Source organism: Manis javanica, chromosome 7, assembly GCF_040802235.1.
Source record: "Manis javanica isolate MJ-LG chromosome 7, MJ_LKY, whole genome shotgun sequence".
NCBI lineage: Eukaryota > Metazoa > Chordata > Mammalia > Pholidota > Manidae > Manis > Manis javanica.
Window position 1 is genome coordinate 119024456 of NC_133162.1, and position 72089 is coordinate 119096544.

General features: G+C 37.3%; 2 long non-coding RNA genes across 2 annotated transcripts; both read left to right on the forward strand.

Annotated features, from left to right (window-relative positions):
- The first annotated feature begins 27446 nt into the window (after positions 1–27446).
- LOC140850617 (uncharacterized) lies at positions 27447–31298 on the forward strand. Its single transcript, XR_012133564.1, has 3 exons — positions 27447–27582; positions 29484–29644; positions 30138–31298. It is a non-coding gene; the product is annotated as an uncharacterized lncRNA (long non-coding RNA).
- Positions 31299–38782: 7484 nt separating this feature from the next.
- Positions 38783–39804, forward strand: LOC140850618 (uncharacterized). Its single transcript, XR_012133565.1, has 3 exons — positions 38783–38889; positions 39269–39393; positions 39640–39804. It is a non-coding gene; the product is annotated as an uncharacterized lncRNA (long non-coding RNA).
- The last annotated feature ends 32285 nt before the right edge of the window (positions 39805–72089 follow it).

Here is a 72089-nt window from a genome sequence, read left to right on the forward strand (position 1 = left end):
TGAATATATTGGTGCAGAAAAAAAGGGGAAGGTTTCCAGTTAAAAATCAAGATGACAATGAAGAAAGAAAAAAATTATTAGAAACCTTTTCAATTTTTATTGAAAATTCTTTAATTTGGAATGTAATCTAATAAAATGCATAGTTGAATTATCTTGCATACTTAATAGGATAGTTTAATTAAAGCATATGAAACTTATTATGGCGTAGTAATTGATATTTTCACATATTCTGCCTTTTCTTACTTTTACATCATCTGCCTGAGCTCTATGTGCTTTTTAGTTTGCAATTTGGGGCTGGTATCTTCTTGTTTCTCCTAGATGAGATAGATGATTTTAGAATACCTCTTCTGGTTCATAAGAATAATTTTAAGGGTTTTTTCTCTTCCTTACTTTTGCTCTAGTCCTGTGTTAGGAAGGTAATGCCAGCTGCTGCATAAATCCCCATGCCTCAGTGGTTTAAGAAAACAAAAACGGACTTAAAAGTCACACAAACAAAATGGGTACTCCTGATTAGTGGGCAACCTCCTTACAAAGAGTGATTCAGGGCCCCAGTGTCATTTCAATTTTGGTTTTATGGTCTTCAAAATAGAGTCCCACTTTGCTGCAGAATAAGAAAGAGCATGGAGGGTTGTATGTGGGAGACTTCCTAGGCCAGTCCTGAAAGAGGTGACCCTCGCTTTCCCTTATCTTACTGTTTAGAACTCAGTTGCATGACCACACTGAAATGCAAGGGAATTTCAGAAGTGTCAGCCAGCTGTCCTCCCAGGAAGAAGAAATGGATTGAGGAATAACCAGCACTTCCTCCACAGTTCCTCTCCCTCACCTGAGAACAACTATAAAAAGGTAAGAAAACTAAAAATAAAAACATTCAATTTTCAGTGAAACATGAAAATGGCCAAACTCTAAATTATAAATTTTATCCTGTATTTGTTTGATCAGTTCAGAAACCAAAACTGGTAAGGATGTTAAGAATGTATGTATATTTTGATACATATTTTTAAGGTCTTGGTTTGGGCTACATACCTTCCTGAAAGGAGTTACAGTAACCAAAAGCATAGAATAGAATGAGAACATTTTGGGTCAAGAATGAACATTAAAGAACAAGATGTTTCAGTAGAAACCCAATTGATTCTGCATGAGAGCACGGGAGGGGGAGCTGCAGGAGAAGCCTTGATAGTCCGTTTTTATTGCCAATCCTATCAACCTTAAGGAAGCCACAGGACATGCAACAAATATTTGTAAAAAGTAAGGAGCATAAATAAAAGTACAAACATACATTGTAAGAAAAACAGAGGAGTTTCCTAAAGAAAAAGAAGGGTTCAAATAAATAGTTCTTATTATTCTCAAACAAATTATAGGCAGTATGATTTCTTGTATTTGTTTGTTTTTAGGAATTAAAGATTATATTTTGGAGAACATCAAAACAATCTCTATGGAACATTTACCTTAAAATATGTGTGTTTCTTAACACCAACCTGAACAGGATCATACATTTTCATTCAAGTGTTCACATTATAAGGCAAGTAAAATTGACACTTCTGTTAATGGTCTCACTTCATCACTTTATCAAAACTAGCTCCTTTTTTCTTTCAATTTTGTTGAGATATAATTGACCTACAGCACTGTACAAGCTTAAGGTGTACAGCATAATGACTCGACTTACATATATTGTGAGATGATTATCACGATAAGTTTAGTGAAGAGCCAGCATCTCCCATAGATTAAAAAAATATTTTTTTCCTTGTGATGAGAACTCTTGGGATTTATTTACTCTCTTAGCAGCTTTCAAATATAACATACAGCAGTGCTGTCACATTACACATGACCACCCCAGTACCTATTTGTCTTATAATTGGAACATTTTACCACCTTCATCCAATTCCCCCTGCCCCCACTACTCTGGTAACCACAAATCTGATCTCTTTTTCTATGAGATTGATTTTGATTTTGGTTTTGGTTTAGATTCCACATGTAAATGAGATCATATCATATTTGTCTTTCTCTGTCAGACATATTTCACTTAGCATAATGCCCTCAAGGTCTATCCATGTTGTTGAAAATCGCAGAATTTCCTTCTTCTTTAACTGAATAGTATTCCACTGTATACTTATACTACCTTTTCTGATTGTTTTTGTAAGAGAGAGCTTAAAGAGCAGGTTTAAAAGAGTCTGGGAAGAAATTATACAACAATAAAAATATATTTGATATATATTAGTTATATTAGCAAATATATTAGTTATTTACTGATATAAAGGGATTTTTTTATCATGTAAGCAATGTAAAGGACAGTAGCTACAGTATGATCTGTTCTGGGATTTTTATGTATATATATATGTGTGTGTGTGTTGTGTGTCTGTGTGTATTTTTTGTCTGAGTGTATTTGCATAGATAGACATTAAAGCTATTTGGATGACTAGCAAAATGTTGAGTGGTTCTCTCTGGGTGTTAAGGTTATAGGCAAATAGTATTTTTTCTCATGTGTTTTTCCCAATTATTTAAAATTAACATGAATTATTTGTGCAATTAAAATATTTTCTGAAAGAACAAATGTATCAACTTATATTCCTGGAGAGGCTGAGAAAAATATCTATGGTATTTAAGAAGTGCTCAATTTTCTACCTTTTTTGTCTGTAAAAAGTTACAAAGATAAAGTAGGTAAGTTTACCTGGTTCCCTGGTGTGCTAAAATAATTAATGCTTTTATACAGGTTGGAGCAATAAATTACATAACAAATAAACCTATCAGAACTCTCTACAGAGGATTTCCATTTTCTTTATGCTTTTTGTAATAGGAAGTGCTTTTGCCTATATAAACAGGCAAGGAAATTTTCCCACCTGTTCAGTGCCAACAATTTTATGGAATCTCATCAGGCCAACCCATTTGTTCTCCTTTTCATTTCTATTGCACTGTGGTTTGCATTATTATTTACTAACTAGATTACAGTCTGCTGCTCTCTTCAACTGTTTCCCAGCTTTTTTTCACGTGAGGGTTTACTTTTTTTTTTTTTTTATCAAATGCTAGTAATTCATTTATTCGATTTCTGTGTGGGGGATGACTAGCTTACCTGGCAGTCTCAAAGCCGTAATAAAATGTAATCTGTTTTACAAATGATTCTAACAGCTGAGAAATAAGCCAAGGACAGGAAATCACCCTCTTCAACTAGGAATTTATTGTCCATTTAAGTCTTAGAAAAAATCTTAATCCAAGGGGGCTGATTGCATTTTTTTTTATTTTAGATTTAGAGGCCTTAGAAGAGACACACAAAGAGAAGTGTTTAGAGTATTGTATGAACATTTCCAGTTTAGAGAACTGGATTTTTCAAGACAATACTGCTGTAAGAAAACCTATAAAAATATAGACATGGAAATTGATATATTTTATTCAGAATTTATTAATATTCCTTCAAAGGCTTTATTTGTGTATTTATTATTTAATGATTTATTTAAGATGATATGTGGAGTCAGATAGGACCAACCGTTCCTCACATGTGACAAGAAGCAATAATATAGAAATGCATCAAAGAGATATGGGAAAGAACATTTTACTTCCATAAGATTGTTTTTCATCAATGAAAAGTATTACTGGAATATGACATATATTTAAATATGAACATATATGCACATTTTCTCCCTTCTGATATTCCCTAAACTGGTAATGGACAAACTCTAGGCTAAACTTTTTTTCCACCAAAGAAAATGGGGCTGTGTGTTTCTCTTCAAATCCTCTCAACCCTACTTGGGCTCCAGTTCTTGCTGCCTCAATCATTTCTGCACCTGCTTTGGCCGGCTTTGCACGTGTGTAACCTGGGAAAACTTCCTTTGGTTCTACACAATGTGCCTGCCTATCATTTTCGCCCCCCGGCTTCTCCAACACAGTGATGTGAAATGCCTGTGGGAATTCACATGGCACTCAGGCATGTGCAATGGGATATTAATGCCCAGGGGTCACCTTTGACCAGTGGAGATGGAATCCAATGTATAAATGGTTCCGCTTTCTTCTCTCAAAGGGAGGTTCAGACTCATTTAGTAATGCTCCTCAGAAGAACAGTGTTTAGCCCCTTAGAGTGGTGTCCAGTCCAGTTGGCTTGCTGCCCCTTCCTTTTCATTCCCCTTTTCTCTTACTCTTGCCCCCTGAAATCACTTTTTAACTAATGTATACCTACATACACAAATTTGGCTCAGACTTTGTATTTGGAGAAACCCATGATAAAGCAGGTAATAAAGGCAGCCCTCCCTGGAAAGCTATCAGGGTGGGATTTTGGAACTGGCGATAGGACTTACGGCTGCTTGTAAGTGAGGCAGGCATAACCTGAAGAGTTTCTCACATATTTGAAAACAATACTAAAAAATAACCTAATATCACTAAAAACTTATATAGCTAAGGTATGTTTCTAATCTATCAACAGTAAAAATGTATCAATACTCCTAGAGAAAACATTGAATTAACTTTCTATGTTCCTATAAAAGAGAGTACAAAATTGTTACATGAAGAAGCAAACAGTTTGCCTCCATTAAAAGTAAGATTTATAGTATTATAGTGGTGTAGTTGGGAATAAATATTATGTTTTATTTTCTAATATTCTATGGTGCTATTTCAGAGATTGGCATGTGACCTGAGTTGGTCTAATTTAAGTCTCAGATCTTATGATGATGTTGATAAATTATTTTTGCTGGATTCCAACCTGGAAGAATATTGCCCCAAGGACTATAAGCTATTGTCTTGCAACCATGTGGGGTCAGATAATAGAGCCAATACCAAACAGGTAATGCCTAAAAATTAAGAGAGAGAAATTATTTGAACCCTGGAACAAGCCATATATGAAACCACTGTTCTATTACCTGAGGCAATAAATTCTTCCTTTTCTTAAATGAGTTAGAGTTGGGTTTTCCATCACTCACAACAGAAAGCAAAGATACATAGAAATCACTTTCCTCTTGAATGCAATGGAAGACAGAACCTTTGACTTTCCAATATGAAAGCTTTACCTAGTTACTTCCAATGTTATTTCAAATATGGCCCATGAAATCCTGAGTCAATCTTACTTATCTTCATTTCTTAGCTTTTTTGTCATTGCCTTAGAGAAAACTTTTCTGATTTTATGTAGGTAATTTTCCCTGATTTGCATTCTCACAGCACCCTGTGTTTCCTTTTTCAGGTGATACATACATACATACATACATATATACACAGACAGAAAGACATAGATTCAATTTGTTTTCGAATGTCTTTCCCTTAAGACTTTAAGCTCCATGAGGAAGGTTTAGTGTCTACTTTTATTTTCAAAGTTAAATCCTCAGCACTGAGCCCAATGTCTAGTATAGGAAGCATATTACTTAACTGAGAAAATAGTGCCTGATGGGATAAATGAGTGCTTGAACTCATATAAACATGAAAAGCCAAAAATCTTAGAATGTTCTCTAAAGTACACTACTACCTACACTTACGTATGTATAGGTGTTTATATATGTATTTGTGTATATATGTGTCAATATATACATATGTACTTATATGTGTATATATATATGTGTGTGTGTGCATGCACACACAGAGAAACACATGCACCTACAGGTTCAAGAATGTAGAGGGCAAATTTATATAGGGTTGAATCTCATTTAATAGCTATAAGGCTTAAGATCCCTTCCAAGCTCATTTAATCCCAGAGTAGAATTGTTAGTAGAACAGATGACAGAAAAAGGGGAATGTATGCTGTGAATGCAATCAGCAAATATCTATTTTATTTAATGTATTTCATTTCTACACAAATCACATAAAAAATATTTATACTATGTTGGTATAATTTGTTTGATGAGGATAGCTAAACTTTTGAGACAAGAATGTCATTAAAGATCCTAGAATAAAAGGATTGAGAATGAAATGTCAGTGATTTCCTTGGTGATCACAGGATAGAGTTACCATAGAAAAAGAGATTAACTACTTATAAAGGTGAACTGACATCCACATAGGGAAGTGGGAACCCACCGATTTCTACTGTAGCTGAATAAAATTCCTGTTTTTCATGAGAACTGTCCATCTCCCAAAAAGATTCTATTATGATATAGCCATAGGAGTTAGGAAAAATTACCCTAAACTTGGAAATAATACAAGAGAGAGTACAAAATATTTTTTCAATGTCATACCAGGACATTTTGTTAAATGGCCTATGCTTGGATTATTTGATTCTCTTGGAGAATATAACTCTGAAGCTACATGCTACTTGGGTATTTTTCTTTTCATAGAAAAGATCACCCAAATGTTATGGGTGTTTGTCCAGTTAGATCTGAACAACCTTTGCATCTTACCTAGACAACTAGTCTTCATGTTTTAAATGTCTGTGTAACTAGTTTCTCCAGTGTTCTTTGAATGAGCTTTACCATACTACTGTTCACATAATCTGTGAGTTGACAATCAGTGATACAGCTTTTGTATAAAAGATTTGTCTTTAATTTTTTGAAAATTGTCCTTTGACAGAATCTGTTACTCTCATTCCTGTTTATTTAGCAGTTTTGGAAAATATTTAAGCCATTAATAAATGTTTTGGAATTCTCTTTTCTTCCACTGATTGCATGAGAAAGAGTTTGTTTTCATTTTTGTTTTTCAGATCACTAGGGCTACTTTTATTTTCTTTAGGATAAGTGGACTTTATAAACTGGCTCTTCCATGTAACAGAGCTGCTCTCTTCTCATTGAGACTGGTTAAATTTCAGCTGTAACGCCTACACATCCCATCCTTACATAATCGAGTTTGACACATCATAAGATCCTAATGGCCCTCAGGCATAAGCTGTAGATACTGGCAACTTCAAGAGTTTGGACATTCTCAGCCTTTCTTTCCACCACTTCGGTAATCTTTTTGAAGTTTCTTAAGATCAGAAACCAGTAGGCAGCTCAAGGAAATGACTTAGTGAAGTGTTTGGAACCACTTATTTCTAGAAATTATGAAAGTGGTGTGAGATGTGACAAGGGCACCTACATGGGTGAACTGTTACTGAGGCGGGAGGCCCAAGGGGGTGGCATTAGCAGTGTCTTCTAAAGCCATCTTTTTGGCGCCTCTGTCCCTGTGAAGCCAGTACACCACCTGGCAGTTAGGCATGGTGCCATTTTAGCAGATGGAACCGAGTATAGGAGGCTCTGGGACCATGTATTACTATCAACCATGGTGTTGGACAGGGTTTTCAGTAGAAATACCAACCAACGCTTTTTCACCTCATCTTTTAGTTCCTCAGTAAAAAGAGGTGATATTTCTTTCTTTAAGTGAGGAAAAGACAAGAAGTGGTTTTCTCTTGGGAGTCTGGTTGCTATCAGCGTTATGAGTTAGTCCCAAATCTTGCACATGCTACGTTATTCACACAGCTTTGGCAAACTGACTTTTTAAATATTTCCCTTTGAAAACAGTTTATAACGGTCTAGTTTTTAACCTCACAATTTGGTACAAGTATGGAATCTTTTGGAACAGGTTTAGAAACAAAACAGATTGAGTCACATTTTTCCCCTTTTGATGTCCTAGTAAGTATTTTAATTGAATTGGAAAAAAGATATCAGTCACTGGGCACTTGGAACATTCTTACTGGGCTCTTAATTTAGGCATAATGTCACCTTATGATTCAAAGGAGTAAATTACATAATTCTTGCCCTCAAGACACTTATCAGTTTGTTGAGATAAAACACATACCTAAAATGAAAGCATTTTTTTCTTTTCTTATGAGAGTAATTAATAATTGGAATACAGCATTTGGAAAACACACATGTGGAAGAAAAATAAAAATATCCATAGTCTCATCATACAAAACCAATTCCTGATATATTTTGGGATATTCATCCCCAGTGCTTTATTTTTATTTTTATTTTTATTTTTCAACGCATACTCTTTATTTGGTTCATGTACTTATGGTCACATTATATATCCAGCTTTTGATACTACTCTTTCTTAATAGGCTATTTCATAATAATAAGTTAACATTATAATGTTATCACAAGTACTTTGTAAACATCATTTTAAAAGACATGTAATATATCAAGTGAATGCACAAGAGCTTACAATATGATTTCTCTCTTTTAGGGCCTTATAGTTGTTTCTGATTTTTTGCCAATAGAAATAAGATTTTAATAAACATCTTTGTAAATAAAGTTGTTTCTGCTTTTAGGGTTATATTCCTAAAAAATACCTCTAGAAGTAAACTTTCTGGGTAAAAAGGAATGAATATTTATTAATGATTCTCCATATGTGATCAGTATATATTGCTTAATAGTGAGTACACATTTTGTTTCAGACATTATATGAGGCATTTGTATTCACAAATCTTTCCTCAACATTCATAACCACCATCCTGGATAGATATTTCAATTCTAATTTAATTGACAAAGCAGGCAAGATACCCAGGCTATAGAGCCAGTCATGAGGACAAATTCAAGGAATAAAAAGTTTGCCTCCTAATCTAGTTCTGATTCCTTTAAATTGGAGACATTCAAAGAAGAGTGAATTTATTATTTACCTGCTTCAAAAGTCAGTAGCATAGTTTAACTACAGACAAATACTGACCCGCAGCAGTTTTTGATGGTCCTCCTACTTGTGAAGCCCGAGGTCTTCCTAAAGGTGACCCTCTATGAGATTTCCAAATCCTCTCCTCTGACCAGGGGTCATCCTGATGGAGGGAAGGAAGAATTATCTGTAGGAACAAGTAATTTGCATACTATTTGGAGAGTTTACTCTGATAAATCTATCTTTCCACCCGGTGGTTTTGAAGCATAAACATATATAAGGGTCAGAAATTGACAGTGATGAGAATTTTGAATATTTCAACTCAAGTTTGAGTTTATTTTCTATATTTCAGGTTTTTTTAGAAGTCACTTCCGAGGGATACATTTGATCTATCAGTTTCATTATTTGTGTTATATTAATGTCTTTTATGTGTACATGATTCCTTTTCCCACCTCATTGTATGTTCCTTCAGTTAAGAACACAAATCTCCCTATATTGGAACCACTAAAAATTGCCTATCTGATGGCATGAATTATTTATGTGTTGTAAATTACCTTTCTCTAGACAGCAAGGCAGATAAAATGTTCCACCCAGTCTTCACAAAAGTGCTCAGATATCAAGGACAATTATTCTTGTCATGTTTGTACTCCTTAAAATAATCATCAGGATCCAAAAATATTCAAAAATCAAGTCTTTGTTATACTTCTTCACAGAAGTATAACAGATATACGTATTTTTAGTGATTCATAATTTTCTACTTCATGGAATTTACACTGCCCTGGGACATCTCAAAGCATAAATCTGGGATTTTGATAACACTCAGAAGGCCAGCTGTCATGGGTTTGCTGCATTATTTTGTTTGGGGCCATTTTATGTATGTTTGTGATTTATTTCACAGACCAATCTGTCACAAAGTACTATTGGTGCTAGAATATTGGAGCGCCAAAATCCAACATGGTAAAAGATAATTCTGCAAATAAAATATGTATTTGGATCTTTTTTCAATTATAGAAATTATATGAACCAATAAATGTGTATGTATCAACGGATGAGAGATTCTATTGGAAATAAAATGAAATAAAAAAATTCATTTCTCAAGTGGGATGAAGTTATGCCAGTCATGACTCTTCCGTGACAGAAATAACCACACACTTTAATTTTTAATGGCCTAACAGTATAGCTCCCTATTCTTCTCATTTTTTTAATTAACCAAATTATACTTTTGTAAGTGGGAAAGAAGATTTTTATCTATATCCTTGTAATTGAAAGTAAAATTTGGAATGTGGGTTTCTTTATAAATGATTCAGGATAGTGAAAAAAATGTTAAGAAAGCACAGCAGGATCTCTTCAAGAAGAGATGAAGCAGCATAAATACAAATAAAAAAGGACACGCACACATGCATTCATATATACACACTATCGGTGCCACGTTCATTCTTAGTTGTACACCAAGGATTAAAGTGCAGAAGTCAAGGAAAAGCACATTTAGTACATTTTCTCTGTTACAATCCTCTCCTGTATTGCCTTCATATATACCCAATATAAAGATTAAAATCACATTTATAAATGGTGCTGTTCTCTTCGATAGTCAATAGTGGGAATTCTGAGAATGTTCCTCAATGTTACTCCAGAAATCCTAGAGAAACTCTCATACATGGGCGAGAATCCTCTCCGTTTATGACAGAAACACAAGCAAGCAAGCAATATTTTTTATTTTTAATCCCAAACTGGAAACAACTGCAATATACATTTACAAAAAAAAGAGAGATAAATACGAATCATGGTATTTCAGTGAAAACTATAAAGCAGTGAAAAGGAATGAGCCACGGTTATCAATATAACATGGATAAATCTCAAAAGCTTATACTTGCATAAAAAGCAAGTCATATAAGAATAAACACAGTATGCATCTACTCATTCAAACTTGGAAAATAGTAATACTAAATGAATGGCAAAACATAATTAAAAATTCAGAATTAAAAAAATGTAAATATGTAAAGTTTAAGTTGTAGAATATGAATTATACAGTTAAATTCGATAATACTAGAAACAATATTTGTGAACTTTTAGATAAAGTTGCAAATGTAAGTCACAATATGCCATGAACTTTCCAGTGGTTACATTTATTTCTAAATTTTTCAAGTGTGGAACAAGTGAACCTCTGACTGTTGATCAATAAGAAATGACTTTTCCGCATTAGACTTCTGCAATGTCAGTTATGAAACTGAGGGCAAAACAAATGTCCCAGAATTATAGCTAATCAATATTACCTAATGGCTGTTTTACTGAAAATCATTTTCTTATGAACCACTTTTCTAAAGTATGATTTTAAAATACCAATTTGTTGAGTTGACACAATATTCCAATTGCTAATGACTTATTTGGTAAGTCTTAATATTTTCCTCATATGGTTATACACATGAATATTACAGCATTTTTAAAAGGAATGTTTAATTAATTGAAAATTAACATTAAATGTTTCTGAAAAAAGGTGAATTAGGTCAATTTGGTAAATTTAGCTAATTGGCTATTTACTATATTGATACTTCAGAATTTCATTTTTGGTGAGTTAGCTTGCTTCTCTATGGCAGGGCTAGAATGAATTCATTATGTTTTATAGCAGGACTGAAAGACAGAAAAGAAACCAGTATGTGGGAAAGGACAGTTATAAACAGAACATTTGGAAGGTTTAATTGGATGGGTATTGAGCTAAACACAGGATTGGATTGTCAATTAGACTCACACAAATCAGAGGTTTTAGCCAGTATAAAGCTTTACTAATAATTTCAAGGATATAGATAATCATACCAGCTCTACATGAAGCAGAAGAACAAAACACCCAATATGGTTTCTTATTTCTGACATTAGGCATGCACATCTGGCTCAGAATAGATGATGCAGTCTCTACATGATGTTTGTGGGCTTATTCACGCAGCAAAGAATGCTTAAGTCATGTAACATCTCCATTCTATAGTCAGAGAGTTGATTCCTTTATATGATACTCTTTAGGGAACCATGCTTTAAAATCTGTAGTCCTGGATTGATTTACTACAGGCAATCTTTTGGCCAGGGATATTTTACAAAGGGCATTCTATATATTAGCTCTTTCCTTCCTAGCAAATCTCGTTAGTCTAGTTAGGTATAGGTCCATCTGCTTCAGGCCAGATCACTGGCTTGCTTTCTTTTAGACTAGGGGTATCCCACTGGGACAGGAAGAAGTGATTGTCGGCCAGCAGCTTGACTCATTCCTCTCAGAAATTTGGGTGAACTTAAAGATACATTATTTTAAATTATGCAAAAGAAAATGCAAACACAAAGGAAAATAAAATATGGAAAATTAAGACATTTAGAAACTCAAGAAAGGTGTGAGAAAGGCAATGAAATCGTATAGAAAATAATATTTAGGTAGTTATAAAAATGTAAACACATTTATAAATTGAAAATTTCATCATGACTATAGAAAAGAATGTAAATGTATAAGTTTATATGATATGATTTTAGAATTGAAACAGGTGAGCTGAAAAGAATAGTGTAGATGATAAAATTTTACCTTATTAAATAAAGTCAAAAGCTATTCTCTATATTAATAGGACAAAGAATAAAGGAACTAATATTTTAACTTATAAGGTTAACCAATTTTGAACTAAAATTAATGGTAAAACAACTGAGAGGACTGATTGGTGGAAGAGAGAAGGAAAGGTGGTTTAAATAAGTCCACATAAATCAAAATAGTATATCAAAAGACAAACTGGGGAAAATGGTTTTGATATATACAAAATGCACAGAATAATCTTGATACACAAAGGGTACCCAAAAACCAATAAGAGAGGAAAGAATGCCAACTAGATAGAGATATGGGCAAAGAAATGAACAGGTGCTTATCCAAAATGTTTTAAAATAAACAACTAAAAATGGCCCCTCAAAAGATATGATGCTTGATTTTATTCATTTACAAAGACTTTAAAGGTAAGTTAGTGAAATAATGTTGCTTTAAACCTGACTGGCAATGAAAACATTTAGTGATAGGCAATGTTGCAGAGGTCTTGGGAAATAGAACCTTTCCTAAATACTGGCAGGAGTGTAAACTTTTGTACATTTTAAAATAAGCTTTTTATTTTACACAGAAAAATTTTGAAGACAGTACAGAGTTTCTATACACTCTGTACTCATTTTCTCCTATTGTTAACTTACATTGGTGTGGTACCTTTGTTACAATTAATTAACTAATATTAGTATGTTAAATCTATACTTCATTCAGATTTCCTTAGTTTTTTTTTTTTTTACCTTATATCCCTTTTCTGTCCCAGAATTTCATCCAACATACCTTATTACATTTAGTCATCATGTCTCTTTAGGTTCCACTTGGATGTGACAGTTGCTCAGATTTTCTTTGTTTTTGATGCTTTAAGAATTTTGAAGAAGACTAGGTAGATATTTTGTAGAGTGTCCCTCAAATAAAATTTGTCTGGTATTTCTCTTACAATCAGACTGATATTAGGAGGAGGACCACAGAGGTAAAGTACCATTTCTAACACACCACAACAAGGGTACTAAGAGTAAAACTTGTCACTGTTGATGTTGACCTGTCACATACTCTACAGTAAGACCACTCTTTTTCTCCCTATTTCCATATTATCTTCTTTAGAAAGAAGTCACTGTGTGCACACACTTAAGTAGTTGGAAGTTATGTTCTACCTCCTTGATAGAAAATCTATAGACCATTTTCCAGAAGCTCCTTCTAATATCTGTGGCAATCCACAAATGAGACTTGTCATTTTTAGAGTTTTGAAAGCATTTGAAGATTGTTGGATGAATGACTTATGTGGAGATGAGTTTAGATAAGCCTGCCCCAATATCTGAGCAAAGAATTTAGTATAAAGTTCTTTATAGGAAAATGGATTTGGGAAATCTCCTTACACAAACATAAAATAAATGCAATCCATTAAGCAAACTTTAGATCATATCAGTCAGTCATCTATTTGGCAAACTGTTCTGTTCATGTATTTTTAATGAAGGTTAAATGTACACTGATTTCTGCTTTTCAGATGAGCTCAACATGTTTAATTCTTGGTTTCCTATGCTGACTCTTCCACCCAGGCCAATTATAAGAAAAGACAGTGAGAGATAGGGTCTCAGAGGGAGTTAATGAATCTCTTCTTTAAAAAGAACAACATTTCATTTAGTAGTAAACACTAAAATGGAGTGACATCTCAAAAGTGTTCTAGTTGCAACCACAGCCCCTACTGATTTCTGGAAGTAACTAATACAGGTAGGGGAACTCAAATTATTCCTGCTAAAACCTACACACTGATTCTACTGCAGCACACTTTATGTTTTTCAGTACTCATAAAAAGTGGGACTTTGTAAGTGAAATGAAAGCCAAAATTTTAAAAATAATAAATAAATACTGTTATATAGATAAGTAACGAATACTAAATTTGCTTTCTTCTTATTTTTTTTTTGCTACTAATTTTCATAGAAACTTAGCTTTTTGAGTTGTAGCAACTGCTAGTAAAACAGATGACATGAAAATGTCACTGTTAGTGAATGATTAGAGAAAAAAAGGAAACAATCCCATTCACAACTGCATCAAAAAGAATAAAACATCTAGGAACAAATCTAACCAAGGAAATGAAAGACCTATACCCCAAAACTACAAGACACTCCTAAGAGAAATTAAAGAGGACACTAACAAATGGAAATTCATCCCATGCTCTTGGGTAGGAAGAATAAATATTGTCAAAATGGCCATCCTGCCTAAAGCAATCTACAGATTCAATGCAATCCCTATCAAAATTGAATTCTGACAGCATTCTTCAACAAACTGGAACAAATAGTTCTACAATTCATATGGAACCACAAAAGACCCCGAATAGCCAAAGCAACCCTGAGAAGGAAGAGTAAAGCAGGGGGGATCTTGCTTCCCAACTTCAAGCTCTACTACAAAGCCACAGTAATCAAGACAATTTGGCGCTGGCACAAGAACAGACCCATAGACCAGTGGAACAGAATAGAGACTCCAGATATTAACTCAACCATATACAGTCAATTAATATACAATAAAGGAGCCATGGATATACAATAGGGAAATAAAAGCCTCTTCAACAGCTGGTGTTGGCAAAAATGGACAGCTACATGAAAGAGAATGAAACTGGATTACTGTCTAACTCCATACACAAAAGTAAACTCAAAATGGATCAAAGACCTGAATGTAAGTCATGACAATAAAACTCTTAGAAGAAAACAGGCAAAACTCTCTTGAATATAAACATGAACAACTCCTTCATGAACATATCTCCACGGGCAAGGGAAACAAAACCAAAAGTGAACAAGTGGGACTATATAAAACTAAAAAGCTTCTTTACAACAAAGGACACTATCAGTAGAACAAAAAGGCATCTACAGTATGGGAGAATATATTCATAAATGACATATCCAATAAGGGGTTGACATCCAAAATATACAAAGAGCTCACTCACCTCAACAAACAGAAAGGAAATAATCCAGTTAAAAAATGGGAAGAGGACCTGAATGGACACTTCTCCAAAGAAGAAATTCAGATGGCCAATAGTCACATGAAAAGATGCTCCACATCGCTAATCATCAGAGAAATGCAAATTAAAACCACAATGAAATGTCACCTCATACAAGTTAGGATGGCCACCAACCAAAAGACAAACAACAACAAATGTTGGCGAGGATGCAGAGAAAGGGGAACCCTCTTACATTGCTGGTGGGAATGTAAATTAATTCAGCCATTGTAGAAAGCAGTATGGAGGTTCCTCAAAAAACTAAACATAGAAATACCATTTGACCCAGGAATTCTACTCCTAGGAATTTGCCCTAAGAATTCAGGAGCCCAGTTTGAAAAAGACATTTGCACTCCTATGTTTATCGCAGCATTATTTACAATAGCCAAGAAATGGAAGCAACCTAAGTGTCCATCAGTAGATTAATGGATAAAGAAGATGTGGTACATATACACAGTGGAATATTATTCATCCATAAGGAGAAAACAAATCCTACCATTTGCAACAACATGGATGGAGCTAGAGGGTATTATGCTCAGTGAAATAAGCCAGGTGGAGAAAGATAAGTATCAAATGATTTCACTCATCTGTGGAGTATAAGAACAAAGCAAAACCTGAAGGAACAAAACAGTAGCGGAATTACAGAACCCAAGAATGGACTAATGGTTACCAAAGGGAAAAGGACTGGGGAGGATGGGTGGGAAGGGTGGGAAGGGGGAGGGATAAGGGGAAAAAGGGGCATTACAATTAGCACACATAATGTGGGGGTTGGGGGACATGGGGAAGGCAGCATAGCACAGAGAAGACAAGTAGCAATTCTATAGCATCTTCCTATGCTGGTGGATAGTGACTATAATGGGGTACGTGGTGGGGACTTGATAATGGGGGAGAATCTAGTAACCACAATGTTGCTCATGTAAGTGTATATTAATGGAACCAAAATAAAAAAAAATTTTGAATAAGACAGTCAAAGACCTGTATACTGAAAACTATAAGAAATTGATCAAAGAAATTGAAGGCAACACAAATAAATGGAAAAGTATCTGTGCTCATGTATTAGAAGAATTAATATTATTAGTATATCCATACTACTCAAAGTAAAAAATAGATTCAGTGCAATTCCTATCAAGATTCCAATGGCATTTTTCACAGAAATAGAAGAAACAGTCCTAAAATTTGTATGGAAGCACAAAAGATCTTGAATAGCCAAATAAATCTTGGGAAAGAAGATCAAAGCTGGAGGCATAATGTTCCCTGATTTTGAGCTATATCACAAAACTATAGTAATCAAAACAATATGGTACAGGAATAAAAACAGATACATTGATCAGTGGAACAGAATAGAGAACCCAGAAGTAAACCCATGCATATATGGTCAATTAATTTATGACAAAGGAGCCAAGAATATACAATGGGAAAAGGATAGTCTCTTCAATAAGTGGTGTTGGGAAAACTGGACCACTATTTCACACCATACACAAAAATTAACTCCAAATGGATTAAGGACTTCATTGTGAGACCTAAAGCCATAAAACTCCTAGAAGAAAACACAGGTAGTAAACTCCTTGGTATAGGCAATGATTTTTTGGATTTAACACCAAAAAAAAAGGCAACAAAGCAAAAATGAACAAGTGGGGCTTCATCAAGCTAAAAAGCTTCTGTGTATGAAGGAAACCATTGTCAAAATGAAAGGTAACCTACAGAATGGGAGAAAATATTGCAAATCATATATACGATAAGGAGTTAATATTTACAATATGTAAAGAACTCACACCACTCCATAGCAAAAACAAACAAACAATATAAAAATGGGCAGAGGATCTAAATAGACATTTTTCCAAATAAGACATACAGATGGCCAACAGACACGTGAAAAGATGCTCAATATTACGAATACCCAGGAAATGCAAATCAAAACCACAATAGGATGTCACCCCATACCTGTTAGAATGGCTACTATCAAAAAGACAAGAAGTAACAAGTGTTGGCCAACTTTTGCAAAACAGGGGATGCTTGTGCATTGTTGGTAGGAATGTGAATTAGTGCAGCCACTATGGAAAGTAGTATGAAGGTTCCTCAAAAAATTAACAATAGAAATAACATATGATATAACAATTCTACTTCTGGTTATTTATCTGAAGAAAATGAAAATACTAACTCAAAAAAATATAATGTGCCCCCCTGTTATGCAGCATTATTTACAATAGTCAAGACATAGAAACAACCTAAGTGTCTATTGATGGATGAATGGTTAAATAAAATGTGGTACAAATATACAATGGAATATTACTCAGACATAAAAAAGAATAAATCTTGCCATTTGCAACATGGATGGATCTTGATGACATTATGCTAAGTGAAGTAAGTCGGATGGAGAAAGACAAATATTTTATGATCTCATTTATATGTGGACTCTAAAACAAAAATAAAAGAACCACTCATGCTCATAGATATAGACACAGGTGTTCAGGGGTAAGCAAAATGGGTAAAGGGAAGTCCAAAGGTACAAACCTCCAGTTATAAAATAAGTAAGTCACGGGAATGGAATGAACAGCACAATGACTCTACTTAACAATACCATAGTACATATTTGAAAGTTTCTAAGAATTAATCTTAAAAGTTCCCATCATGAGAAAAAAAATTATATGACTCTGTATGGTGACAGATGTTAACTAGAATTATTGTGGTGATCACTTTATAATATATACAAATATCAAATTATGCTGTAAACCTGAGACTAACATAATGTATGTCAATTATATCTCAGTTAAAAAAAAAAGAAAAGAAAATGCCACTCTTACAGGCTAAGTTATGTCCCCTTAAAATTCACATGTTGAAGCACTTACCCCAGTACCTCAGAATGTGTCTGTATGTGGAAATAGGGCCTTTTAAATGTGGGCTCTAATCCATCTGACTAGTGCCTGTATAAGAAGAGGAGCTGAGGACATACAAAGAGACGCCAGGGGCACGCGCATCTGCGCGCGCGCGCGCACACACACACACACACACACACACACACACACACACACACACACACACACACAGTGGGATGACACAGCACGAAGGCGGCCATCTGCACGCTGACGTGAGAGGCCTCAGAATGAAGCCAACACTGGCGGTACCTTCATCTTGGGCTTCCAGCCTTGGGAACTACAGGAAAAAAACTTCTCGTGATGAAGACCCCCTGTCTGGTATTTTGTTACGGCAACCTCAGCAAATTAACACATAGTTCAGGATCCTTAGGAAGAATTCCAGCAGAGGGTCAGAGAGGAGGATGTAATTAGGTGTAAATACCTAAGAATAAAATGTATATTAGAAGAGATTTTCAAGGCAGTATAGGTGATAAGAAAGCAAGCCTGACTTGTTATCCTGGACTCATCTGGGGCAGAAACATTCCAGCTTGCAGGCCTCATAAACTGGGCATGCACCCCCACGCCTCTGACAGCCTTACAAAGGGAGAGCTAAACCCAGCCACCTCCACAGAGAATGCCAGAGCCAATACTGGTAAATTCCAAAAAAACACAGATAAATGACTCAGCAAAGGCCTGTCATCATGATACATTCTGATTATAATTTCCACATAATTTGAATGTCTGAGGTTTATCACTCAGAGAAAGCATCTGAGAATTAAACCGCATGTTCTCTCATCCAGACTGCTCCTAACTAACTTACGGTTTTGGTAGCTGACATTCTCAAGTTCAAAGCTAAAACCAGATCACAATTTTCATTGTACTAAATGACCTCAATTGTCACATGATCCTGGTAGATTCTAAATATAGGAATCCTTTTCGAATTTTTTTTCCTTCCAAGTACTAGAACTTTAATTGTCTACGGAATTGAACTAGGAGGGAAACACATTACCTGGAAATGAGTCTGCGGGTAGAATGATTCAAGTAGAAGCCATGGGTTAATCCATTTAGCACAGCTACATAGCAAGATTCAGTCAGCTGCTGGAGTGCAGGCACGACAGACGACGTGCTGTTTCTCTGAGTCCATTTCAGATGGAGGCCAATATCCAGCCCCAGTACAAAATGCTCAACAAATGCTGGTCATTCGTTCAATGAGTTCAGAGTATTGAAGGACTGATGGGACCAGAGAACCATGGCTGTCAGTTACTTTTGGAATAATAGAATGTTTTGCCTTAGCTAAGCCATTTCTGCACCACCATAAGACTGTGAATTGTCTGTTCACAGCCACACACCCAGTGGCAGAGTAGCCACACGTTAGAACTGGAAAGCATCACGGGATCTCTGTGTGACGTCGGCAAAGCTGAGGTTGCGGTGTGCGTGGGGAAAGGATTCAGGAATCTTTGCCTGCCTGGGCAATACCTGCCTGACTTTTTAGGAGATATAAATTTACTGAGCACTTGCCACACACCAAGGTGACAGGCACTTTATGTACATTGTCTGATTTAATCATCAGATGAGGAAAGATAGCTTTTGTAAGTTGCTCAGAAAACATGGACGATTTGCCCAGAGTGACCCATTTGGAAAGCTTTGGATCAGGCGAGGCACCAGGTCTCTCTGTTCCAAATCGTTCTCTCTCTAATATATTGTCCTATTTAACTTTGTCTATCAGCTCTAAGACTAATCATTCAATGTTTTAAAAAAGTACTTTCCATCATTTCTAAGAGCACACATGCTACCTTATGTGTATTTTGACCACTGTCTCTTAAATAGATATAGCATATGTAGATTCAAGCATCGTTGGTTTATTCTGCCTTGCTCATGTTTATTTTTAAAGTAAGGTTTTAGGAACTTATTTGGGCAGACAAATAGCTTAGATAATGAAAATTATTAGTTAAACCCCAACAAAAAAAAAGCATCTTTGTTCAAGTAATAGGACTTTGGTGTAATATGAATATTAATAGTAAGATGGCTTAGTTTGGATTCCTCCAGAACAAAACCTAAGATGGGGATTCAAGTGCAAGTAATTAATTTTTAAAGGTATGAGAAATACCAGTATAAGGGAGTGAGGAAGTGATACCAGGAAAGGAAGAGGCAGGCCAATAAAGGATGAGCTCCTACTAAGCCATCTGTCACGCAGGCAAATGGAGTTTCATCCTGCAGAGAAATGCTACAAAACCCACACCTCAGTTTATCTCTCTTGAGGGGCAATGAAGCTGGTGCATTGAGAGGCAGGTGGTGGTGGTGGGGTTGCTCCTGGGGAAAGAATTCCCCCTGCCCTGTGCCTGCCTATAAGCAGACCACCTTTTGCATTCTGGGAGAGGGTGCCCTTGGGCACAGAGATGCAGATCTTGGCAGTTGGAAGTTAGCTGGACATCCTGAAGGATATGGGCAAGGCAAGGACAACTTCTGCTACCAAAGGAAATTAGTTTTTTTCATGTGCTAATTTCAGAGACCTGTGTTTGACTGCCAGATCCTAACTGTGAAAACAGTAATCAGCTGAAGTTTAGAAGGTTCAATAAAAATAATCTAGCTTTCTGAGGTAGGTAAAGGTAGGCAGAGGTACTAGGTACTTAAATTCTGAAGGAAGTCCCATGGCTTTGTCAAAAGGAGACTCATTTTCCGTGGTTCTTGTTTGGTAGAGCCCCTCTCCCTCCCTGTCACTGCTTTCTGGAGGAAAGAAAGGAAGGAAAGAAAGGAGAGAGAGAGAGAGAAAGAGAGAAAAGGAGGAAGGACAGAAGGAAGCAAGGAACCAGTGACATGGTCTACCCAAGAACCATGGAAAAGAAGTTGCTCCTTGAAAAAGCTATGGACTTCCTACGGAATTCAAATACCCAAATATTTCACAAGTACAAAATGCCAGATGCTTGAGTCCTAAGAGTTAGGAGAATGAGAAGAATCAATAAAAAAATTCTTTGAATCTTTTGTACGTGGGCTGTCACAATGCCAGACTCCCTAATCAGGATGTCTACTGGCCAGTGGAACTAGGGCAAGAAAAAAAAATACGTGAAAAGGTAAAATATTAACTATACTGACAATAGATAGATAGTAAGCTTAGAAGAGTGGATGCTTACCCATCTATACTGAAAAAGTGGCCACAGAGAGAATGGAGTGGAGGACAGATGCCCTGCAGCGTAAAAAGAGACTAACCACTCTGTTCATCTCTTTACCCCAGACTCTCTCCTCTGCTCATCATCTCCAGCCACTCTGCCTTCTTTGTCCTGGATCAAATATGTTAATCATGCTCCCACCTCAGGGCCTTTGCCTTGCTGTTCTCACTGCCTGGCTCATTCTTTCCCTCAATATTTCCAGTGTTCCTTTTCTCACTTCCTGCAGATCCTTGGTCAAATAATAACTTTGCCGGGGGCCTTCTCTTTACCTAATTTGATATTGTGTCCTTCTGGTGTTCTCTGCATTTTATCCCTGGCTTATTTCCTCCACAGCACTTAGGACCTTCTAATGTATAATATAACATGATATAATATCACATAATATATGATATATATTTATTTTAAGCATTCGTCCCTCCCCATATAATTAAAGGCTCAAGGATGCTGGCTGTTGTGTTCAGTGCTGTATTGCCAGCACCAAGGACATTGCCAGCCATATGGAAAGCCCTTGGTAAATATTTGCTAATGAATAGCCTAATCAGCAGTATTTGATTGTGACCTTCTGGACAGTAGGGTGTTCTTAGTGGGAAGAAAATTGGGCCTAAATAAGATTCAGCACAGAAACACAGGCAACAGATTTTAGGTATTGGAGCAGACAAACTTGGATTTGACTCATACATGGCCTAAGGCAAAACAACCAATCTCTGAACCTCTGTTTCCTCTTATTTTAAAAAAGGGTTTAATTATCCTTACTTCATAGGTTACTCTTAGGATTAATGAGGTAAGAAATGCACTGCGAATAGTGGTCTGCTTGAGATTAAAAAATTAGAGGTCATTAGTACAATTACTAGTGGTAATAGATCTGGCTAAGAATCATGTGTTAATGTCATTTTAGTTGTTCCCAAACAACCCCTTTTGTTGGTTTTTGAAGTCCTGAGTTACAGAGTTTATAGATTCTGGGAAGTCTGAGTGATGCCTGTCATTGGGAAGGCTCTGTGTAGCATCCTGACAAAGACTTATAGAACAAGCACCATGATAAAGACTTCAGACAAAGGATTCCTGGATAGAGCCCACATCTTGCGCATGTTCTCAAATGTTTACAAGGTGTAGTGGTGGGAAACCTGACAATTCCAGAGCAGTTGTGATCCTGCCTGTCATGCAGCCACTCTGTTCCTTACCCTGTGCTGAGTGAGGATGGCTTTCCCTCGCAGACCTAGATGGCTGCAGAAACACCAGCCGGATGATAGCTCCGTCTTCCTGCAAGGGAGCAGGCAGATCCTAACGCCCTGAGGTAGAAGTCATCCACTAGAGCTGCCAAATCTTTAGACTTTGGAGTCATTGTTTTGGTTTCCAAGTCCTGCTTGATTACAGTGAACAAACACTGGCTTATTATCAGTAACAGACTTAGGCAAATAAGTGACAAGTCAGTAGAAAATTTTAAAAATATGTTGGTGGTACAAGCCCTACCTTTGGAAACAGAATCACAATTTCACGGGTTCTGCAGTACTCAGGCAGCCTAGGACACTGTGTGCCACAGTACTGAGACTGCCCATCCACCAAACTGGCACTGGCAGCAGGAGACACATTTGAAACGCTGCAGGCAGTAGAGCTGCTTTGGAAACACTCCCACATACCAATGCATCTCTTGATCTTGAGAAAACATTTCCCGATATTCAGGAACTTTTCCATTGTTCCTTGCAATGTCCCCCAGAGGACACACAAGCTTTTCTAGACCCCTTGACGCCCACATAACCTTCCCATAGTAAGTGCTGGCTGGTCCAACGTAAGCTGCATTCACTGGGGACTGTGATTTGAAGACTTGTTCCACAAACTTTTTGCTTTTCTAAAATTTGGGGGGTGAAGAAGGGGCTTGAGAATTGTGCTGCCTTGAGTGGAAGTTTTGTGCATGGAGTTCTTCCCTGCTCTTCATCCTAGCAGTGCTGTCAACATTAAAGTTGGCCCTAATGCATTCTGGATGAGAGGTAACTGCTACTGAAAGTGTTAAATTTCTTGTGAATACAGAGTAATTGTGTAACTTGTGGTAATTACCTTTCTCCTGTCAGCCAATTTATTCTTCTAAAAGTTAAGCATTTTTGAAGGCACACAAATGGTGTGAATCTGATATAGTACTATAAGATTTGCCAGCTGTAAACAATCATTTTTCCCACAGTATGTTCTTAAACATTAACTCTGTGAGATGCCACATGATAAAGAACGTTTGCTAAGGCTTTAGAGATGCTGCATAATTGAACCCCCTCTTATAGACTTGTCATATGTACCAGCACATTAAGTGATAAGAAAAAAAGCTACTGTTTCAGTTGGCTTGTTCTAGCATTTGCTAAATAAGACCACAATTCTCTTTTTCTTTTGTTAAATCTAGTAAAATTCTGCAGAACGAGCAAGTATTCCAGGAGACCTAGGTTGGGCAACACTGTTCTAAATACATAAACATAACTAAATGTTGTTCAGAGGTTAGAGTTCTCAAAACTGCAGCCTTTTGTTTTTTGGTAATCCCCAAATGGAATTGTTTAAAATAAGCATCTGCAAACCTTTTCTGTAAGGAGATATGCAGTAAATATTTTAGACTTTGTGTGACATAAGGTCTCTGTCAAGACTACTCAACTCTGGTTGAGTGTGAAAATAGCCACAGACAATACCTAAACAAAGGGGCATGGCTATATTCTAATAAAACTTTATTTACAAAAACAGGTCTAAGCCTCAATCGGCAGGATGCTGCAGTTTGCAAACCCCTGTTTTAGAGTGAGACAACCATGTCTCATTCACAGTTCAGTTATCTGGTACCTTGACAGTACATGTAAGATTTAAAAAATTCATGGTGATTTTGTTCTATTGCCAAACTTGGTCTACTTTAACTTTCAGGAGACTGGAGTTTAAGTTCATTCATGTCAGTATCTAAAATTCTCCTCAGGATAATCGCAACTAAGATCTGCCATTCTGGAGAAGGCGCAGAACTTGTCTGCTCTTGCAACTAAGAGAACAAGATATAACATAGGTTTCCTGCTGCCTTGATATTTTGCTTTAATTCTTCTCAAATGGCTAACCAGCCGTTTCCTAGTAAAAAGGGAGATTTACCAGCAGGACTCCAAACTTCCTTTTGGAGGTTAAGGAAAACAGGTTGGTGTTTAGGAAAGGAAATCTGCAATAAGGGCTAGAAAACACCAAACCTGTGGTTATTTTAAGTCAAGCCCTACTGTGGACTCAAGTCTCCATTATGCACCAGGGACCAACCACCTGAGGAGCAGCCAGAGACAATAATTTCTGAGAAAGGAGACCACAGAAATGCGGATGCTGCTTTTCTGGCAGGACCTTGTCGTTCATGTTTAAAGAAGTGGTTGTCCCTTAGATACTAAAGCCATTTCACTGGCTTTATATTGGCAACTTTTCTGTTTATTGATGCGTTACCTTTGTGTGACTCTATTTTTAACCTTTTCTAGTGCATTTTGATTCCCTATTAGTATCAAAAGACACGTGTTAGAGAAGGGGAGAGCTTTCTAAAAGGCCACTAGACTAATGGAGGGATAGAATTGTAAGACTGAGAACAACCTAAAAACATCTGATCTCACTTCATTAAAAAGATCAACTAGGCATCTTGGCCAGGACACCAAATCAGCAACTAGGTATGACAGCCAGGTTTCCTGAGTCAGGCTGAAGGCTGTTCAGAGGACCGAGTCTCCAGAGCTGCCTTCCCAGACCTCATAAAGGTTCTATTATCAAGTCACTGGGTGGGCTTCTCTTTACAGCATGTGCCCATATCCCAGACAAGTGAGTATCACAGACTACAAGCACATTTGTTTTTAGTCTGTTGTAAACTGTGTGCATACTCTGAAAACAGTTAAGGCTTAGGTATCAGGATGTACACATTCTCAAGTAACAGGGGCATTTTGATTAAACCTAAACTGGGAAAGAAAGTCTACCTGGGCCTGCAGAACGAATGAGCTACAAACCCCAGCATGAGTTGATGGACAAGGTGGGAAGATGGTGCTGTTGGGAATTAGTAAATAGTAAGTTCTGAGGGCAGGTTCCCTGGGGGTAAAAACAGGAAATGGAGAAGTTTGTATTTGTCTCCTACTTAGATCACAGAAAGCAATGCTTGGGTTTTCTGCAGGCAGAGGCCAGTGGAATTTTCCACAAAAACTTAATGGAACTTCGACTCTAAACAGTGTGAACTTCAGGTGCAGAACTGGGGAGAATGGTTTTCCTTCACTTTACCTTTAGCATTTGCAAATTCAAGGCAATCTTGTGCTATTTGGCATCCTGATGGTTTTTTAGGCAATGGCATGTCTGCTGAAAAGCTGTTTTTCGTAGAGAGGTTGGCATGTTTGAAGTGGCCACTCAAGTAAGCTTGGGACAGCAAGCATGTACAGTGTGTGGATTTGTCCCTGTGACCTTTGAGATCTCTGACCCTGAGGACAGAGCTTGAAGTTGATTGGGAGGGGAGGGCTCTAAGGCCAGCCCCCACCTATACACAAGGGAGTGATGAGCCAGCAACGTGGAGACATTAATATCAGTGGGTCCCCATTTTTAGCCATAGGCTATAGAAGTCTGGGAAAGTTTTGGTTATACTTGGCAATATTAAGATTTAAATTCCCCATTGGAATTTTAAAACACTTTTCCCAAATAAAATAGAAACTAACTTTCTGCAAGTCATGAAGCGTATACTGTTGTTAAGCAACCATGTAAAAACCACTAAACTAAAACTTAAATATCTTCATGTGATCAGTCTCAGAGGTAGGTTTTGTCTGTGCTCTTGTTTGTTCAGTATAGCAAATATCCTGTGGTTAATGTTCCTCTTCTTGTTTACATTCTAAGCCTTTTTTCACCCCCCAAAAAACTCCGTTCTAAAAGCAACACTATGTGTGTATGGGGCTCTATATTAAAAATATGGAGAAATAATGTCTCGTCCAACCAATGCCAAGAACATTAAGTTCCCAATTCCAGCAATTCAGAACAAAATTCACTCTGCATAGTGTATACAAATAAATGATAGTTTATATTTTCCTTCTAATCTGCCATGGCAGTCTTTTTGTGAGGTTTGAAATGGATCTTCTGTTAAATGCTCAAGAAAAATCCTTTCCAAAGTACATAACCATGCTTTGCCCAGGTGGGTTTCTCTACTTCCACCAGATATTTCGCACACCCCCTTCTTTTCCCCTCTAGCTCAGGCCCCACCTGCTTGGAATGGCTCTTCCTCCAGAATTTCATGACACCCCTTGATCCACTTAAAGGTTATTATGGCCATTGTTGGCCTTCCCACCCAGCGAGACAATGTTTCGAGCTCAGTGTCTCTTTTCTGTATCTGCATGTGCAGCTCGTCCTCATTGGAGAGCACATCCTTATTGGAGTGTGCAAGGGCACGCCCAGTTCCCCGAGCTGCGAGTGAGCAGGAGGCCGACTGTGTCTATCATGGGACCGATCAGGAAGATCCGGCCCCGATGGCAGCCTCCCGGCAGCTGGGAAGAACTTTCACACATGAGGATCAGTTTTCAAAGGCGGAAGGCCTGGGTGTGCCGGCCACACCGCCACAGTTCTCATGCCCATAGAAACCTGGGCTTGCCTGGGCCATAAACCCCGGCAGTCATGCAGATGCCACACATTCCAGGCAGGGCCTGTCATATTTCCTTGGCTTCGGGTTTTGCAATTGCTGCTGAAGACTGGCCTCAACGGTCCACTACAGTCAAATGAGTCACACAGACCTTTAAATAGCCACCTGCACTCCTCTGCCTCCCCAGTTTTGGTCACATTGTCGCTTTAGCTGAAATTTTCTTAAAAGCTTCTGCATACTTACCTTTGTAAGCCCTTTCCCACCGTGCCACACGCAGGGGTCGCACCTCCAGGAAACCTCGCCGCTCTCACCGACTGTCCCACGTGGGGCTCTCTGAGTTCTCATTGTGCTTTTGTTACCTGTTTGTTTTCCACTGTTGAGCTTTCATTTGGCCTTTCTAGTGATGGTGGTTTGTTATTTTCACAGCTAAGCTGTCAAAAAGTTGGTTTATGTTTTACTCTTCTTGTTTGGAAAGATCTCGTTCTGTTGATCACAGCATTCGGTGTGTTTGGGGCACAGAGGAGATGGTCAGTGAATATCATTTGAATGGCAGCCGCCCCCTGGCTGGAAGATTAAAACTCTGGATGACTTTTTCTAAAATTTTTCTTACCTTTGGAATTTAACTGCTATGTTAATACCATGTGATGATCATAGTTAATTCTTCCAGCAAACCGTGTGCCAAGTATTGTGTCATTACCGACATGCTGAGTCTTGATGACGGGTCCTCATAGATTTGACTTCCCAGTTTTCATTTCTTTTACTCTTGGGCAAGTGGCTTAACATTGTTAAACCTCAACCTCTCTCTCTTTCTCTTTCCATCAGTGTGTGTGTGTGTGTATTCATTAAGAAATTCAAATGATGTAATGCAAATTGCAGGGTTTTAAAAAAAGCCTTTTACAAACAGCAGATATTTCTTGTCTATCTTCCTACCAGGCTTTTTGGTGATACAAAAAGGAAAATTTCAAAATCTGTGAATTCAAGGAAATACCTCTTATGAGGTAAGAATTTTTCATCTTTACTCTCTTACATCATATTCTTATGTTTGTTCATCAGTGTTTTCATTACAATCCATGTGAATGAATGCTGCTCCCTAATGTCATTCTTTTCTTTACTTCCAGGAAATCAGCTTAATTCACTGATAACTGTTATCATTAACCTTAGTGTTTTAAAAATGCATGGGCTTGGTGGGAATAGAAATCTGTATTCCTGTTTGTCAGTATCTACTAAGGCATAGCTATAGCCTAATTATTCCATTTTTCTGTATACACTAAGCAGAAACGTACATACAGTCACCAAAATACGTGCACAAGAATGTTCACGGCAGCTCTAGTTATGATACTCGGAGCTGGAAGTCACCCAAATGTCCATCGGCAGTAGAACGGATAATTAAGCTGTGGCTTAATGTTCTCGCAGCACTGAGGATAAAGAAACCACAGCGACGCAGGCAGCCATGGGTGAATCTCGCAGACATAATGTCGAGCAAAAGGAGGCCGACCCAGAAGAGCATGTCCCCTGCAATTCCATTTATATAAAACATAGAAGAGCAGATCCACCCATGCTGAAAGACGTCACCCTCACCGGGGAAGGGGGCAGTGATTGAAAGGGACCCAAGAAGGGCTTCTGGGGTGCTGGTAATATTCTGCTTCCTGGTTGGGGTGCAGGTTTCACAAGAGTGCTCAATTGCACACATTCATTGAGCGATAAATTTATGATGTGGGCCCTTTACTGTATGTATAGTATATTCGAAAAATTTTTTAAAAACCTTCAAGTGTGTCCTGATTACCATATGTTCTGGAATTGCTCAGCACTTGTGGGCAGGACCTCTGGTTCCCCCTCTCCCGCTCTCCTACCTTGTTAGCAACGCAGTCACTGAAATAACTTACTCATCTGCCTGTCCTGAGCACGCCTGATGGGAGTGAATGGTTGATTGCCTCTCCCCCATTCCCCCAGTGGACTATTTTGAACTCACTCCTTGGACTCTGTTAGCAACTCAGGATTGCTTACTTTGTGCACAATTTTTTTTTTCTTTTCTCCATGGGCTAGTTTTTAAAAATGATTTCTCTTCTTCGTTTGCTCCCAGTGGTTTTTTATCGTTGGCTATTATTGTCAAGATGCCTTTTTTTTCCCTTTGTTTGACTTGGGTTTTTTTAAAGTTGTTACCTGTTCAATCTTAGCCATTTTGATGGCAATCAGGAGTGTTCTAGAATCTGCTTCATTAATGGCACCGCCAGGTGCTGGATGTGGCCCACCCGGCACTGAGGACTCCTAAAGGAGTGAGCTATTTCCTCACCTAATGGTGTACACCAAGTACTATTCTTCATTTCTGTGCTTGGACTTCTCTTTACCACATCTGGAGCCGTTAGATGTGGTGTGACCCACATGGAAATCCTGCTTAGAATGTTTTCAAGGCCATCATATGGTGGCCCAACATGCAGAGCCTCCTCCCTAGAAGGGATCCAGGCAGACGGTCAGATGGTTACTTCTAGTACCCCCTGCATCAGTCTCATCCATCATTTATTGTCCCTGATCACATCTCAGATCAGTCTTGTTTTATTCAATTAATTTAAAACATGGCAATGTCTCCACAATCAATTTAGTTACTATCCCTCAAGAAACAATTATATTTACACATGATACGTACAAAAACAACTTTCCATAATAACAGTAAGGGATTATAATCCATTGAATAAAGTAAGTATCTATGAACCCGAAGAGATTTTTATATAAACACACACAGATGTACATAATTGTTTTTTTACAGTAGGAAAGTTTTTCTTACAGTAGGATACCAACTGATAAATTTAAAGGAATAATGGAAGTAGAAAAATCAGTATTTCACACTCATTATAGTAATAATGGTGTTTTCATAGTGTAGTAATGTAGTGTTTTTCTGTTTCAGAAATCCTCCTTGTGTGATTCTTGTTGGAGGGCTGAGCTAGGCTTCCCTCCGAGGTAGCTGGGAAAGCCAAACATGTCTTCCCCAGAGCACCAGCAGCCGGCCCGAGGTGTGTGACTCCAATGTGACCAACCAGAGGCTTGGGGCACGAATTTGGTGTCTTGGTGAGATGTCTATTCTCCCACTCTGTCTCCTTTGCTTTCTTTTGGCTCCAGACTGTCAGATGATTCTATGAGCTTCCTGCTTTCCAGTAAATCAGTTTTTGGAATTTGGTTGTGTTGTTTGTTTGACAGACCCGGGAGATACTGATAGTTCCAAGATGAATCCGATGTTCACAGATACAAATTACACAACATCCTTTATGAGGTACCTATCTAAGCCAGAATTTAGATTCTAATTCACTGGTTTCAAAATCAATTCTTTTATTTTATAGTACAGAGTCATTTAAAAAATACGTTTTTAGTTTTTAATATCGTGTAACTGAGGAGCCACTCACCATTATGCTGAGTGGAGGAACAGCAATATCTGTTCTACATACAGCCCACATCCAACTGGCGCATTCTTCGTTACCTCTAGGTCAGCTTGGTAGACATCTGTCATTGTGACTTCTTCGACACTTGTAGAAAAAAAACATCATTTTCTTTGCTTTTTCCCCAGGTGACCTTGAAGCATGCTGAATATTATTCTGCAGCCACAGATTCTGCAAGAAGACAAAGATGTTTCATGGCAGCAATTCTGTCGGACAGGCAGGCCTACCTCGGCATTTTGACACTAACTTTTGTGATGGGTTTCTCTCCATGCAGAAAATGAATCATAAGTATCAGAAAAGAAGAAAAGTGCCTTTGAATATGTGCAATCAAGGAACTGGGCTGTGTATGTCTCTTGTTGTGTGGGAATTGGTGTGGGTGTTTCTGGCCCAAACATTTTTGACATTCTGATAACCTGCAGCATTGGAAATGCTGCTTCTGAAAGACGTGCATTGTGGACCTGTGAAGAATGCCCTATTCAGATCTGGAGTGGCACCATCTGTGTGTCTTACAATGTGGGCGCCTTGAAAAGCTTGGTTCCTGAAAGAAAACACGGCTTCCCACATGCTGCCCACCAGCCGTGAAGTGTGAGCTCTTTTTCCTCCTGCCCGCTGCTGTGGACCTTGAGGGAATGGCTTATGGAGGAAGCAAGGTCCATCTAGTTGTTGACATTCTGGCAATAAGAACATACTGCCTGGTCAAGAAAGCAAAATCCCAGCTGTCAAAGCAAGAGTTCCAAACTCAAGTGCACAGGGCTCTTACTCTTCCCCGTGTAGATAGGTCAAAGTGATCACCAAGAGGCAGGAGCAGCGCCTATATGGCCACTGATGGGGATTTTTTTCAGACCTACCTATCTTTTCCTTATTCTTTTCAAATACCATGAGGGTCAGAGGAGACTAGAGGGAAAAGCTGAACGCTGTTCTAGGAACTGCCCCAGACCTTCCAAGGATGCCTCTCCTTTTGCATTCCTCAAAATAGTTTTTATCTATAATATTTTTCAAGAATAAATATATATTTAAACCAATCATGTAGCACAACCAAATCACCCAAAGAAATGTATTTAATTTTTACTTAAACATAACATGTACACAGACATTAATGAATTTTTTAAATAAATAATGCTCCTTTTTCTTCTGTCTTTAAAATACACATTTCTTATTAAAATAGGTTTACAGCCCCAAAAGCCTAAAGATGGACAGATAGTGCATGATATTCATTGTACAAATTCCAGTTTGTTAATGTGAAAATCTGTAGGTATTCCCAGAACATATGTTATGCCACCAACTTTCCTGAATGTAAGTTCAGCAAGCAGATTCTAACCACGCTGAGGGAAGCAAGCACGTCACTTCTAACTTTTTGCAATAAGATGCTTGATAGAATTTAATTTACAAAATCCTAAATCTTGGTTTTGTTATTAAGACAAAATAAGTTGTCTCCTTTTGTCTGTGTTTTAGAAACATTTAGAATGGTTCTTCCTTGATTTATCCCAAGAGCGTCTGGTTCTCTGCACAATGGGTTGGAATCTCGTAGGGAGACCTGCTCTCATGGGGTGGACCTACGCTCGCAATCAGAGCCCCCTGCTTCCCCAGGTACATGACGTCTGCTTTGTTCATGTCTTTTGAAGGTTTGCACAGTGTTTAGTGCAGTACTAAGCACACAGCAGGTGCTCCACGTTGCCAGTGACCAGTATTTGCCCTCTTTGCACCCTGAGTGACAAATGGAGAACTGTCATGTACCCTCTTTCTGCTCCTATTCTTGCTCAGTCTGGATATTTACTTGATCCAGTCAACCTTCAATTTTCACTCCTTAAATCTCTATCAACAGATTTCCTAGAATTTCTTTATAACCTTTACCATTTTGGGCAAGGCACTAAGAATTACTCTAGACCTCAGTTTTCCTGTCTGTAAAATGAGGGAGTTGTACAGAATGATTTCTAAGCTCTCTCCTAGATTGAAATTCTAGGATTTCATAATATCCAATGGCTTCCCAGAGAGCTATCTCAACCTGGATATCCCTATGGCATATTTAAGTCAACAAGTCCAAATGCCTTTTCCTTCCAACATCTCATTCTTGTCCTTATTTCCTTTGATGGAATTGAAAGTTCTTTCCTCTTTTAATCCCTTTCTCCTGTGTTTTCCTCCCAATCAGGTACATGGTTCTCCAGCTTCTAACCACATGGTCTTTCCAGCTACACACACTTGTTTTCCATTAACACTGAGACTGTCTGATTCAACACCATTGTGACCTTCTTCAATAGACTATTCATTTTCTTGTCTATAGTTTCTTTCCCATCCAAACCTACTGTATGCATTGCTGCTGGAACCAATCTCCAAATCATTGGTGTTTCTTTTTGTGGGTCTCTAATCTGCCTAGTTAAGTCAATAAATATTTGTATCCTCTATCCTTTGTAACAATACCTTAAACCACCTTCCCAGTAATTTGCCTCCTCTCCCTAGTATTTCCCATGCTCCAGCCAAAGAGTACTCCATGCTGTTCCATAACACACACCAGTTTCCCTAGTGTAGTCCTTTACCCTATGTTACTTGCTCCAACTGAAGCCTTCTGTCATCTCTGCCTCTTAAATTTTGTCCATCCTATATATCAGTTGACATCTATGAAAATTACCTGATTCTTTAAATCAGCTGTGATCATGACTTCCTTTGAAATACCACCTTATTTTATGTCCTTCTGTTATTGTCCTTATGGGAATTTGTGTACTTATCTCTCTTAAAATAATAGGACTTAAATACCCTAAGTCCTGTTATTGTGTCTTATTCATCTTCTTATTCCTTAGGAATTATTTTCTTAGTATCATGTCCATAGACAGAAGGAAATTGAATTTAAGTTTAAAAGTTTGTCTGAATGATTATTTGGTTACAAGTTTTAGATATCCACTTAAAATGGCTTATTCCTCATCTTTATTTCATAAGGGTGGGCACTGGCTTGTCTGTGATTACACTGCTAGAACTAGAAACTGGCCTCCTGTTCCCCACATGTATTAAACTGCCACTGAGTCTCTGAAGATTTCTGGGTTCAGGGTTACAGGAAACTTTATTGTAGTTACTCAAAGTTCCTCCTTATGTTGGAGTGAGCAACTGGTGGATTTTAGTTTTCTTCATTCCTCTGGCATTCCTGGACTGGAATGTTTCCACTTAGCTCAGCAGAACACATTAAAGCATATCAGAAGCTGAGAAAACCATACTTTGGGGTTCAGTCAGTAATTGATTTTGAAGTGCTAGTGTGAAAGAGCCAGTTCCCCATTTCTCTGGAGACTTTTCCTGCTCCAGTGACAGACAGTTGGTGCTATACAATGAGGGGACTGAGAGCAGCCACTTAAAGAATAGTCATCACATCTCTTCTCTGGAGTAAGAGAAATGGATGTGACTTTAACATCGAAGATTCCACTGTCAGCAGCAAGAGGGCCTGAGATGGAAACCTGCTGAGGGTGCAGATCTGCTTGGCAGTTTTATTAAAAGAGTGCATGACTTGTGTGACTTGAACCTCAGGTGTGTCCCTGAACTGCAAGCCTTCTTACTCATGTAACAGCAGGATTTTACTTCCAAGGCAGGTAGCAGTAGCATTTGGGTGTGACCAATTAGGCATTATTTTGGCATTTCCCAACTTGCCATTGTAGTAAAGCCCTTTGGGGCTCAGGAGTTTGCTCAGAATGAAACCACTGAAATCACAAATTTTTTAGAGGATGTAGCCTCTGCCTTCCCTCCACAGCACTTCCCACAATACCCAGAAAGCCAGGGGTGCACTGGGCTAAATACCTCCTGAAGACCTTCCCTGTCGAACTTTGCAGATGGAGAGAGGAAGATATTTAGATCCTTCCTTCCAGTTTCCTTCCAGCTCATTCTAATACTGACATAAGACTGAGAATCTGGAATCGTTAATTGATTTTCTTGTTCTGTTTTGAAAGCTGGCTGGGGTCCTGGTAACTGTTTGATGATCTTACCCTGGAATCAGTAACACTTCCCTGGAGCTCTTGGGCTGGAGTGATGTGTCGGCACTTCTGGCTCTTAGAGCAAAGAGGGAGCACTGGGCATGGCAGTGAGATGGTGCCAGGGGTACCGGCTGGGAAGCCCATGCTAGTTTAGCCTGTGCCAGCGAGCTGTGAGAGTGGCATGTCGTTCCTCTTTCCTGAGGCCTTGCTTATCTCCACTGACGAATGGCTTCCCTCAGATTATCTGTCACCTCTCCTTTGACCTCTGTGGGTGAGGAGAGTTTGTTTGGAGCTCCAAGCTGTGGCAGAGAGACAGCCCCAGAGGAAGTTCATGTTGCCAAGTTCTGCATTACAGGTAGGTATCAGTGCTTCCAGAGAAAGCCTCATAATACACTTGGAAGGGCTCCAGTCCTCTTGTTTAACATTACTATTTAATTACCTCAATAAGCCTTTGTCTTCTCTTTGGAAAAAAATGAGAAAATATTCATACTTCATGACTGGCTCCATCTGATAGACAGTAGATGTTTAATAATAACTAGTTCCCTTCACACTTCTTAAATGATTGCAGTGATGTTGGAAGGCTCAGCTTGACAGATTTTGGAACGTACCCCATAACCATCTATTTTTAGATTGCCTTTCTCTTTTTATTGCCTTAGCCTTTTTTTTAAAACTTCAGCATTATGTTATAATTTACTTATGCTTTAAAAATATGCTTTTAGACAGCGCAATTTGCTTTCGTAACATACTACAGTTCCACTGCCCAGCAGTTCTCGTCTGACTGCATTAAGGTGCACAGTCCAGAGGATGTAAGAAACCCGGCTCCTTTGCCTGGGGGCCCGTTTGTGTTGTATCAGATGTTGCAGGGATGTGGGGCCTAGGCAGCTGCAGGTTAGTGTGCTAGACAACATAGTGAAAGATAATAGAAACTGTGGCCATATGGTAATTCCCGTAGTCTAGTGTTTCACTGAAACTGAGTTTTTCAGTGTGGGGACTGCAGAAACCAACAGAATCACTTATGTTCATTTCTTTTTTTAAATGTCAGTTCCACAGATACATTAAATTAAAATACTCTCAATGGATGAATCCTGGGAATCTGATTTTTCTTTTTAACATCTAATGAGATTTTTATGAATAAAGTTTGGGAAAGAATGCCTACATCTATTGACATATGAAATGAAAATCCATCTGTTAATTTCCTAAATTACTGGGTTGCCTGCCTTTAGCTAAGAAAATAGTGTAGTATTGGTATCTCCAGGTAAAGTGGGACCATGCCAAAGGAGGAACAAGAATTCACCTGGTAAATGTGGCTGATTTTCCTGGCATTCAAATGTATTCAAGGATTCTGGAATGAAGCAAAGAGACTTAATGATAGTATTTCATAATTTTAAAAATGAATATATTATAGAGCAGAATATATGATTCACATGACTTAGATAAAAATGACTTCAAAGAAATAGCAAGTTTGGCAAGCTCTTTCCAACTTCTCCCCAGGCACCCTCCTCCTGTGAGGGACGCTTTGCAAATAAAAAGTAAGACGCAGTCTTGCAGGGGACTTGGATGATGGCATCAGGAGAAATAAGAGCAACTGATCTTTCAAAATACACAGTAACACTTTTATTAGTGAAAATACTCAATTTTTCTGCACTCCTCATATAATAGGAAAGCAAATATCAGGTACCTAAATCAGTAACAGATTTTTTAAATTTAATTTTTAGGGTATGCCTGGGAGACAGTGAGATTCACTGGAGAATCATCCATCTTCTACACCTGTCACATTTCCCAAAAGTAACGGGAAGCCCCCACCACTTCAACTGGTAATTCCTCACGGAGATTTTGGAGTTACCTAACTAACTTTAAACGGGCCCCCTCCATTTTAAAGATAAAGCTGATATCTTTCCACTTTCTTTCACTGTTTTTTCACCGAGTCAGTATAACTCAGACCCCATAATACTGCATCTGGTCTTACCTTTCTGGGCTCACTTCCCATCGGTGGCCCATATGTCCATGTTGTCCTCACTGCACTAAGCCATTTGCAGCCCCTCAAACACACAGTGAACCTCCAGGGCTCTTCACCACTGCAGGTGCTCTTACCCTCTCGGTGGACCTTTCTCCCCAGTAAACTCAAGTTGCTTCTCTCAGAAGCTTGTTTTGATGCCCTCCCTCCTCCCCTAGCTATTAGTGAGTAACTCCTTTCCCCATGATACCATGACAATGACAATTTCACAGGAATAAACACTCTGTATTCTAAATATGTATGAGTAAGTAATGCCTATTCTGCTAAAAGTTTCTTGAAGGCATTATTACATAAGGAACTCACCTTTCTATCTTCAACAGTGAGCCCCAAGATAAGCCATTAATAGATGCCAAAAATATTCATTTAATAAAAATTGATATATTCTAACTATTTTATGTCTTCACCTATAAAGAAATAGAATTTCATGTTCTTGAAATATGGATATGGCCTTCTGGAAGCAGACTGATTTAGATTTTAATTTTACATTTTCGCAATACTAGCTTTGTGATTTGGGCAACCTATTCAACCTTTCTAAGTCTGTTTCCTTACCTACAAAATTAAAAAATAAATACTACATACTTTATAGGCTTATAATGAAGATAAATAACATGCTTTAAAAAACCTAGCATAATATTTGCCACAATAATCATTAAAGTCAGTGTCTTTTCTTCCCCTTCCCAAAGGTTTGAATTTAAAAAGTCTTCTTAAAAATTATTTTAATTAAATTTTTGCTTAATCCCAGGGCATCAGAAAATTAAATTATATGGCAACCCAAGCCCCCGATTCTCTAAACATTGTGGTGAATTGTTGCTGTGTATATTCTGATTGATAAACAAGAAGGGCCAAGGGTCTCTCTTTGTGCTGATGTGTCGTTGGAACCGTTAAGTCCCAGACCCAAATTCTTTATGATACACAGGAACATCTTTATCCACTGTCCAGCAAACTTCCTATATTTCCCATAATCTGGCTCAGATCCCAGAGCTCACAAGATAGGTACAATAATTAAGCCTGTCAGAAATCTGTAATACTTCAACTGTGTCTGTATAATGTCGTCTTTGCATAGCTGGCTTAGGAACTGTGATATACTGGGAAGTTTCTTCATGTAGCGTGTTTCTGAGCCCACTTCCAGCCATGGAGACAGGAAGAACCATTCAGAATGGAATGACATTAATCTTGACCATGTAAGAACCCCAAGTAGTTCAGAAGTTGGAAATTCTCCATGTAGAGGCACTTAAAATTATTTTATTTTGGCATTAGCATAGGCTGTGTTTTGGTCTTTCATTTAAAAAAGAGACTATTTTTGGAAAGGATATCTGAATTTTCAAGGGTTCTCTGACCATGTTAGTTTTCTTGATGGGGTTTGAAACTTGGGTAAGAACTTCAGATAAGTAGGACCTGCTCAAAATGGGAGCTCTGGGCTTTTCTTAGTTGGAAAGCTAAACACTTAAGCACTAAGATTGTTATGCATCCAGTGAAAAGTAACTTGGTGAGATTGTTTGGAGGCAATAGGCTTTTATTTTAAAGGCAAGACTGGGAATACTTTTACAAATGAAGATTATGGACAATGTAGACACATTTTAAACTGTCAAAGAACTTGCTAAGCTCAGGCTTAACTAAAAGAGTGAAGATAATGAGAATAGGAAGATGATTACAGAAAAAAAAAGATATATTAACTTGTCATTTTAGCCCAAATGTTTGACCTTGACATTTGGGCCTCATAGCAATTCTGGACAGAGGAAGATTTCTCACAGTATTCTTACGGATTAGTTAAGAAGGAATACCAACTGTCACTGTTCTGCCTTAGGAATGGGAGTTATTATTGTAAGGTTCTAGGGAACGACAGAAACATGGTCCAAATGCCAGAAACTTTCCTGTGCACACAGAGAGCTGACTTCTCATAATGCAGAAGCTGGGACTTCATTTCAAAGACCTTTTTTTTTAATGGAAATTATACAAAATATAAGGAAATTTCCCACCAAGTTGTGCATGCTGCCTCAGAAACGAGAAAAGTGCTACCCATCTGATTTATTCCTTAATGTAAAATATACATGACTTCTTGACCACACATCATACATTTTATTTATTTACTTTTTTTTATGATGATGGTTTTTTTTTTCCACAAAGAACTGAGGTGTACCTCCTGTTGAGAAAATGTCATGTTTGTCTTGCCAATAAATAGTTCTTTTTGAGTTTAATGTTTTAATTAAACATTAGGAAGAGAAATAAATGGGGTTAAACCAGCCTGAAAGCCATTTGCCACTTTGACAGCAGACTTTAAGAAAGGCTTCGTTCTCAATGCTTAGGTATGGTACCCTTGGTAATGCACATGCTGTTGGTTCCATTTTATCAGAAGAGATAGAATTTATCTATCTCTTCAATTTATATTTTTAGCTGCTTTACTTTTATAAAGTCACTGCAACTAAACACTGAACTGAGGCAAAAGGGGACAGCTTCTGTGCATGTCCCTCCCAGACCCTCACCATAGACAGGAAAATTTCCCATGTGTTTATTTATTATGAAGTTATAATTTATGTACAGAATTTAAAAAATCAAATAGCAAAAAAGTGTTAAATGAAAAAAAATTTGCTTCCATCAATCATAGCCTTATTCACGAGAGACAACAAAGTTTTACTTTCTAATCTTGTTTTCTGTGGTTATGCGCACAAACTAAATTCCATATTTGAAACTTGATTTATTAATTTGTCAATTTTGGACCTTGTCTATTTATTCCAGAATATGATAGATGAAGAATGTAGTCCTATTTACATCTCTTCGTTCATCCTCCATCTGTTGTTATTCTTTTCCCACTCTCCTAAGGAGTTAAACACAACTGTCAAACAAGACACATAAACGTGCTTCTTGACCCTTCAACTCTAGACAGAATCCATTGACTTCAAACTGTCATCAATGAGGGATAAATCCGTGAGTGTCTTCCACCTCTCTGCTTCCATCTCTCCCTCTCAGCCTTGGATATTTATACCTTTGCTTTTCCATTGCCAAATTTGATTTCATGCATTCTTCTCTGTAGATGTAATGGAGTTTCCTACTTTAAATTGAAAACCAGTAAGCTGTATTTAGTGTTTGTACTGCAAGAACGATAGTGTGATTATGCTCATAGAGAAAGAAATATAGTCCCTTGTGTTTAAGCTCTTCAGTTGACTGACAAGGCTCCATGTTTCCAAGTCAAATGGGCAGTTTCTTGCCCTATACTCCATAATTAGTGTAAAGCTGTGCCAGATCTTATGTAACTTCATACTTTGGCTATACTTTTCTTGCCAAACTTTCTGTTTTTATCTTACAGGAGAAGAGGAAGAACAGTTTGCCTGAGCTGCTCCACAGACACTCCGTGAACAACTTCCTGATGGCAGTTCATTCCTTCTTTCCGGCTTTGGCATCAGCTGGACCTCTGGACACCACCAAGGGAAGGTAATCGCCCCTCCCAGTGTTACTGATTCCTGTGCATCTTTGGGAGGGAGTCTTCTCTGTTGGGATCTAATCATCAATATGGTTCCATCTATGGTCTTTCTTCTAGGAACTTACCATGATTTCTAATCTACTGATGGATCTCGTATTAGTCTAGGTTCTCCATGGAAACAGAACCAATAGCGTATCTATATTTCTATTTCTCTTTATCTCTTTCTTCCTTCTTCCTTTCTTCTTAAAATAAAACAGGAAATAAAAACTGGAGTGACAAAACGAAACAAAACAGAAAGGAATGGCTCATACGATTACGAGGCTATGCAGTCCCAAGATCTGCATTTGGAAAGCTGGAGACCCAGAAGAATCAGTGATGTCAGTTCCAGTGCAAGTCCAAAGGCAGAAGACTGATGTCCCAGCTTGGAGGTAGGCAGAGAAAGTATATTCTTACTCACCCTGTTAGCCTTTCAGCCTTCAGTGGGTTGGATGAGGGCCACTCACATTAGGGAGGATCATCTTTTTCACTTAGTCTACCAATTCAAGTGTTGACCTGATCCAAAACGTGCTTGTGGACTTTAAGAAAGGCTTTATTTTAAAGGCAAGACTGGGAATACTTTTACAAATGAAGATTATGGACAATGTAGACACATTTTAAACTGTCAAAGAACTTGCTAAGCTAAGGCTTAACTAAAAGAGTGAAGATAATGAGAATAGGAAGATGATTACAGAAAAAAAGATATATTAACTTTATATATGTGGACATACCCGGAATAAGGTTTAACTCAATATCTGCCAGCTGATGACCCAGTCAAGGTGACACATAAAATTAGCCATCACAGATCCTTATGTCATTGTCAGCTCCATCATACCATAAAAGACATTTCCATGGGACTTTGGAGGGTATAGAAACACTGTCCATATTCTGAAGCAGAAGTATTGCTTGCTTCCTGGTGCTAGAGTGATAACTAATGTGATTATTTATTCTTCTGGATAATGTCTGCTGGTGAGCAGCCCTCTGCCCTCCCCTGTAACGTGGGGTCTGGACACCTGGAAACTGCATTCCCCATGCTCACTTACTGATTCATTCCTATTAACTTTCTAGAAGGAAGCATTTTGGTGGGATCACAAAGACAATGAATGGGGTAGTCTTTCTGATTCTGGTTCCAGCAGGAGCTGCTACCCAAATGTGTGGGTGACTGTGGGTGACTATGACCTCCAGTGGTGTTAGTGGCTCTGAGAATAGCAGGAAGGCAGTAGTGGGATAACAGATGACCACAGGCTCCAGTGGCACTGGTGGCAGCCTCAGCAGCAAATGAATATTTTTAGTATCTGGATAGTGTCCCTTACCCCTCTTTACTACTCCACCCAACCAAAATTGTTGTGACAAATTTCTTGTATTAAATCCATCTCTATTTGAAATTTTCAGAGCATTCTATTTTCCTGATTGGACTGTAACAGATACACTCACTAACATTATATGTCTTATCTTTCTTTGAAATAATGTGATATATCTTTATAGCATCAGCTCAAAGAAAATATTAAAGGTGAGAGATAGTAATTAACTTTTATTTAATGCTTGCTGTCATCAACTCACAATAAACTCTGAGGTAAATATGGTTTTCCCCATTTTATGGATGGTAAAACAGTCTTGGATATAGTTATTGGACCAAAGTCACGCAGTACAAACTGACTGTCAAATAAATCAGATTCTACTCTTTCCATCTGAGAAAAGCATATTGATGTTGGATACAGATCCTACCAATTTGAGGTGGCAAATGAGTAACTTGAAGTCCCCTTCATACTTAAATTTACTTTATCAAGTGAGAAGCAGTCTAATCACTTCATACTCCTAGACTTTGAAAAGATTGTTGGGCTTTGATTACAATAGCCCAGAATTTAACAGAGGTCTCCAGTACAGACAACTCAAATGGCAGATATACTACTTATCCTGTTTTTAGTCATTAATATCTTTCTGTACTGTGGTTTATATTTTTCATGGTAAGAATATCTGCATTGAAAAAAAAGAAAACCTTTTCTTAGAGGATTTTGCTCTCTTCGTTAAAAAAAGTGAATGGGAAAGGAGAATGTCCTCTTGCATATCATTAGGGTGTGCAACTGAAATCGCTACAAATTTTAGCTGCTTATAGGTTTCAGATAATAACAATGGACCTGAGACCTTGCTTTTGTCAAGTCAGGATGACATTTCCAAACTGAATACCCTCCCACCAACAAGGGAGGAAGAGGATCCCGTTAAGGAAGGTTTATTCCTTGGGAAGGATTTTGGGAAAGTCACTCCAGGAAATTACCAAGTATATCTTCTAGTTCCCAGCATTTAATATGACAGATTTTATAGATTATTACCTTCCCTTCGCCCTGTAATATTCTTCTTCAGCAAAGAGCTTTTACAAATACGTAAAAGAACAACATATTTTAGACATTGCAGTTGTTGCCCTCTTCTCACAGCCATATAACCCATCTAAAATAAACTGAGCTCAGTTCAAGGATGTAATGATTTTTTATGCATGCCTGGTTGCCTTTGCTTTTTCTCTGCTCTTTGGCAATCTTTCCTTTATAGGACTGGGAGAGCCTGAACTAAATAATTAGAAATGTAGAGTGAGCATCTCCTGCTGTACTCTGGGAAGAACACTAAGCCCCGGAGTCATTGCTCTTGGGGCTGACTGTGGAACATCAAGATCTTCCACTTCCAAATACATACTTTTAGGGTAATACTCCACCAGCTACCTATTTAAGTCTTAATATGGCACCATATGTCTTACGGTTTTACTTAGAAGGAAAAGGAAAAGCCTTCCTTCTGAGACCAATAATAAAACACTAATGATGTGTTTGCATTATATGGATGCGAGTAATCGCACTCACCACTTAAGAGTTGTCCCTATTGCCAAAAGCCTGCATTCCAGTCGTCACAGGCACCACATGCATCCTGGCGCATGCCCTGATGGTTCTAATTTTGACAAAATAGTTTAGCAAGAGGTTAAGTCTCAGTGTGACTTTAATTTTGAAGTTTCAGTTACCCTTTGCAGATTCGTAAGATTATTATCGGCGTTAAAAATGGGAGGAATCATACGAGTAAGTTTTGTTGTTTTGTTAGTATTAGCGAAAACAATTAGAAGAAAGGAGGAAACGCACCGGCTATATAAAGTAGTGGTGCATTTGCCAGGTGTGTTTCTCCATCCTTTTAAATTGAAGTAGGGGCACTAAAGTTCCATCTGTGTCTGGATCAATGCACATATCTCAGTGAGTTTTTTCTAAGATGAGTGTAAAAAACTTTTTTTTTAATGGAAGCCTTAATTTGCTAGGCACAACTCTTACTTAAAACATAATGTACTTAGTCAATAGCCATGTTTTACAGAACTCTTTGTCAGTTATTAATCAGACTATGTAACATTTGTTCCTTGAAAAGTGTAAAATTCTTGCAAAAAGGTGGTATGAACAATTATAAACAGCTAAAACATATGACAAGCAGATGGTAGAGGAGCTGGACAGTTCCTGAAAATCACATATTAGGATGGAATTGCTGAGGTCCAGTGAGGGTAAGTAGCAATTCAGTATCACCCAACTGGGTAGTAGCAGAGTTGCCTCTTACAGCCATATATCAAAATCAGTGCCTTATTTAGTGTCAGTGTTTATATAGCTCTTGAATTGGCTGGAAGAAAAGCCTTTGAAACTTGAGGTGGGGAGGCATGGGAACCCTAAGTGGGGGAATGTCAAATGCAGAGTGCTGGATACTCATTCATGTCCCTAACTGCTGCAGGTTGCCCAAGTGAAAATACCCATGTGTCTATTTTATGAAGATTTAAGTTTGTAGACAGTATGTCTCAATGTCCCTTGTATAAGAAATAAAAGCTCTGAGCATGACAAACAATTTCCTAACCCAAAATCAAGACACATGTTGTAAAGCATGTGAGTATTTTTAAGGTTATAATAAGCCCATACAACTGAAATTAGAACTTTCATTTTTCTATTAGTTAAAGGATCCCATAATAATGAATTAATTATCCTCAAAATACTAAAGGCGTGTATGGGAATTTCCATACAAAACACAACGATGCCTTAGCATATGTCTGCTTTATTCTCATGACAGTAGTCTCTTTAGCTACAGCATATAGGAGCTAGATGGTGTTAGAATGTCTAGTTCATCAAGCTAATTCAAATAAGAGTCTGTGAAAGGAATACAAGGTTAGCAAGACGAGCATGTAAGAAAGTCAGAAATTCAGAGGTGACTAAGGACATGGAATAGGTGCTCCACTCTATCTGTGCATGTGTGTGTGTGTGTGTGTGTGTGTGTGTGTGAGAAGGAAGAATGTTCTTCATTTCATCTGTGTAGTTACTTACCTCAGTCACCATCCACAGAAGAGAAGATCAATCTGAGTCTTAGTTTTTAGAGCTGAAATATTTTCCTACTCAGGTCTTTGAATTACTAGGCTAAAATGCCTGGTTCTCACATCTGCTTTCCTGTGGACTACAGGACAGGGAGACAGAAATGGATGAACTGGGAAAGAACCCTCTGGGCTTCCCTAAAGGTCATAGAAGTTGAGTTCACTGTGAATTAAGTGTAAGAGTGGAGGGTGGGGAACACAGACTCCAGAGGGTGACTGTCCAGAATGTCACCTCTTCTTCTGAGCTGAGTTGAGCTCCAGAGGATCACAGGAGGAGAGCTTTCAAAGGCGTTTTCCTCTTCAATGTCATATTCCAAGCCATGCACAATTATCCAGAGTGTGATTTCCATAAAGCAAGGCCAAAGGTCCTTGACAATCACAAAGAATACTTCTCTTTTCCTTTCATGTTAGCAGGGCCTTTTCTTGGCTCTGGACAGCTGTGAAATGCGGTGCTTGGAAGGTATAGGCTTCCCTCTTTTCCATCATGTCCGCCTTTCTTTTCCTTTGTAACTTCTCCCTCTAGTTAAGAGACAAAGCAGTTTGAAGGATTTTTCTGGGCACCAATTAAAGGAAGCAGTCGAAAAGCTAGAAAGTTGGACAGAGAAGGTCAGATCCCTCTGAGAACCCCATGCAAATGCCTGTGCAGGAAATAGCATTTCAGCAAACCCCACGATAACTTTAGGTGTGGTTTTTCTTTGGTAACTTCAGCTTGTTTATTTGGACTTGGGCAAGAGAGCATACATAATGCCATTTCTGTCTCTTTCTGTCACATAAGTGCAAGGAATGAGTTTAGACTTAAATTGTAAAGTGTTTAGGATGGGGAGGGGTGGGGAAAGTCAATCAATCAATTTATCTCTGTAACTTATCATCTCCAAGTCAATTGAAAACCAACAGATTTTCTGAGAATGCTAACATGAAGGTAATTTCTTCAAAATTATTTTTTGGAACAAGTATGAGCAGATATAAATATGGTGAAATGTGATTATCAGTTTTTCTCCAGTTACGAACCTGTCATATGGATTGGAGCAAAGGTAGTTAAAGTTGTACAGTAGCTGTTGTGGAGCAATCCCTCCTTCTCCCAGCATGTCTGTCTGAAGATATAAAGTTGCTTGTTAAGCTCAGGAGCATTTCCAGAAACCTAATTTAAGGTCTCAGCTTCCTAGCAGGTAGATTTTGAGTTTTACACTTGTGAAGTGGAAACCATAGGAACTTTATGATACTGTGTTTAATTTTCATATGCAATTTGAAAGTGACCTCTATCTTCTCCCCTTATTAATTAATGAACACATACATTTTGGTGCTTTCACTGTTACTCTTTTAATCCTTTGAGTAAATGATCTTATTTGTTGCCATGCATTCTTAGTCTTCCTGAAGCTGCTTTTATGTCAGGAAGATGTTAAGGCTGTTTGATGGATGACATGTCAGAGAAGAGGTAGTTGGCTAACTCATTCCTTATTACTCCTGGAATGTGACAAGCTTCAGTTTCATTCAACAAGGTTTGCCCAGCTGTGCATAAGGAAACTGTATGAGACCTTGGAGTTCAATCATTCAGCAAAATAAATCAGTCAACAAATATTTATTGGATAATATTTATTATCCACTTTGTTGGTAGAATAAGTTGTCTAGAGTTGGAGCTGGAATGTATGGTATTACTAATCCACAGAAAAAGAATTTAAGCTCAAAAACTTTTAATCATCAAGTGTTGCAGATAATCACTTAAGAGGCATTCAGAGGAGTTGACTATGTTATTAAAAGTTCTGTGTAAAATTGTGTGTGCTTTATGGAGCAATAGATACAAAGTCTAAAAAAAATTTGCAGACAAGAGTTCCACTGCATCCTTCAAATAGAACAAAGGAACAGACCAAACAAACAAACAAAAACATCAAAAGACTCTCTTTAGCAATACAGGGTTGATGTCTTTGAGTAAGCTTAGCTTCTTGAGCTATATGCTATCCAGGTATGTTTTGACTAAAAAGTAGAACAGATAAAAGAACAACTGCCCTATAGGAGGTTGAATGGGTCAACATGGGAACATAGCCCGAACCAAGCCATGAACTCTGTGCAAGTCCATGTCAGGGGTTCTCAAGAGGTGTTCGTGCTGCCTGTGGTCTGGGGGACACTTTCTGGCACTCTGCCATGCAGCCTAAGGAGAGTGTGGATTCTTGTCATAATAACAGCTGCCTTCTGAATTGTTACTGTGCCAGGAACTGCTCTAGAAAGCTTAGCATATTTTCTCATTGAATCCTCACAATAACCCTTGGGGCTAGTTAGTCTTTATTTTACAGATGAGAAAATCGAGACTTAAATAGGTTTGGTACTTTTCCCAAGGTCAAACAGCTAATAAGTGGCAGAGTTAAAAGACCCATCTTGTTCTTGCTTGGAATTCATGCTTATGTCCACGACACATACTTTCATCAGCTTGTAAGAAGAGCTTATCCTATTTGACACCATGTCTGATTTTATGAGCAGGCTCTTTAAATTTATGTATGGGTAAAGGAGGTGGAAGCATTTAGAAATATGATGCATCTTTAGATGGATTTGCTGTCATTTTCTCCCTTCTCTGTGCCCCCCTTATAATGTTTTTCATTTCTATGTAGTTATTACTTTATATGTCTCCTCACCCAATGTGACCCTATTTTCCTTCTCTAGGATATGTCCTGATAAATAAGTGATTATTGAATGAAAGGATGAATGAATATTTCCCTCAAACTAAGAGCTAGATCCTTTATCCATCATCACTAGTTATCAAAATTTCCATTTTCTATTCAGTGTTTGACTGTAGGACAAGATCAAAAGTGGTCAGGTTCATTGCAGTGTCTAATCTAACTTCTGGCTAATGAAAAGGCTTCTCAGTGGGGGCAGAGAACTATAATTTGACTCATGCATGTGTTCTCAGCATCATATTTTAGTGTTTGACAAATGATATGCTTAACAGTTATTTATTGAATGGCATAGTCATCATCATTACCTAAAAAGAGTAAACATTTATTCCACAACAAGTATGTGTAAGACACTAAGTTAGGTGATGAATGGAATGCAGAAGAGCATAGTAATAGTGGTCAGCATTTCCATGGGCTGCAGGGTGCAAGTACTTCTCTCAGTGGAGTGTTGCACTGAGTCCTCCCCAAAACTGCACAGGCACTGCTGATACTTCAGTGTTGGTGATGGAGAAACTCACTCCTAAAGAAGTTATGCAAATTTTTTTCTCAAGGGCCCAGAGCTAGTAAATGGCAGAGCCTAGACTTCAGCCCAGGCCAGATGTTCTAAAACCCAGTAGTCTTAGTTGTGGTAAAAATCTTCTTACCTGGCATTGAAAATTCTATTTATTTAAGGAACCATCAAACAATGGTCCAAAAGTAACCAAGTATGTTTTCTCTTAGCTTAAAACATGTCAGTCCAGGTGAATTCACCAAACTTTTGCTTTAGAGTCAAGCTTTGCTCTCGAGTCTGGACCATTCCCTTGGAATCCTGCTGTCTTCCTTGCACAGATCACACCCCCAATGCATTGTCTATATTTTCCTGTTTCCATATGTATTAAGTGAAGCCAGAATTTAAGGATTTTGAAAAACAATTTTCAGCACAAACTCTTTCCAGATTTCTATGATTTTTTTCCCTCAATCTAATTAGTTGTTTCATAAACACCAAGAGTATTTTTTAAAGCAATCTCTATTATTTCTCTAAAGGCTTCAACCTAGTTCTTATGCAGAAGAACTCTTTTTTTTAATGTATATTTAACAGACATACTCATAAGATTTTATTGTTTAATTAAAAAAGCCAAAATTGGTGTCATAAATATACCTGGAAACAAGCACAAGCAAGTCTTGGTAAGTAAACTATTCTACTGGTGGGAGCAGAGGTGGACAAGAGAGTAGCTGATAATCATGAACATTCAGCACCCTCAGACTTCAGCTAATGCTTTCAGAGGCAAGAGGACATTAATTAATCGAGTAGAGTTTCCTTAAGCAAACTTCTGCTGTTTTACTCATATTTATTTTTCTTTCATAAACACTGATATAACATTTAATGTATGCCAACCACTGTTTCTAGTTGTTTTACAAATATTAATTCATTTAATCCTTAAAACTATTCTCTGGGTACATGATATTATAATCCAGTTTTACAGGGAGGAAGCTGATAATCTGAGAGGTCCAAGGACATACACCTAGTAAGTGGTGGAGCTGGGATTTGATCTAGGTACACGCTCTTAACCCATTAGCCTTGGACCTATCAAACAAAAATCATTATACCGGCCCCAACAGCTATAGTCCAGATAGAAAAGGTCATATACATTTCCCAGACAAACTTGTGTATAGTAATTACCTAATGAGAGGTCCCGGAGTTCACAAACATATTCTCTGGTCTTGTTCACTAAAGATGCAAATGAATTCTCAGTTAGCATTTGGTAAGCCTCTCTTACAGTATCCAGTTTCCTTTTTTTCCCCCTTTTTCCTTTTCTAAATGATAATGATGAACAGGGGCCTTCAATTGTCTTTTGCTAAGCCACTTTCTCTTATCTCTTTACAACTTTTTCTTGTATGTGTTACTGTTCTTTATGAGTTCCAGACCCTGGAGTGATAATGAGGAGCACATGTGGGAGGCCAGCAGGCTGGAGGCACACACTGGAAATTCTCCAGAGGGTCGTCCTGGAGGAATATTTCAATCCTTTCTCTCTGTCTCATGGATTCTGCACAGTAATAACCACAGCTTCCTGAGAGTTGGGATTCAAGGTCGCAGAGGAATTGTCATCTCCCAATCAAACCACAAATTTGGGGGCAAACATCTTTACTTTTGATGCCATATGAACTACTTCTGTGTTCTTTATTTATAGACCTGTAAGAGAGGGGAAATGGTAAATTCTTAACAACTTTTGACCGGCAATGACCTCCTCCCTCAGAAAGTGGTTTTGAGCTCTGAGAACACATATGTAATTTGTATCAAAGAAAATGTATTGCATTTTTTTAGAGAGCAAATATTCCTTTTAAAGAGGTAATATTCACCATTGGTCAATGATCAGAAGTACAATAGTTCTACAGAAAGTCTTCCTCTTAACTCAGTTCCTGAAGTATCTAGCCCATCTCCAGGAAGCACACACCATACCCTGTTAAAAGAAACACTTTAAAATAAATATTAAGTGGTCTGAAATGCCTTAACCTGTAAGACAAATGGCTACAACAGCTAAGAAGAGGAATTTTTAATGCCATATTTGAACTAAAACATGGCTTCAAAAATATCCGATTTTCTGGAATTTTCTTGGCATCCTGTTAATTCTGAGAGTAGGTGACAGAACAAGAATTCTAACATAAAAATACAAAGTTGTGGTCCAGCATTTGGACTATGACAGATAATTTTTCTACATAGAACACATATTATGATGCATTTTTTAAATAATGAATTGAAGTTTGGTTATGGTGGTTTTATTAGAGAAGAGAATTAAACTACATCATTTAAGATACCTTTGAGAAGTCAATTTTCAATCTTATATCTTGGCTCAATTATGAATGTAATCAGAGGTCTTTTGAAACATGACAAATATCCTTAGAACTTTGTATGGAGATCCTTTAAGATAAGTAAGAGATAAAAGTTGTTCCAATATGGAGCAGTAATTAGTACAACCATAGATGGGACCACCCCTTCCCTAGCCATAACCCCTAGAGATGTGTAATGCACTAGCACGTCATCCATTGCACTTAGAAACAATCACAGAAAGAAACAAAAGCCCATAGTCGCTGCAAACTGTGGCTCACAGTGATCAGCATGTCAGCAGGGATGGAAAGAGCCTTAGACGTGTCCCAAATGAGAATCAGGATTAAAAGTTGTTTTTGAGTAAGGATATACATTTTAATATATATATATTTCTTTGGTGCTTAAAAATATAATTACTTCTCTTTTAGAAGTTCAGAACCCAACCCCTCACCTGTACTCAGTTACAAGTTGTAAAATTGAAAGATTGGGTGCCAAGTTCCAAAGCATTTTTATAGCTGCATTTGTTTTTAATTTTTGACTCCTGTTGTTACGGAGTCAGAATAAGGATATTAAGGAGGAAGGGAGAGAGAACACCTAGTGGCTTCTATAAATATTTTAACACTACATTCCCGGGAAAAGATATACCTGGGAGCGCTTCAGCTCATGCTGCCTTTCCCTGAGTTTGCTTGAAGCACCTGTGTGCTGTCATGTAGGTGAAATACATAAACAAGGACTGGGTCCTGATTTCAAGCTGATGTGACTCAGATGAATCTCATCAAGATTATCCCCCACACATTAAATCAAAAGAGTTTTGCTTTTGATGAAAAAATCTGGTAATACTGTATAATATTTTGGCTGTGAGGAGCCAGTTTACACTCAGTTCTGGGATGGACTTACCTTGCGTTTGAATACAGTGGACCCTTGAACAAAGCAGAGGTTCGGGTCACTGACAGTCCCCCACCCCTGTCATGCAGTCAAAACCCATCCACATATAACTTTGAATCCCCAAAAACTTAACTACTAATAGCCTGCTATTGCCTGGAAGCCTCACTGATGACATAAAGAGTCAATTAACACATATTTTGTATGTTATGCATATTACATACTGTATTCTTACAATAAAGTAAGCTAAAGAAAATATTTTTTCAAATTATTGTGAATCTCCAACATTTTTTCTAATATATTTACTGAAAGAAATCCTTGTATACGTGGACCCATGCAGTTCAAACCCGTGTTGTTCAAGGGTCAAGTATAGGTAGACTTGTCTCGGTATTTTCTTTCACATAACAAGACAGTGTCTAACTTGGTGCTCAAGATAGCAAAACCCTCCAGTAGAACATAAGATGTTTACAAATCTCCATTGTGAAAAGGAATGTAACAGATAGCAATAATTTATGTTTTATTTTTCATAAATACCCTATATTTCATAAGAAAAACCCTCAAATGAGGTTTATTTATTTGGTTTCTGAGTCAGGGTTGCCTGCACACAAAGGCAAATTTAACTTACAACTTCGTTATGATTAGCCTTACAGGGGACAAGAAGAGCATAATTGAAATTCCCAGAGAGTTTCCCAAACTCATTATGTTATCCTTGTCATCCCCAACTGGACTGTTTTAAAAATAGTAAAACTGCCTTAAGCAAGATTAGAAGGTATGAATTTCGTTTCCTTTAAGTCTTAGCTGCCAGCCTCTGAAACAAGAAGCAGAGAGAGGAATCAAGAGTTGAATATGCTTACAGAAATCCACAAACTTGATTTTAAAAATACCTCTGAATATGTGTGATTTGATTAGAATAATGGGTCTCATGTTATGAGGACTGCGTTCTGGGAATCATAATATTCTGAGTGTTGCTGATTGCCAGGTTTAAAATAATAATTTGTGTCTGGGGTTTGGTGCTATTATGACATTTGTTTTACTATGGCAATCATTATTACTATCATCATCATCAACATCATTTTATAAAAGCACAGTTTGCTGTGTTATATGTGACCCCAATTTAGGCCTTGCTCGGCTGAATGACACCTGTCTATGAACAGGCATGTCTATGTCTGCATGTTCCAACCTTCAAAGGATTATATTCTTGACCCCAGCAAACTGCTCTTACAATTTAGGGTCTGTGACCCTGGGTGAGCAGTGTAGCTGCCAACATGTCTTATGCAAAAGCATGCTTTATTTGAAATGAAACAAATGAAATGAGATTAACATAAAACTTCAGTCATTATTGAGCACCTACTATGTGTCAGGCATCCAGATGGGTGTGAAATACAAAGTTCTGTGAGATCTACACAGCTCTTGTCTGTGGGGAGTATGCACCTTTGGGAGAAAGTGTCATCAGGATGCATGGAGAGAAAGTGTGAAGGTCTGTGCAGACCCGCAGCAGGACGCCTGAGCCAGCCTTGACAAGCATCAGGGACGGCTTCAGTAAAGACGTGCTGCTCCTTTGAGACACCAAGAGTCTATAACAGCCAAACCTGAGAAGCGAGGGAAGAGAAGCCATGCTTTTGAAGGTAGTGAGCCTCAAGGGAGCAGCAAAGGAATGGCATTCAGTGTGGTGAGCATGAGGGCAGGGGAGGGGAAGCCGTGAGGGAGGAAAGAAAGGAGGGCAGCGTTCAAAAGAGGTCATGCAGGGACTTCCTCAACTTGTTAGTGAATTTGGTCACTATTCTATCAGCAATGGGAAGGCCTTGAAGAGTTTCAGGAAGCCAGTAATATTATTATGTTTGTTTTATTTAATTTCACAATGATTGGAATTGAGAAAAAAACAGGGATAGGTAACAGTTCGGAAAAGGTTACAGAAATCTAAGTGAGAGATGTTAGATGACAATGATGTCAGAAAAGAGTAAATGATCTTTAGGAACATATAGCAAATAGAATGATCAATTCTTGGTGAATAATAGCTGCGGTAGGCATGAAACCTAGGTATCAAACTTGAGTTCCTGGTTGGTTCAGTAGGTGACCCAGTCTGGGGAGAAAGTTGATGAATTCCATTGTGGGAATGTTGCAGATCAAGGGTTGGTTGGAAATCCAAGTGGAAATATCTAGAGGACCTCTGGATATTGGGATTTCAAATTTAAGAGCAAATCTGCAAGAAGCTGTAGTATTGGGAATCATCAGAACATAAGCTGAAAGTAGACAGGGTCATCCGGACAGTGTGTGATAAGAGAGAGCAGCAGTTCTGAACACTTTTATGGGATGGATGGAGATGTTCCAGCCCAGAAAGCCTGCAGTGACCAGCTGGCCCCTGAAGGAGATACAATTCTCATGTGAAAGGTAACCTCCTTGTACCAGGAAGAAAGAATACATTCATGTGAGCCCAGAGATGGCACAAGAGGAATCTGCAAACAAACCTTCTTCCAATAGTTTCCACCCATATATTTACCATCCCACCATTTTGCCAGCCATAGAAGCCTAAAACTGCTTTCATTTGTCCTGTCATTTCTCTATGTCTTTATTGTCCTTTTGAAGATGCTATAGTAGCTGGAATTCTGAGTGACCATTTTGAGTTACTTCTGGCTTAGGATTCTCCAGCATGCTATGTGCTGCATTCAGTTATGAACCCTTTTGTTTATCTCTTCAACAAACAGAGTAAGAGGCTGAGAAAGACAGATTAGAAAAATGGAAGAAAAATCTGGGGAGGTGAGGCCATGGACTAAAACCTGAGAACCTTTCAAGCAGAGAGAGTACAGTGGTGCAAATCCAGTGTGACTAGGACTGAGAAGTGTCCATTGCATTTGGCAACAGTAGGTCCCTGGTGACCTGGCAATAGCAGTCTCACTGAAGTGGTGGTAGTGAAATTCACCTTATCCCAGGGGAAGAGGTGTAGGAGGTGAGGGAATGGCAACAAAGTATAGGCATCTTGTTTTTAAGTTTGGTTTTAAAAAGGGAGGAGAGAAGTAAAACAAGTTCTTTTATACAAACAAAATTTTCTTACAACAGCAGTTAATTTAACTATTATTCAGAACTGTACAATATTATATTTAAAACATAATGGTTCTGGAGAACATTTCAAAGGAAATGCTCTTCTATTCTTAAATGTTTTGAATTTGTGCCAATACTTAATATTCAAAATTCCTGTTTAACATTTCACCTTTCAATTTAATTCTATTTCTCTTAACTGAAAAAGTTAAATGTTTCTTCAATGGGCATATTTGGCCCCACAAACATGTGCTTTCAGCCATTTTTGCCACCAAAAAGTCTTTTAGGTTGCTGGTTTACACAGCCAAAGGGTACTCCAACTGCTCAACACCAGCAAAAAGAAAGAGTTTGCCAGATTTTCATACCTTCCCTAATATAGTCTCTTTTTCCACTGAGAAATAATTGAGCTACCTTAAAGCCTAACTAATTTAACCTTTGTCATTTACAGATGAGGAAATAAATGCTTGGAGTTACTATATATCCACAAATATAGAATATGTAAGTGAAAGAATGGGAGCCAGAGCTCATATCTCAGTGATTCGGCAGCATATCTGACCTTTGCCCATGGAATACATGTCTCTTAATGTTGACGGAGTCCCTTTCTAATCATAAAGGTAAGGTTTTTAAAATGAGATAGATTCCCTCTGCCTTGTGATATTAATAATTATTAGTAATCACTTGCATTTTACATGAAGTGCCAGACTCTTCTGTAATGCCTGCACATATTAAAGACCTCTCTATATGAGATCAAATACAAACTACTTTAGCAGGGGGGCACCTGAGAATTAATTTTAACAGAGTTTGTTTCCCTACTAAACTAAAGCCATGTTAGCACTTCTGTGTGATCGATTAACCACGAATTTAAATAGAGATCTAAGAGTTCTGATTGTAAGCATTGGGCAAGCTTCTCCAACATTGTGTAGAAACTTTTCCAAACGCTGTAAAAATTGAGATAATTCTGTTCCATATTAAGAAATCACTCCAGACACTGAGTAGGAAATTTGATTGCTCAAAATCCTTCTTTGTTGTGCTTAAAACAAAAAAGGAAATACTGTCAGGAGACAAACTGATGAAGAAATGGTTGAAAAAAAGTATTAAAACCAAAGTGACAATTTCGGCTATTGTAATGAAGAGATTTGGGGACAATATATAAATACAAAATTTTTAGTTGCAAGAAACAGTGATATCCTGAAACTACTATAAAGATCCAGTCTTAAAAACTTGAAGAAGAAGGAAAAAGAATATTCTCTGTATGTCTCCTTCCAAAGAACTGGTTCCAGGTTTTCCACATACTGTTAATTGACCCACCCCATCTGTGATATTTTCTATAAAACCCATGATGACTTTTTATATTCTCATGGAGTTTTGCACCTGCCTCAAAATTTAGAGACACACAAAAGATTGGTTTATTTTACTTGCATTCTCTCCGTTTTTACTTTGATTATATTATTTAAAGTGCATATACCTATTTTTGATCAAACATTTCTATTAAATATTTTCCATTAAAAAATAGTATACAGAGAAAAAATAATATTCATATGAATAAGCTCACAAACAAAAAAATTAAATATTGTAGGGAAATGAGGGAATGATTTTCTAGATCAAAGTATTAAATAAAAAATCATAAATTTTAAAACTCAATAACATAAAAATGCCAAACAAATAAGACTTTTACATATTTGGACAGATAATCATGAGTGACTCTATATATAGAGTCACTCTATATATAGTATAATTACATACCAATATAGCATATCAGCATATCAGCCTGAACTCTATTAAGACAAAATAGAAAGTAGAAGGAAACTGATAGCGTTCTTGTTTGTTTTGTAGTGTTTTTGCAGTTCAGTGTAATAGAAAACTAAACAGATAATATGTGACAATTGCTTATTTTCTAAAAGGATGACTCTGGATTTTTGTTTGTTTGGTTACTTTGTTTTAGAATTAGAATGGAGTAGCCTTAGAAACAGATATACTCCATGAATTGAGAAAATAATATAAAACCAAACCATTTCACAGAAACTGCTGGTATGTAACATTTTAATATGAATGAAAACGTCCTGTTAAAAGAGTTCTATTACATCTGTGTTCACTATTATAAAATATTGGCTTCTGTTGTACACAGGTTTACAATGTTCAAAGTGCTTTCACTGATACATATCTTTTATTTTCATAACCTTCTTGTGAAGTGGCCAAAAAGTTGTAAGTATCAATTTTTAGGTGAAGAAGGTGAGGTAAAGATTAAATGTTTAAAAAGAACAGCTGAATCTCAATACAGAGTTCTTTGCATGTGCCACAGTGACACTGAAAAGACTCATTGCTTTTGACTTAACTCATTTATCCTGATTGTATGTGTTAGATCAGAATACATCTTCATGTAAATATTGAAACAAAATATATATCTTGCTCATTAATATTGATTAATTATGCTTTAATACATTGTACTCTTTATTTTTAGAATACCAAAATTATAACAAAAAGTAGCAACTGTAATGGTCAGATTTGTTGATTACCCACTTAGCAGTTAACATGTACTTGGGCTACTTATCCCAGGGGCAGGGGAGTGGTCCCTTCTGAGTATAGGCATGAAAGGAGTATATTATCTGTGGTGGGCTTAAAAACACCATTACAATAAGAAAGAAAACTTGTCCATCTTCCTTTTATTAGTAGTATACCTGAAACTCTAAATAATGTCAGTGACAAAATACTCCCCTCTGCCACAGTAGAATCCCACCATCCATACTCCATTGTCCTATCCCAGTGCATCATGTATGACACTTGAACTTATTTATCAGAGTCCACCTGAAGATAATCTATGTTGTGTGGTTTAAGGTGGCAAATACTATTTTTCCTTTAATTTGCCATAGCAGTGAGCATCTGCAACTCATGAGAAACACACATCTGCATATTTTATCTTCTCAATAGTGCTTTCTCAGAGATACACGTTTATGTAATACTTCTGTAGTTTAATTTCATACTTTATAATACAATTTATATGACCAATCCAATACAAGTTATAGTTGTGAGAGAAAAAATAAATCTAGTATATTATGCAGACCCCTGCTTGGTAGCTATTGTTTGCGTGGCTTATTTCTGTTATGAAAACTACTGCTTGAAGGAAAAATTAAATAGTTAAGTGTGGAAAATATTATGAATAAAGACTTGAAAGTCTGTGAAAGAACACCAAGACTACACACACACACACACACACACAATGCTGTAGTCACCAGAACTTGAATAAAATCACTAATGTAAAGCCAAGTCAATTAAGTTCTGTTTTTTTGGTTAAGTTAATTACATACTAATATAGCATATCATTAACAAAGTATCTTAATTTCAGGAAGCAATGTAACTCTAGTTGTATGTGTGGATATGGGAAAAACATGTAAACTGGAAGACTTCTACTTCTAGTAATAATGAAGTAGGTAATTCAACCAACATTCCTGCAAAAAACTACCGCCAAAGCTGAACAAAATATTCTTTAAATCTCTTTGATGACATTGGGAAGTTAACAAAATAGTAAGAAATTACTGGGGCAATAAGATCTGGCAGAAAACTGATGCCAGTGGAGGTGAAGTCAGTATTCTGGAGTTGTTTTTCTCCTAGGTACACTTAACTGATTTCAGTGACAGTAAACAAGAGCTCGAAAGGCTTAATGATCCGTTTGCAACAACATGGATGGACCTCGAGGGCATTATGCCCTGTGAAATAAGTCAGAGAAAGACGAATACTCTGTGATGGTATTTATATGTCCTATAAAAAAGTGGAACTCATAGAAACAGAGACTAGAACAGTGGTTACCAGCGATTGGACAGGGGTGGTGGGGGAAGGGGGTTTGGAGAAAAGGGGATATATTGGTCAAAGGGTACAAACTAACAGTTAAAAGATGAATCAGTTTTAGGGATCTAATATACAATTGGTGATTTTAGTTAATAATATTGTGTCATCTAATAGAAGGTTGCTAAAAGAATATATCTTAGATGTTCTCACCACAGAAAGAAATGGTAACTATGTGACCAGATGAAGGTGGGAGCCAACAATATGGTGTTAATCATTTTGCAGTACATAAATGTGTAAAATCAGCATGTTTACACCTAAAATTTATACAACGTTATATGTCAGTTATACTACAAATAAAACTGAGGCAGGAGGGGTCAGGGAGCGGATACTTAATGTTGTTTTTAATGTGTCACTAGTCTAGTGAGATAAAAATTAGATTATCCAGATTTGGGAGCCCTACTGAAAACCTTTGCTTACAGTTGGAGACACGAATGTTGAGGCCCTAGTTTTAAAGGTAAATTGCAAGTGGACAGAGTGTTCTGGGGATCACAGTACAGTTTTGAATCACTACAATCACTGAAACTTGGTTGATAGAATCAGAGAGACCTAGCAGGATAGAACACAATATCTTTCAGTCCTCAAATTATTTCTATGTTCAATTTTTGCTAATAAAATGAATAACAACAAACCACAGTAATCAGACATAAAAGGGGACAAGCCAATGTGGGTAGACACCAATAAAACAACAAAAAGAAACAACCACAGAACCACAAGAGCGCCAGATGATGGAGTCATTAAATACAGACTTTAAAGCTATTATTCTTACTATATTAAGAGACACAAAAGGCAAATTAAATTTTTAACAGAGATTTGGAAACTATAATAGAGAATCTGATTACATTTGTAACACTGAAAACTATAATAACTAAAAATAAGATCTAAATGAATGGGGTTAATAGCAAATTACACTCAGATGGAGAATTAGTGAGCTGGGAAACAAAAAAAGATCTAGAATGAAGAAGAAAGTGGTAAATAGATGGAAAATGGAATAGTGGGTGTGAGACATAGATATATACTGAAAAGATATAATACAAGTTTATAAAGTCCTGTAAGAAGAGAAGAGAGACAATAGGAAAGAAGCAGCAATTGAAGAAATAATGGTTGTGAATTTTCCAAAACAGTGGAGAGATCTTACAAAATATGCAAAACTTCAAAGCAAGAAAATAAAAGGAAATCACATCGAGACAAATCAAAGCAAAACAGAACCACAGGAACTCCTTATAAGTAACAAAAACAAAGAACAGACTACTTTTAAAGATGAAAAATTTGCCTGACAGCTTACTGCTTAACAGAAATACTACAAACTTGTAAAACATGGAATAAGGTCTTTAAAATTTGAAAAAACAAACAACTGCTGAGATGAAATTCTATAGCTAATAAAAATAACCTTCAAGAATGAAGTTACGAAGATATTTTTCAAATAAAAAAATGTTTAAAATAATAACCTGTAGACCTATTTTAAAATAAATAGTGAAGTTTTTCTTTTTGGAAGAAGGAAAATGAGAGATGCTGAAAAGCATGTAAATGATAAATGTATAGATATATCAGAGTAAATATTAATGTGTACAACAATAATAATGGTTTGTAGGGTTTGTAATGTGTATGGAATTTAAACATATGGTGACAATGATGAGTGGGAAGGGTAGTTAAGTGGAAAAATAATGTCCTGAGGTCTTAGCATTGCTTCTGAAGATAGTTAAAGAACCAATTAATTTATATTTTAATCAGTGAAAGATGCCTGTTGTAATCTTTGGGTAACTACTAAAAAGTATTTATAATATATATTGATCCAAAAGGTAATAAACAAATAGAAAGGAACATCAGGCTATTATTACATTAAATATGTGTGAACTAAACTCTACAATTAAAGAGCAGAGATTGTCAAACTGAAAAATAAAAAAGGCATATCAATGACATAAATATAAGTTAAGCAGAAAAATATAGAAAAAGAAATACCATGGAAACAATCAAAAGAAATCTAGTGTCACTATGGTAGTATTAGACCAAGCAAATTTAAGAAAATTATTAGAGGTGAATATCAGTTCAAAATGATAAATGTTTTGATTACCTGGAAAATTAATTCTAATTTATAAGCTTATTTGAATAAACTGAAAACATATAAAGCAACAATCAACAGAGTATAAGGAGAAATAAACAAATCTGCAGTTACAGTGGGAGATTTTTAACACATATCTCTGTAACTGATCAATCTTCAAATGAAACAATCAGAATAAAGATTTGACAGAATTATTATTGACAATAAATTTAACTAATAGACATGAGGGCATAACTGAACCTAATAAATTTTGAAAAATATATTCCTTTAAATAACACATGGCATTTAGGAGGAAAAATATGCTGGGCCATAAAGAAAGCCCCAATAAAACAAGCCTCAACAAGTTTCTAACATTTATTTTATGTCTATTAGTCTATTATGTCTAATTTAATGTCTATTTACTTAATTTAATGTTGCCAACAGATTTTGAAGGTTTGAAACCACATTGACCATAATAAAATTAAGCTAGAAATCAATTTTAAAATTAACTCAAAAGTCTTTTATTCTTTTGTGGAGATCAAGATGCGTAATTAACCAATGGATCAAATAAAGTAAAATGTAAGTTAGAAAATATTTTTTAAAAAAGATCACCACCAACAATAAGGAAAAATTTTTTAAGTTATGAACGCTGTGCCAATAACTTCGAGTATTTAGAACAAATTGTCATATTTCTAGAAATGTAAAATACACCAGAACTGAAATAAAAATATAAAATCTAAACCTTATAATATATTATTTTCTAATTAAATATGTTTTCACAAAGAAAACCCCAAAGATTGCTTTTCTAATGAATTATACTGAATACTTAAAGGAGAAATAAAACTAATCTTTGAGAACAGTGAAAGAGGGAACATTCCTCAACTCATTTTCAAGGTCAGCATAACTGTGATTCTAAAATCTGTCAAGGACAATACAAAGAAAAATACTAGCCATTATTACTCATGACTTCAGATGCAAACATCCTAAACAAAATATTGTACAGTTGAATGTAGCAATGTATAAAAAGGATAATTACCAGCACCTGGATTTCTTCTGAGGAATTCAAGGTGATTTCACATTTTAAAAAAACAATCAAAATGTATTTATCATACAGGCAGAATAAAACAGAAAAATTATATGATACTTTTAATAAAATGCAAAAAGGACATTTGATAAGAAATGACATCCATTTATGATTTAAAAATAGATACTTGGCAAAGTAGAGATAGAAGAAAACTTAATCTTATCACAGCTTTGTATGAAAACCTACAGCATATCATGCATCATGCCTGTTGCCAAAATGTTGGATTTTTTTTTGAGATTGGGAAAAATTTAATATTGCTTGCTATCACCACTTCTACTCAACATCGTATTGCAAGTCCTCCTCAGGAGGTCAAGGAAAAGAAAAAAAAGGTATATGATTTGGAAATAAAGAATTTAAACAATCATATTTTCAAAAAGAGTCAGTAAAAATTATTTGGATTTATTAATAAACTTTGCTAGGCTCCCAAATGAAAGACAAGTACCTCAAAATCAAGTACAGTTCTAGATACAAGAAAAAGACAGAAAATACAATTTAGAAAAAATATTTCACTTAAAATAGCATCCAAAGAAATCTTCAGATAATCTAGAAAGGAATATAATAATCATGTGCAATTTATAACATAGAAAACTATAAAATATTAATAAGAGAAAAGTTGATTGAAATGGAGTGATATGTCACTTTCATGGCTTGGAAGAGTCAATATTTAAAGACACCAATGTTCCCCATGTTGATTAAATAAAATACTAAAAATTCCAGCATAATTTTCTTGTTTGCTCTTGTTTTTTGTAACACTGGTGTTTTGAAATACTGACTCTAAAATTTGTATGGCAATGCAAGGAACCAAGAGGAAATTAGTCGTTCTTGAAGAAGAAAAAGGTGTGACTTGGTTCTCTCAGGTAGTAAGTCTTACTATAAAGCTACAGTAGCTGAGACACTCTGATCTTGGCACAAAGATAAGTAGACAAGTAAAAAAGATAAAGGAAATCAGCAGCAGTCCCTCTCATACATGGATTTTTGATTTACAACAAAGAGCAACTATAAAACAGTGAGAAACATGGCTTCTCAATAAACAGTCCTGGGGATATTGGCTATCCATATGGATAAATGGATCTTGACCCCCTTTACCCCACTTCATACACACAAAAAAATTCGAAATTCATTGGAGATCTACATGTGAAAAGTAAAACAATGCAAAGTTTTTAAACAGTAAAATAGGATATTATCATGATGATCTGGGTAGAGAAAGAATCTTACAATAAGATAAAAATCGATTAACTTAAAACTATTTTAAAATTGAGAACTGTTCATCAAAAGATACCACAATGAGTATAACAACACAAGGCAGACATAAAAACACGGCGTATACATTCAAATAATCTACATTTTGCTATAAATTTATCAGTTAGATTCATATAAGTAACCAATAAACTTCTTTTCTTTGTTCACACAAAAAAAAAACATGGTGTATGACTCCATTTATGTAAACTTCAAAAAACAAGCGAAACTAAACTTTCTGCTTAGGGGTATATGTTTTGTGATAAAACAATAAAGCAAAGCAGTGATTTACATAAAAATCAGGACAGTGGTTACCTGTAGGGTTGGGAGATAAAGAGGATCATGATTATGTAATGTGTGGGAGATGAATTTTTATTTTTGATATGGAGAGAGATTGCACAGCTGTTTACTTTGTGATAACTTATTCAACTGTATGTTTTCCTCTGGGGCATTTTGCAGTATATATTTTATATTTTACAGTACAAAATGTTCAGAATAACAAAACAATAACAAAAATATATGGACTGGCTGAATGGCTGTAACAAAATATTAGTGGATTGATACCTACTTGGAGGTACCTGGCTGAGTTCTAAGCTCTGTGCTCTTAATCTGAAACTGCCAGTGTTTTGGTTCAAGATCTGTGGTTCAAGTGGTCTTGACAGACTTGTAATTCTAGCCCCAAAGCAACAAGAGGAAATGCATCAGAGATAATATGGGCATAGCTCACCCAACCTTGGCTGTTGGGGGGATGGCAGAGAAGGGCCCAGGACTCTGCTGCCAAGAAGTGATTCACCAGTCCCTGCGAAAGCATCAGACAGGACTCCATGACAACTAGCTTTGGGACTCCCATGAGCAAGTGGCTTTTGCATGCAAAAGGAATTTAAAACTCCCACTCAATTGCAGGAGCCCATGGAACCTTTAACCCTCAGAGAGGATCAGCAGAGGGAACATACAACACATACACAGCCCTGAGGACAGAAAACCAAGGAGCAGTGTTGGCAGCCCACCTTTCTTCCAACCACCTGGCAAAACGGGCAACCAGAGTTCAGGAGGAAAGCAAAGGCTCAGTACCGCAAAACAGCTCTGTAAGCTGTCATGCACGTATGGCTCACTGAGAATGGTATATTCTGAGTCACCGCCCAGATCCCCCATTACAGTCATCAGGGGACAAAGAAAAGGGGATTCAGAAAACCAGGACAGAGAGGGTTACCTCTGTAAGCCTGGCAGTCATGATTGGAGAATGTAAGACCATGTAATAAAATGTTTATATTCTCACTATAAAACCAAAGTCCCATCATTCCTGTCAAAAACTCTGGCTGTACCCATAAACTCTTAACTTAAAGATCCTTCCAGGTGATGTTAAGTACAAATACCAGAATCCACCCGACTGATGCAGGCAGGAATCTGGCACTCCACGTGAGCAAGATGAGTTAAGCCGACTCCTCCAAGAGCTCTGTGAGCAGTCCTAAATCCTTTCTGGGGCAAGTCAGGGTTGTTCCCAAATCAGTTACCCCAGCACAGCATAGGGGAGAACTGGCCTAAAGATGTAGTTGCTGCCTTTCTTGTCTGAATTCCAACTCTGGCAAGGCAGAGACAGTGTCCTCAATCCTTCTGAATCCCCAGGGCCAAATCCCAGGGAACAGTAATTACTGATGAAGGAAAGAAAGAATGACAGCAGGCACACAGGCAGAAACGAAGGAGAAGGTAGGTTAAAAAGTCCCACAATTTACAGCTGACTGTACCTCCAGAATAAGACAACAGTACAGCATGACTGAAGCAAACATATCCCTAGGTTGGAGCAATAGAGGCGTGGAATCTGGACAAAGAGAGGGGGAGTTCCATTCCACACTACTGAGACCACATCTGCAGCTTTGAGTTCAACGCTCAGTTGCCATATTTAAAAGCACATTAAGAAAGTTAAATTCAGGGATGGCGATCTAAAGGATGAGAGATGTGCAAAGCAAGTACCGTAGACAACTGAAGAAACCAGAGCTTTGTGGCTTGGAAAGGAGAGGATACAAAATGACTCTGTTCCCACATTGGAAGGGAGGGACTGTCACATAGAAGGTGTAGACATGTTCTCTAAACTGTGTACCCACATCATCTGTCAGAGCTGTACAAAAATACCCATGCCTCAGCCTGCTCCAGACCCACTGAATCAGGGCCTCCCAGGATGGTGCCTGGACATGGTGTTCTGCACAAAGCTCCCTGGATCACTCTGTTGCCAAGCTGATGCTGAGAACCACTGGTTTAAGCCTGTTCTGATAGTCTTAGGACCAAATGTGTAGAAATTATAGGGAGGCACATATGAGCATAAAAAAGGAAGGAAATAATCTTGTTAACAATAAATATTGTGCAAATAATATCTGGGTTGTTGTTTTTGAAAATCTTGGAAATATTCTATGAGAGGCTAAAAAACAATGAAAATCTTAGGAGGATCCAGCTAAAATAATCCCTGTCCTTACAGAGGGCCACTGTAGAATGGAGGTCCTTTCTAAGGTTCAGGTTTTTGGAGGTGAGGAACAGAACTGCCTCAATTATCTCAAAGTCAGATTCCCAGCACCTTCAAGCTTTCAGAATGCAAACATTCAGATCTTTACTGCAAAATTTGGCAGTAACAGGAAACCAGGCTTATCAATGACTTGGTAAGCTTGATTCTGTTTATTTTCAAGCCTGCAGCAGATTAGTAGTAAATAAGAAGGATGAGAAGGCAATTGAAAGTCACACAGTGAGTCCACTCAACAGCATAAAGAGAGGAGGCAGAAAATGTAAAAAGCAAATAGGAATCATTTACTGCACAGTACATTCATAAGTATTCAAAAATTATGTCCCTGACTCACTGAAAAGTGTTTGGCTTTGTATGGGTATCCCATCAAAAGAAGACAATTTTCACAAAATAGTAGCATTTTGGAGAAAGAACTATTAGAAATATTTGCTTCAACCTTTCCTTTTCTCTTTTTTTTTTTTTACTCTTTAAAGAAATATACTATTTATACAGGAAAGTATCACATCAAAACTGTATAACTTGCAACGTTTAAAAAAATGAAACACACCTGTGTAACCAGGATGCAGATTTAAAAAAATATCAACAAAAAAGAAAACCCCAAACCATAAAGATCATTTCCAGCAACCAAAAGCCTTCCTCCTACTCTTTTCTAATCACTTCATTTCCTACCCTCCCCAAAATGACTTCTGTCCTTCTAATAGCATTGTCTTTGTACCTCATATATCTAAACTCATACAGTATGTGTTTTTGTAATATTTTGCATCTGAATTCTTTGTTAAGCTTTGTTGTTAAATAATGAGTTCCAGGATGAGACAATGACTCGTCACACAGATAATGACAAAGCAAGTAATACAAGAAGCCACAGCTCTTGATCACTGGACCAGAGCTATTTTCAGTTTCTTTTCTTTTAGCAAATTTTTCCTCTGCTATGTTGACCTTAAATGTAAAACAGCCAGTTATTTTAGCAGTGAAATGGGTTTATTCAGGAATAGCAGAATTGCAATTTGGGATGGGCAAGCAAATCATAGGGAAGTCCTGAGGTCAAAGGAGAGAAGCATTACTTTACGGAGAAAAGGAGGAAATTGGGAGGGGCTGGTTTGAATGAAAGTCTGTTGGCGGAAATGAGAGTTTAGGGTGTGATCTTTTCTCATTGGCTGAGTTGTGGTATTTTCCTACTGGCTGAGCTTGTTTCTGTGCAAGGAGAAATTCTTCCTTCCCCTGCGTGAGTGGTGAAGCAGGCATCTTCTGGTTTGGAAATCGAGGTGCTGCCTCTTCTGCTGGTAACTGCAATGGACACCAAACGGTAAGACGGGAGAGCTTCCCCTTCTGGCCTCCTCACTCCTTTTGAAAGGAACTTTCCTTTCTTCAGTTTCACAGTTAGAGTCTTTTAAGACATGCTTTTATCTTAAATGCTGTTTTAGCTGTATAAATAACTTAAGACACAAAGATACAACAACAAAATGAAACACCTAAATAAATAATTTATTATATATGAAACAAGCAGCCCAAATTTCAAATTTTGCGTTTACTCCCACATACAGTTCAGACATAGATAGTTTTGAAAAATGATCATTTTATTTTGATTTCCTCTATGCCTCCGCAAAATGGATTTATCCCTAATTTGCCAATTTTCAAAAGGTTATCTTTGTGAACATATGATTTTAATAATTAATTCTCACTGAAGTTATCACTCTCAGGTGTAATTAGAACAGATTTTTTTACAAAGGAAAATAATTCCTAAATGGCATGCATGTTTAGGAATTCTTAAAATTTCTTAAAGAGAAATGTTTGAATTAATCATGTCTTATTTTGCCTGGTGTTTCTATGACCTGTTTGGGGGATATTAGTGAATGTGATACTCTGCAATGTTCTTTTTAGGTTGGTGATTATATATTTTTTAATGCGATTTCTTTTTATCTGCTGCAATTCAATGTTGTACTTAAGCACAAAACACATTTGTTACTCATTGACTTAATTCCATTTGACAGGTATTATACTTCACAACAAAATACAATAAAAAATTGTGTTCTCTCTAAATCCAGTAACACAAAGTATAGAATAATAACTTTGGGTAAGGTCTATAAAAAAAAATATGTAGGTCTTTTCCCCAAAAAAGTTAGAACATGGGAAAGAACAGAAATTTATCACTTGCTTGAAATATGGAAAAGAGTAACTTTAGAACACAATTGACAATGGGTAATATTGAGGAAAAAGAGTCAATCTAATTGTATAAATAAGCAAGTGAGACCAGCTGAGAGGTCTCATGTGAAGACAATTAAGGAGAAAATTATTTGCCAGTTGGAGTTAACTCTTTCCTGTTACTGTGTTTAAATTCATACTTTATAATTACATAAAAGGCAAATCTAAACATGAACTTTGTAGATGTATATTTTCATGTATCACTTCGAATTACTTTTTTGTAAGAAATATTCATTTGAAAGCCATTTAAGGGGACACTTTTCAAATCTATTTTAAGAAACAGTTAACCTTTAGCCAAAGGTCTAAAATTGATTTCACTTGGCCATTTGTCTTTCAAGCCCCTTTAGGGTTCCCAAACTTTATACTGCAACGTGATAGGCGACTCTAAAATTATCTCAAGCATTCCACAAAATTATTAAATCTAGATCGATTTCAATTTGAAACAAAAAAGTTGACACTTCATCTTTCAAGTGTGGGAGGCTTGTATAGGCTGAACACTGGCTGAGTTATTTAAACAGTGGATTTAAAGTATGGAATAAGATGTTTTCACTATGACTATAGACATTTCCCAGTTTGGAGAACTAGAAGAGATTTTCCCCATCTAGAAAAGGTGACAGAAACTGCTATGATAGTTCCTTGTTTTACAAATATACACTTCTGAAAACCAGCTGTGGATTCCAAGGTGGACAACAGGGCTTGGAAGGATGGAGGAAAAGGCAACTGAGCAGGGATTCCTATTTCCCCTTCTTTCCAAAACTGATCATAACCAGTCCCAATCCCGACGGGACCCCCTGCCCCGCTACTGTCATCACTTCTGATACGCTGGATAATGCCTGGAGAAAAAAGAAGGTGGCAGTAGTAAGTAAAAAGTCGGAGGACAAAGAAGAGTGAATCTAAATCTAAAAGGAAAAGCGGAACATAATTTTCCCTGATTTCCTGTTCCTCTGTTCCTGAATTACTGGTGAAAGCCCCCAGAGAAGTACCAAATATGAGGATCATCTCCTAACTCGTTCTCAACAAACAGATGGGATATCAGGGAGGATAAAGGAAGAAAAGGACAGAGAGAAGGCGTCTCAGCAGAACTGAATTCCAGATGGGAAAGGATGCAGGAAGGCAAACGGCCTTCTGGCTTTTCTTACCACCATTCATGCCGTTTCCTATGGGAGGACAAAGAGGCAGCTTCTCCGGGTAGCCCCAAGTCCGGGCGGACGATAAACCATCAGCACAGTGACAGCCGGTGATTACTTTCCAGCTTGTGACCAAAATGAGACCCCAGTGTGGCAGAATTAAAATTCACCATTTCATCCATGAAAGGATTTTCTGAACCAGACATTTTGTTAGAGGGTTTTAAAAAATAGCCTCATGTGTTAATATTGAAAAGAGATACATGTAATTTGAGAGTCAGTATAAAATACCATGTGTATTAAATTAATAATGTTTCATTACTCACCCATCACAGAGTCATTATTTTAAATAACCATATTTCATTTCAGTGGACAGAGTGTAAATGAGTATGTATTTTTATGTAAAGTGGACCTGGATCATTATTTATTCATGAGTTTTAAAAGGATCATTATTTTTGACAGACAGCTCCTGTCAAAAGATTTATGCATAAGAGCTCATGTTTCCCCACAATAATCATCAATCAATAAACTTTAGAACCTGGTACTTAAAATTCAGTGTTATAGAGATGCACATTTTGCTCTAATTAAACACATGTTTGCATTTGGAAAATAAACTGCAACCTCAGTTCAATTATATATGATCTGAAATATCAATATTGCGTGTGCAGGGTGAGTCATGGTTCTAGTTTGAGAGTGTGCCTTGTTACATTTTAAGTGATTGCTTTGTTTCCACACATCAGACTCTTTCTGTATCCCTGTGGGGCAGGAGGGGGGAAGCTTACAAGACTTAGCTTTTAACACTATAATTGGTTATCAGTGATGGTAGTTTTCTGATCAACGATGCCATCCCTCTCTGCTTTAGACCTGGATTTTAAAGAACCTGGGAGGGCATCAACCAGGCATTTCAGTAGCATGGAAGGTAGTACATATTTTCAGGATGGGGTTTGGAAGTCAATTCGGAGCTCAGACAAGATGATGTGTGGAGAATGGCTTATAATTATGAAACAGCAAACTGTAACAGACTGATGACAAGGCCAAAGGAAGACAGTTTCTGAATCCTCAGTAAAACCCACAAGGCAATGAGTTAGCAGTGGGATGCAAAGACTCACTGCTCAGAGGAGAATTTGTTCAGTAATATAGCCTTTACACCAGTGGAAATAATTGAAAGGCTTGGAAGTCTCCAGGGACCAGCTGGCCCTACAGGATTTCCAGAGACATTCCATTAATGTGCTCTCCCCAAATCGCTCTGTCTCCAGATGAACTGATCATGTTCAAGACTGTTATTAACTGAAATGCTCTTTTGAATAATCTGAATTTGAACGCCTGAATTAAATACACTTTCCTATTTGACAAAGTCCACTTTCGTATCTAAATTTCTAGGATGTAGATTATCCATTATTTTGACACTTAACTCTTCCCCAACCCTGTAATGTCCATCCAGTCAGCGTTTGGAATATGAAAAGGAAACATTTCTCTCTCCTGCCTTCCCCACGCAGGCGCGGGCAGTCGTGGTAAAGCCTGAGCACCCACAGGGCACCCAGGTAGGAGAGCGCTAGGAACCCTGACTGGGAGATATGCAAATCCTATTTTCAGGGCCAGTTTTTTTATTCAACGACTAAACAGCTGGGCTAATGAGAAAATGCCAGGCCTTTCCGTGAAAGGGAGAGAGAAAGATAAGAGGAAGGAGGTGGATGAGGCAGGTCAGCAGAGAGCAGCCCTTTCCTTGGAACAGCTGGGGGACAGAAATGAGTTGTGAGGACGCCTGTGACCGATGCACCAAGAGGACGCACCGTAAGCAGGGCTGTGGACCAGGTTACAGAAATAATGGTGTCCTTACATTTTTCACTCAGTTGAAAGCGTAACTTTCAGAGCTGACCACATAATTTACCTTCAGGAAATCAACTGTCAGTGTAAGAACACATGAAAAGGTGAACTCAGTTACTTAGCTGAGGCTCTCCGGGTAAAGCTGGGATGAGCTGGAGGAAAGTGGTAGAGAAAGAGAAAGTGGGATATTTATGGGAAATATATTTGGAGCAATCCCAGAAGTACAGGCATGAGGTTGCTTTGGGATGATGGAGGAGGAATTCCATTGCTGGAGAATCAGACACTTTAGGAGCACAACCTGCTGGTGAGAAATACTCTGAGTGAGGAATGTCTGAGAAAACCAAGAGCTGAATGTTTATTATTATAAACAGATTTTTTTAAGTGTTTTGGGGAAAATGAGGAGAGGGGTCTCTGCCACAGGTTTGTATTACATAGGAGAGAGGATAGTTGCAGAAAGGAGATTAAGTATATGGGGGGAAACAGAAATGACAAAGGGAGAGAGAAAACCAACTTTTAGAAATTCTAATGAGAAAGTTGACTCTGGAACATAGGCTTGGAGTTGTAGGTAGGGATGGCAGAAAGGGAAGCCAATCTATGGATTATTTTTTTCTATTTAAAAAGTTACTCAACTATATTGCAGATAAAACCTATTTTTGAATGGCACAAAATTAAGCTTATTTTGTATTTCAATTATTTTGTACTTTTCACTACAGAATATTGGGAATTTTATTGTAGTTTTCATGTTTTCCAGTGAAGTCATTAAAAACTTCTTGCTGGGTGAACTTCCAAAGGACAGTTTATCATCTTAAAAAATGTGAAAGCTATCAGATGTCAATAGATGTGGAAGGGAAGGAAGGTGCCACGGCCCTGCGCTGCCCAAACACCTTGAAATTTTCCAGATCATAAACATCTACTTCCCCCTTCACTAGAAGAAAAAAATTGAATATGTGGAGATGTTTAATTTCCAGTCAGGGAGGGACCAAGAGTCAGAATTTCTAAAAGCCGAAGAGTACAGATTTCTGTTTATCAGTACAGGAAAAGCTTTTATGCTCTGTTTTTGGGTCTGGTAGTTGAGAGGTCGGTACATTATAAATACATAAATAAACAGATGGGTAGATAGATAAATGTGTGTGTGGTGGAGTATGTGTAAACATATCTACTTTAAATTGTTCAATTCTCATTGTATACTGTACATTCATGCATATATAATGATGCATAGTCACGCACATCTTACATGTGATTCATTTGGCAATCTTTTGAGGTAGGGCCGTAGTCTTTTCTTTGAGTTTGGATGGATTTCATGTCTTTTTTTCTCCATCAGTCATTTTCATAATCCACTCTTTCAAGTTTTAGTGCATTTAGTGGAGTGAGAAAATAAAACACTTGCTCAGCAATCTAGGCATTGCAACCTGTTTACAGATGCAATCTGTTAACATTTGTTTATTTTTTCTGCCCAGTCTTTTACTGCTTCATTTTTCTTTTCGTCATACTTTATTTGAAAGTAGTTCTTTTTAAGTAAGATTTTTTAAATTGAATAGTTGGAAAAAATATACTCTACATGAGTATGAGTATAAACTAGTTGACAACTTTTTCCCAGTGAATGCATTGGTAACTGCTCCCTAGATCAAATGCTACAGCATTACCAAAACCCCCAAAGCCCTCCTGGGTCCCCTTCTAGTCACTTCCCACCACCTTTCCCCAAAGTGATTATTCTGACTTCTATTACCATAGATAATTTTTATCTGTTTTTTATCTTTCCTAAAGTGGGATCATATAGAATATATCCTTTTGTGTCTTGCTTCTTTCACTGAATTTTGTATTTGTGAGATTCACCCAGGTTGTCAGAGATTTAAACATAGTTCACTCTTCTTTATTTCTCTGAAGCATTCCATTCTTTATCTAAACTACAATTTCATTCCACTAATGATAGATATTTGGATTGCTTCCCATTTCTTGCTGTTATCATATGCCACTATATATATTTCAATACCTGTCTTTTGGTGAACACACCGTTTCTTTGTCAAGGGTAGGTACCTAGAAGTTGAATTGCCAAATCTCAGGGTATGTAATTTTCATGATTAAAGATGCTGTCAGTTTTCCAAAATGGTTGTGTTAGTTTATACTCCCACGAAATATGAGAATTTTAACTAGTCTACCATCATTAGCACAAGACGTGGCTGGTCATTTTTATTTTAACCATTCAGATATACATGCAGAGGCATGGCATTGTAGTTGAACTCATATTTCCCTAATAATAAAGGAGGTTGAGTACATATTCATATTAGTAACTCATATGTTAATAACCTGATCAAGTCACCAATTCTTATTAGTCTTCTGTGTTTTGTTACTGATTTGTAGACTACATTTAATACAGTATCTGAGTGACTTAGTTGGATTGAGGTTCTACAAAGTAACTGATATAGTTATCAAAAGAACAAAAGCTACCTATTTTTTGCACTCATATTTTATTAATTTTCTTCATACTTAATACCTTTCATATTCATATCAGAGTTATTATAACAACTCTGATAAATCCAAGGAACTTTGGGTAAAATTAAGTTCTCCTGTTGGGAGCCCGATGGTTCAGGCAGGTGGAGTGGTCTGTGTATAGGAGGTGTTGGGGACATCAGCCGACATGCCTAATTATGGGATTTTAAAGAGAACAGGGGGTGCTGGTTTACCTGGCCTACCCAGTAAGTGAAGATTGCTCATCCCCAACATCATAATGGGCTGTTCACTATGGCACTGTCTATAGTAGAAATGGAGTTTGTTTGGTTCCTACCATGTTTAACTCTGTGGTGGCAGGCACTGAGTTTTCTTTACATGTATCTATTTTTTCATCATTAAAGAATTAATCCATGTAGCATACAAGCTCTGAGTGTTTAGGGATGAATTTTCAATTAACCTTAAAAGACATATAGGTTCCTCTTGATTTGTGGGCATTACCACTAAGAAAGTTTATTCTCTTAAACATACATTTCACAAAATACAGCAAAGAACACTGCTAACCAACCCAACAGCAGTTTTCCTGCTGTCCTAACATGATCTCTTTGAAGTGCAGAATACTTGGCTCTAAAGCTAA